General features: G+C 37.5%; 2 protein-coding genes across 4 annotated transcripts in view; both read right to left on the bottom strand.

Moving 5' to 3' along the window:
- The window catches only part of ATP9B (ATPase phospholipid transporting 9B (putative)), a 150,954-nt gene extending 150,507 nt beyond the window's left edge, over positions 1-447 (bottom strand). For 2 of the 3 annotated variants that reach the window (XM_070940653.1, XM_070940654.1), the window contains exon 1: positions 158-252. In XM_070940653.1, coding sequence (XP_070796754.1) covers positions 158-252 — 95 coding nt within the window. Of the gene's footprint in view, positions 1-157; positions 253-306 lie in introns of those variants that run through there. The other variant, XM_070940655.1, reaches the window with a different exon arrangement.
- Positions 448-26,061: 25,614 nt separating this feature from the next.
- On the bottom strand, positions 26,062-45,660 carry SALL3 (spalt like transcription factor 3). Its single transcript, XM_070942436.1, has 4 exons — positions 45,582-45,660; positions 29,014-31,953; positions 28,457-28,797; positions 26,062-26,528 (listed from the first exon to the last, which is right to left on the bottom strand). Exons 1-4 carry the CDS (start codon positions 45,658-45,660, stop codon positions 26,097-26,099), a joined length of 3,792 nt encoding a protein of 1,263 aa, XP_070798537.1. The 3' UTR covers positions 26,062-26,096.
- Between the last annotated feature and the right edge of the window lie 26,429 nt (positions 45,661-72,089).

The following is a 72,089-nucleotide window of genomic DNA, read 5'->3' as shown; positions in this document are numbered from 1 at the left end:
TTGGTGGGTGGAAGGGAAAAAGCAGCAGCTCCTCGCCCCACTCAAGTTGGTCTGTGCCCACGGTCGACCCTCCCCCCTCCTCCCCCAGGTATCCCTTGACGACCACTCCCCCACGCCTTCTCCTTCCCTTTCCGTTCATGTTGCTTCCGGTCGGTACCTGTTATGCCTCTGTGAGGCCGAGGCTTTGGTGTAATAAGCCGCCCTCCGTTGGGTGCTGCGCGGTACCGGGTGCAGAGGGATTTGATCCGCCATGTTTCTTCCCAACCCACCCCCCCCTCTCTCGCTCGCTCTCTCTCACTCACTCACTCTTTCCCCCCCGCCTTCAGCCGGAGGGATTGGGTCGTCATCGTCGACGCGCCTGACGTCACGGGGACACGTAATACGCCGGTGACGCAGTCGAGACTCGAGGCGGGCCGAAGCGACGAGAGAGGAGAAAACGAGAAGAAAGGAAGGAGAGGCGAGGGGGCGGGGGCAGAGGAGGAAAGTGGGCGGAGTAGCCTGACCAATCCAGCTTGAGAGGGACGCTCGCGCTTGCTTCCCGAGCCCGGGTGGGTGGTGGGCTCCTGCGAGCGCGTGAGGCGGGCGCGCGGTCTTCGAGGACCAGCGGGGAAGGTGTAGGAGAGCGAAGTAGTGCAAAGTCTCCACGGAGGAGGCCTGGCTCTACCTGCCATGTTTCTGAGCAATAGTGGCAACATATTATGGGGAGAAGGGGGGGCTCAAAAACTAGTTTCTCAGGTTGTTTACTGGAGTTATTTTTGCGTGATATATACAACTGGCCGTATTTTCATCGTAGTTTGTAAGCCGCCAAGGAAGTTGGTAGTATGCATGTATGTATGGTTTTTGTTTTTGTTTTAAATGAATCATAAACTTTCCAGTGGGAATTGGACAATTTACACTGCACTCCTGCGCGCGTTTGGTAGAAAGTTAGTTGATAAACGGACAGCACGCTTCAGTTTGTAGTATGAGATTTTTGGAGGTTGTAATCTTCCCCTCCTCCCCCCAACCTCATCAAATGCTTAATAACCTCAGCAAGCTTTGTATGATCGGGATGTGACATGATTTCCATTACGATGTATGTGATCGTCAGTATAATTTGTATTGTGTAGATTTCTTAGGGAAAAAAAATAATACGCAGACTTTTCCCGAACCACTAAACAAGCTGCGTATTCCGAGATGCTTTTGCATAAATGTTGCATCTCACCCGATCTTATTATTGAAGTTGTTTTATAATTGCACGTAGTAAGTCATCTGAGAGAAAATTATGAGAGGAGGCATTCAGCTCTTCTCACTCTCCAGGACCCTCTATCAGTGATTTTTGGGCAATCACTGATAAATTAAATTTGGAAGAGTAAGATGGGGAGAAGTTTCAGTTTATGAATCAAAACAAAAAAAGTGTGTGTGTGTGTGTGTGTGTGTGTTGTTGGTGAGGGAACACATACTTCGTTTGCTTACTTTAGTGCCAGGATAAACAAAGTGACAGTAAGGCAAAGTGCTACAGCTAATATAACAAGATGGTGAGGTATGAGGGTGAGATATTAAGATAAACTATACCTAAGGTTTTATTTTTATATAGAATCAATTTAAGATGCCATCTGTTTCTTTCAGTGACTTGATAGCAAATTCAGTCAATTTCATTAAAATTTATATCCAAGGAAATAGATTTCAACTTGTACACAGTGGGAAACGTATGTATTTTGCTGCTTTTTTGTTTTTACTCTTCACAAAAACTAACATTGGAAGATTGCCCTGAGATGATCTGCTTTTGAGTGAATGTTACTTTTCTTGCAAATCATTTATACCAAATTGCAGGATTCCAAAGATTATTTGTGCTGTTTTTCCTTTCCATGTTTCCCACCCAACACTATTTTTATCGTGGAACTAAAGAGTATTTGAAATACGTCTCATAAATTCTAGATTAGTAATACAAAAGTCCAATATAATTGTATGGCATTCTTAAGGAGCCAAAGATGGGTCTTGCCAGCTGAGTTTCTATCTTCTTTTATAACAATAATCAAGAGATTATTACTAATACACTTCACTTTCCATTACAGTAAATTGTTTCCTACAAGTGCTGTGCCTTATCTTGCTGGAATCTTGGTGCACACAACTCATAGGTATCTCCCAATGTTCTGGTTGTGCAAAAACAGAGTTCTTTGTTCCCCTTCTCTACTATCATGAACTGATTTGGCTTAAGGCACATCATGTATTCTCCTGTGGTATTTTCTGTGGATTAATTCTTCAGTGTAATCAAGGCAAGCTCCTCTAAGATTACTTATTTGAGCTAAGTTTATGGACCATTTTTAAAAGTGGTCCTAAGAACAGTAATATTTGCCATCTAATAAGCTCTCAGTTGCTTTCCCCTAAATTTCCCCTCAAGCAAATACAAGAAGCCAAAACCTTGAAGTAAATTTTTGGTTCCACTATGCTGAACAAAGTTTTTCTCAGTTAATAAACGCTCAAGTTGTTTTTTTCCCTGAATTTCAACCCAATCAAATGCTACACAACCAGAACAAATGTGATAGCAGTATTCTCTTATTTCACTCCTTTCTGTTCACTGCAGTTTCCAAGGTGATTTAATTTCTAAGTCTTTTGCTGAAATTTCCTCTGATCAGCTTTCTTCACATAATCTTTGAGGTTGGTTCTGCTGCTTGTTCGAAACTCCCACATTATAACCCAATTCACTTTAGCCACCATCTCTGGCTTCTGGATCCTTTTTGCAGCAGTTGTGCACCATATATCTAGAACAAATTGGATATTGCATTTTTTTTCTTAGTAGGCTGTAGCATTTATATTTGACCAACTCTGCCTAAAAGCAACTGGTACATTCTCCATCCCTCCCTCTTTGTGTCTTGTTTTAAATTCAGAGTGCATGACTTAAACTAACCCCCCCCCACAAAAAAAACCCCGAGAGGTATTATCCCAAAACTAAGGAGTGCCCTGTTACCTGGTTACAAGCTTTTACTCATGAAATATCACTTTGCATTGGTATGATCAACCGAAGATTGGTTCTTCATCGTAACACATAAACCTACCTCAAGTTTAACTTTATCTCAACTGTAACTAGGTTGGAGTTTTTTTGCAACTTCATAAAATGAATTTGCCAGTGTTGTCTTGGGAGTGCTTTGTCACTGTTACAATTTGTCCTACATTTTGGGGATTATTTAGTACTCTCTTATTCAAATATTTTCCATGCCAATCCCTTTGAAGGACAAGTCAATATGCTAGTTTTTTTGCTGAAATGAAGGTCATTTTCCCTTGAGTCCCTTGCATCCTTTTTTGGGGGGAGGGGGGAACAAAGATCATTCCCTAAATGTTTGTAAGGCCAGGACAGATACTGTTAAATCACATTAATAAAATATAATCCAAGCCTTTGGAAGCCATATCAGATTTTAGGATCCAGATTGTACAATTCTCCTCTCATAGTTTTTTGTGAATATAGCATTCCCATAAATCTTAAAGGGAGATATTATTTATATAATTCAGTGCAATTTATTTGTACTCCTCTTTCTGTTGCTTATTTCTCTCTGTTCTCATATTCATAATCTAGATCAGGGCTGTCAAACTCGCATCGTCACGTGACGAATCACGACTCCCCCCTTTGCTAAATTGGGGGTGGGCATGGCTAACGCAACGCATCTGGCCTGCGGGCCGCAAGTTTTGACAGCCCTAATCTAGATTATGGAGGAGATAACCATGAATAGATAACTCATCAGAATTCCCATCATTGTGTTTTGATTGTAATTTAGCAAGAGACTTCTCTTCCTGGATAATATACAAGCTAGTCTAAGCATTTCAAGCTGTTCGTTCAACCAGCCTCTAAGCTGAAAAGTCACAAAGCAAAAGTATAAAACTTCTGCACTTGCAAAAGACTCATCTTAAGACACCTTCCAATTAATATTTTCTAGGTTTCAATTATGACTGCCTTATCAAGCTCACTGGGAAGAGAAGACACAACAATTATTTATAATAACTTTGTTGGCTATAATTTCCACTTCTCCCTGAAAGTTGGATGGATGTTTCCAGAAGCTTTGTGTTAAACACAAGTGCTTACACTTGACCTTGCGCTTCATCTGCTCTTGCAGCACAGCGGTGCCTCTTTCATCCTGTGAAAGACAGGTGCAATTTGTAGCCACACAAATTATACAGTCCTTGCTATTAACATTCTTTTATCTTGTAAATTACTTACATTGATTACACTGATGAAGGGTCTATGAAATGTTGCTAACGGAAGTCTATGATTTGGCTGTAATATATAATTCTTAAATTAAGACAAGACTGGAAAGAATTGACATCTTGCGGTAGCAGATGCAAAACTCAGATCTCGGCCACATGCAGTCATTAAGACACCCTATGTTACAGTGTGCAAGTATATCTTTGCTAGACCCTGCTGTCCTGGCGAACTTCCAATTCAGGTAATTACTCTGTCTACCTAATCTCCCCTGTAGTTTCAATTGGATAAGTTATGGTGTTTTCTTTTGCCTCCTGCTTCAGATTGTTTAGCTAGTGTGCCTGGGGTGGAGAGCAAGATACCACATTCCATTGCAGAATTAGCTGTGCTTCATTCTAAAAAAAACAACAACAAACAAAAAAACAGTTGCATCCTTGGAATGGATAAAGAGTGCCTATGCAAGGGAAGACTTGCTATAGATCTTCTTTAGTAGTGCTGAATGCCATTCTCCAATAGACATCTAAGTTCACGCTGACTAGGAAAGGGAGGTCAACTGACTTCTTCTCCCAGTCCTATTATTTTGTTAAATCTTAGGCCAATTAAATTCCAATTTCAGACCCAGGATAAGAACAAAAGAGAGAGGAGTACACCGGTTGGAAGCACATTTTCCTCTGATTCATCCAGATCAACTCTCATTGATTGAAATCTGCTTACTTTTCTGATCCAAAGTTGTTCCCTTCCCTACTTCCCAACAAAAAATAAAAAATAGGAATAATGCACTTTAAAGGAAATCAGTTATCTCATATTTTACTTGCAATTTTCTATGGTATAGCATAGAAATTCATTTTAGTGAAACTTAAGTGTTTAGAACAGGGGTGTCAAACTCGATTTCATTGAGGGCCACATCAGGATTGTGTTTGACCTGGGGGGGGCGGGGTGTGTGTGGTCAGGGTGAGCATGGCCAGTTTGATGTCACTCGTGTCGGGGGTGTCTGTGGTGGTCTGAACGCTCTGCCAGTGAAAACATGCTCCCGAGCTCCATTCTGTTGTGAAGGCCTCCTGCTGCCCTCTGCCAGTGAAAATGGAACTCGGGGGGGGGGCTGCACGTGGCCCTCCTGAGCTCCATTTTCACTGGAAAAGGGTGGCAGGAAGCCATCATGGCTGAAAATGGAGCCTGGGAGGGCTGCATGTGGCCCTTGAGCTCCTTTTTTGCTAGCAGAGACACCGCAGGCTGGTCGTTTGTTATTTTTAGAGTGACCCTGTGGGCTGGATCTAAGCACCCCACGGACCGAATCTGGCCCCCTGGCCTTGAGTTTGACACCCCTGGTTTAGAGTGTTGGACTAGAGCATGGGTGTCAAACTCATCACATTGTCACATGATGTATCACGACTTTTACCCTTTGCTAAACTGGGGGTGGCCAGTGTGTGACGCATCTGGCGTGTGGGCCACATGTTTGACACCTCTGGACTAGAATTATGCCCATGCTTAAATTGCCATTAAGTTGTGAAGCTCACTAAATGACTCAATCAGCTGTTCTGTCTTAGCTTCATCTATGTCGCAGGTTCTAAATAAACTGCAATACAGAAAGGGATCATTTATATTTTATTGATATTCTGAGGAAAAAAATTAAGCATAAATTCTTTTTAATAAAAGAAATCTGTTCTATGATGTGTAAAGATAGGTAGAGTCCCAAAGGCATGGCTTTTACTATAGATAGAAAATGATTCCTGTTATTCCACGTTCTAGTAATTCAGATAGCTTTTGCATAGGCTATTGATCTAAAGTTGATTTGAAATTCTGCAGTTTAGTTGCTGTAGGTTGGAAAAAAGACACCTATACTTAAATCTTAATATGTCATTCAATTATAGTAAGCGCTGAGTATCACAAATACGAAAGAAGTAAATAGATAGAAAGGTACTTGCACTTTCGATTTCAGTTGCAAAATTTGCCATACAACTGGATGTACTGTTTATACATTGGACTATCAACAGCACTGATAGTCTAGGCATCACTGAATAATGCGCTATAAGATTTTTAGATGAAAGATCTTTATTTGCCTATATAATAAAGAGTTTCCCCACCATATCAAAACTGTATAAGACAAAGATCTTAACTGCATTTTATATCACAAATAGTATATATTGTGGCATTTTTATCAGCAAGTATGTGTTGTGGCACATCTCAGTTTTGAAGAGGCATTTCCTTCCTCTGGGAGATAAATGGTTGACATCTTCTAGAAGGAACTTACTATTATTAAATTTAGTAATATTTAATGGCTTAATATTTAATCAATTATGTTTAATACTATTACATAATAGTATTATTACTATTATAAAAGCCGAGGTGGTGCAGTGGTTAGAGTGCAGCACTGCAGGCTACTTCAACTGACTGCTTACTGCAGTTCGGCAGTTCAATTCTCATGGGCTCAAGGTTGATTCCGCCTTCCATCCTTCCGAGGTCGGTAAAATGAGAACCCAGATTGTTGGGGGCAATATGCTGACTCTGTAAACAGCTTAGAGAGGGCTGTAAAAGCACTATGAAGCGGTATTTAAGTCTAAGTGCTATTGCTATTACTTTGCATATTAAAATATCTAAGCTTTTTGAAAACTCTACCGATAATAAATTTCTGCCAAAATAATGGTGGGTGGAAAAGAAAGAAGTACATCAGAATTTCAATCCTTATATATTATTACATCTCCAGTCCAGTGGAATAAATATAGTAGTCATGAATAGTCAAAGGATACATTTACCTCTGGTTGAAATGCATACTTACACATTTCAAATGCATATTTCATACTTATGCATACCTATACATTTCAAATGCTTATTTCATTTTCTGCTGCTTGGTTTGGTGTGAATCTTCCTGATTATCTTCATTGTCGGTGGATTTTTCCAATGAAACGGGTCAAGAGTTGCAGATTGACTTAATGATTAAGCACCATCAAGTGATGTTGTTGGCTCTTAGCAACCACAAAGACAGATTCTCTTCAAGATGTCTTTTTTTTTTTTTAACTTGTTAGTTATAATTAATACCAAACATTGATATAAGCTAAAAAGTATCCACCCAAATAGTGCAATGCTGAATTTCTACTGCCATACTTTTGTTCATTGGTTGTCAGAGAGATACTGTTGATGTATTAATGTAAAGGTAAAATTACCATGCTAAGCTTGTACTTTTACAGCTGTTTGGAACCTAAAGTTTTAAAATTATACTATGTGACAGCTTCTTAATTTCCATAACTATGGGTATTTTTCAGCATTTTAAAATAAGTTTAATTTATAAACATTTAATAATAATTATAAGGCAAGCTTCTTGAAAAAATAATATGGAATATTTATTTTTATGAATACAGTCCAAGTTTGGTTTTTTCCCTCAGTCTGCAAAACTAAAAATGCTGCCAATTGAATTCGATGGGACAGTCTTTTTTTAAAAATTAAGTTTATAAAATTGGGGTGTCTTGTACCTCAGATGTACAGGATTGCACTATCTGCAATTTTCTATACGATAGAATTCATTATTAAACATATGTGTTTATTTAACCTGTAGTAACTTTCATGGGATGTTTGGATAAAGATTTTGCTTTTTAGTATTATTAGCTGAATAAGCAAACACATTAACAAAACTTCCTCTCTGGTATTATTTTTAATACCAAAAGTCTTGGTATGCAGTCTCAGAAATATTTTGTGAGACTAGACATGTTTACCTACTCCATATGTTTTCTCTTTCTCAGATATGGATCTGGTAATAGAGTTACATTCTGAGTTTATTATTTCCTGGATGCAATATCATAAATGAAAGCTTTGCTTCTCAATCATCAGTTGTCTTGATAGAAACAGCTCATATCCATCACATCTACCAGTACAAAAACTGAGTCTCTACTGCTTCTGTCTGTCTATTATCCTAAAAACAAAAATGGAATATAAAATAATCTAGGGATGGCTCATTAATAACTGTAGAAATCTTTTTAAAGTCTTCCAATATGTCTTTTCAATATTTATACAATGCGTGTATGTATGTCTATCTGTATTCAAATATACTGGAAATAAAAATGGATTGTTTGCATTATGATTTCAATGCAATCTTTATTTATGTATTTACATCCTGCCTTTATTGCTACAAATATTCAAAGTGGCAAACATATCCAATACACCTTCTTCTCTGAAAATGTGTTCATGATTATATGAAGGAGAGGGAGAGAGATCCCTTCTTGTTGAATTTTCTTTGGGAATTTTGGCATTATTTTCAGAAGTGACATAGCAGTTCCTTCTTTCTAGGGTTGAGAGAGAGAGTGTCTGGCCCCAAATCACCCAGCTGGCTTTTTATCTAAGGTCAGATTTATGAGCATTCATCCTCTCTAGGTTTCTACTTGATGTCTTAACCACAATACCAAACTGGTTCTATCAAAATTATTTTTCTCTGTATGCATAATGAGAGATAAATTTATTCTGTTTTGTTTGATGGGATCTACTTCTAGAACATGGAAGGTTTGAATCATATGGGTCTTCAGCAATAATTTAACCTGGCAGTCAATTGAGGAATATGCAGAGTAGCTCCTACTTAAATTTACTGTGTCTTAGTAATTGCATATGCACTATAGGAGGAAACTGCATGAGTAGATCTAATTATTGGGGCAGGAAGAAGTAATTTGAAGCCCTGAGGGGTTGGATTGGCCACCTGACAGGTTGAGGTTCTCCATCCTTTCCCCAATTACTCAGGATTGTAGTTGCTTTCGAAAGGATTACTTTTTGAGGGATCTATGCAGTTTTTCATTCATTTCAGCTTCTTCTCCTTTCTCTTTTTGCTTCTTAAGATATATTTTAGCAATATCAGGAACCTATGGAATTATGAGGGTGTTTTTATTTTTGTTCCTTTTAAAGTCTGTTTTGAAAATAAAATATTATTCAGGGAGGGTTTTTTAATTATCATTTTATTCATATATTTGTTTTCTAAACCTATAAAAAATTGAATCTACTTAGCTGTACCATTTTTGAGACAACTATAGTATATGCTCTTCATTGCAGTTGATATATTAAATGTTCTGTCTCTCCATTTCTCAGTGTATATAAAGTTGCCTTACAAAAAAAATCGAAAAGATTCTGTACAAAATCTGAAATAAAATACTGAAGAAAAAGACACAATGTCATTAAAAGAGCTCAGTATATTTTAAACAAATTCTAATTTGCTCATATTTGAAAGCTTTATCTTCCTATAATGAGTCAAGAAGCTTCATTTCTTTGTGTTATAGTTCCGAAAGAATTTTATTTCTTTAACTGGCAGCCAAATGAAAACTAAGCAGTATGTGTACTACCGTTAGTGTACTCCTGTTACTGAGGATATGCAAATATTTACTTCATTGGGAGATTAAAAATTGTCCATATGCCTACCACTGTGTATTCAAAGTATGGCTGAGCGTAGAACAGCAGAATAAGAAAAATAAAAAGCGGGGGAGGAGAGCAACACACAACCCCATAACTTAAAATATCTGTTTCACAATCATGAACATCTGCCTCCTCTTCTAAGGGAACATTGAGTAATCTGGATATATATTCCCAGAGTGGAATTTGGATAATTCAGATTAGAAGTAATTCTTGATGTTTTAAGGAGTCTCTCTCTTTATTACAAAAAAATAATTACACAACCCCTCAACACAGCACACAGGAAAACAGAAGGTTATTTAGATAGCAAGCTCCTGGCAGATGTTCAAACAACTGGGATAGCTAAATTGGCTTGAATCAATAACTTCTACCAGCCTGGGAAGAAAACCTGTCATCCACTTAACACCTTCTGTACATTTTGATACACAATTCCACATTCATGTAAAAATATCAGTTTGCCCTGTGTGATACTTACAATATTTTTATATTCATATGTCAATTATGACCTTATTAGAAACTTCATATTGGTTGATACCTCGTTTAATCTTTATTTGCATACATCTATAATGTCTCTACCATAGAGCTAATTGGTATAAGAATTGCTGGTATAACTTCCTTATTTTAAGCTACAGCCATGTAAGTAACTAGCTTTACTTAGTAATATAAAAGTGATCCATTTAAAGAAGAGGCTTTTGTCTCTCTATATTTTTTCAGAATGTATCTGAAGTTGGGCATCTAAAAGCTATTATGTAGATTAATGTATTTCTAATCACTTACATTTGGGTCTTGATGTAGCCACAGTTCTTTCTCTTAGTTGTTCATATCCTGATGCCCTCCAAATATTTTGGGATATTGAAAACCTTGTTTGCTAGAAGTTCTGGGAACCACAGTTCAAATACAGAGGGTATCAGGTTACAAAAGTTATCTGTAAGAACTGTCTGATTTATTTCAGAAGAAACAAATCATGCTTAAATTCAGTTGTATACTTTTATCCTATATCTCTGTCTGAATCAACAAAGCATCCTTTATAAAAGGGAAATTGAATTCATCAGGGCATTACATTATCAGTAGAAAACACATAATACGCAGAAGAGTGAGAGAAGTCAGTCTCTTGCAACTGCCTCAGGCATAAGTATTTAGTGGATCAACCAACTGTCTGACATCTATTTTATATTGGAGATAAAGGAATTTTCAAAACAGCTAAAATGTATTTTACTAGACATGGAGTTTAATATCAAATTATTCTGTCCAGCTTGTTTGTGCACACTAAACCCAATTGACCTAATATTACTTTATTTAACGTAACTATCTATTCTTCTAAATCCGAAAATAGATACGAAGAAGGCAGTCTAATCTTGTGGCTCTGATATTCTTGCTCAAAGAGATAGATTTGACTCTTTCATTATTGGCCATGAAGAAGACTGTCAAAACTATTTTAATTAGATGGACCTTTGAAGGTGTAGTAATGACATTGGGCTGGTTGGAGTGGTTTTAGAGATATTTTATTAGATGCTATGGTGTTTCTTTTGGTATAGTGATAATCTGCCAAGGATCCTGGGATAGGTGCAGTATCCCTAAATAATATAAATAAATAAAATGTAAATAATAAATAAATATACCTTTATGGAGGAAAGGGAATACTAACGCTGATGGACCACCTTCTTCTAAAAGCTGGAGGACCATGATTTAAATCTGAAATAGGGATGGACAAAATGCACCAGGGGAGGAGGGGGAGAGGGCGAAGGAACATTTGGTATTTCCAGAGTATACCATTCCTTGAATGATATGTTTTGCACATCCCTCCTCTTGAGCCGCTGAAGAGTTGTTATTCCCCAATTTACTAATCTCTAAATGGATCTGGATGTCTTCTGTGTGGATATAAATCTAAAAATTGAAAACGCAAACATAACAGTCGAGTATTATCAGTGTAATTATAGGAATATAAATAAATATAGATAAAGCACTCTTTCTCAGTTTAGGTAAATTCAGAGTAATGGAGAGCTCAAATCCCATTTAACTCAAGGATTTTATTCGTGTTGAGTTTATTTATTTTATTTTATTGAATTTGTATACCGCCCTACTCCCGAAGGACTCAGGGTAGTGAACAGCCATAGAATAAAACATATAAATACAAAATTTAAAATAGATTAAAACGAATTAAATAATTTGGCTAAACAAATTTAAAACCCCAATAATTTAAAACCAGATTTAAAATTTCCATTTAAAAGGGGAAAGACTTAGGTCAGGCCGGCTTGATGAAATAGGAAAGTCTTGAGCGCGCGACGGAAGGTACGCAGATCTAGGATCCTCCGTATCTCCAGGGGGAGCTCGTTCCAGATAGTAGGTGCCCCCACAGAGAAGGCTTTCCCACTGGGAGCCGCCAGTCGACATTGTTTGGCCGACGGCACCCGGAGGAGCCCCTCTCTATGGGAACGTACTGGTTGGTGGGAGGCTATTGGTGGTAGCAGGCGGTCCCGTAAATAACCAAGTCCTAAGCCATGAAGCGCTCTGAAGGTGATAACCAAAACCTTGAAGTGCACTCGGAAGACCACCGGGAGCCAGTACAGCTCGCGCAGGAGAGGTGTTACATGGGAGCGCCACGTTGCTCCCATCACCACCCGTGCGGCCGCACTCTGCGCCAGTTGGAGCCTCCGAGTGCTCCTCAAGGGGAGCCCCATGTAGAGAGCGTTACAATAGTCCAGACGGGAGGTGACGAGGGCATGAGTGACCGTGCATAAAGAGTCCCGATCTAGAAAGGGACGCAACTGGCGAATCAGGCGAACCTGATGAAAAATCCTCCCGGTCACAGCCGTCAAGTGCTCTTCTAAAGACAGCCGTGAATCCAGGAGGACACCCAAGTTGCGAGCCCTTTCTGTGGGGGCCAATGATTCACCCCCAATAGTCAGCGATGGCACCAGCTGACTATATCGGGACGTCGGTTCTTAACGACGTTAAGAACTTAACGAGTTCTTAAAAAATAAACCCCAGTGGTCCTTGGGGATCAGAACTCTCTTGTTCCTTGTTTCTTCAAGAATGGCATTGACTCTGGAATCTCTGGTGTTCTCTGATCTCAGTTTGCTTGCAGGTGTTTCGTTACCAGACTAGGTAAAATCATTACTGCTTGTGATGTTACTTTGTCAATAATGAAACATCTGCAAGCAAACAAGCTCCAAGGACTCCGTAGTTCAACCCTATATTATTTTACATTGGAATGAGTAACATTGCTATGAGTAACATATAGCTTGTTTGCAGCAAGCTATAACCATATTAGATGGAGTCAGACTTGAAATAAGTTTGTCATCCAAAAGACCAAAACAAAATATGATTAATCAAGGCCATTCTACTTTTGCAGTCATAATACTTCCAAATAAAATGAAAACATACAATATATAGAAGGACTTTAACAGATATGAATCATACAGGCATTCATCTTAATAGGAGCCTTTCATCTTTTCCTGGAGAACCGTTTTGCAGAATAGACAAGACAGAGACTGAAGGGAGGACACAAGCAAGCTACCGGTAATTAGTGAAATAGTGACCAGTCCTCTCAGTCATCAGCTTTCTGGCAACAACTGATAATAGCATCTTAAGCCCGAAAACCCATTCTACTCTAGCATCTTGATAGCTTCCCCCTTAATTGACAGGTCCCTTTTCACTTCTGCACCTCTCACCTGCATCTTTGTGGGAGGATCACTTTGGAGCATTACATTCACAAGAATAGTTTCCATTAAATCTTAATGTTAACATGATCTCTAATTGGGCCTTAGCTTCAATTCCTGAAACAAAGTTGCATAAATCAGCTAAAGCCTAGTAAAGCTCCAGGCAAGGAATTTATTACTCTGAAATATGCAATATTTTGGAACAGTGGACCCCAGTTCTTACTGCCCTGTTTACTTACATTAATCCACTACACAAATTCTAGAGGACTGGGGCCAACCTTCACAGTGCCTATTCATAAAATGGGTATCAGACACCTGACTACTATTTATATAGGTCTGTTAACTTTTTAAGTAAGTTCTATTACAGACGCTTATCCAAAAAATTAGTTCACTGGATTGATCTAGAGCATATTTTGGCACATGGGAAAATGGGCTTCAAGGCTGGATATTCTGTTTATGGACATGCTCTTTATCACCTGGCCAAAAAAAGGCACCTCTAAAACAGTCAATATTATTCACTGCATTTATCACTTTTATTTATTGTTTATCATATTTAGAAGTTTTTAGGTCTGCATTCAATCTAGTTCCCAGAGCAAGGCTAAGGAGGACTAAGCTTAAAAATATTACAACTGACAGACTGTCACTATTGCTTATGCATAATCTGTATAGGAATTCTAGAATCAAAGTTTGATGCAGTGAGTAAGGCTACTCTAGTAATGAGGTTCCAAGCTACAGAGGAGTGAGCAGGAATGTATTTTAGCATCCTTGCTTAATTTGTACATAAATCCCCTCGGTGCCAAACTAAATCAATTAGAACATTGTGCCAAAACTAGAAAATACATTGCAACTTTGTTGTATGCAGGTACTTCTATCTCAAATGTTAATTGGAGTTAATTTCTGAATGCTCTGGCCAATTACTGCTCTGAAGAAGCACTTGAAATCAACTATAATAAAACTAAGATCCTGATTTTTATAGAGAACTCTAAACTGCACACCTGGAGATAAATGGCCAGAGTATTGAACAGGTAAAATCTTTTAAATATTTAGTCATGGTTTTTCAATTTCACAAAATGCAGTGCAAACCAAACTTACGGTTTATAAAATTATAAATTTATAATTATAAATTAAATTATAAAAATGCTAAAAAAAAAACAACAGTGGCCATACAGCAAGAGTCATGGCTGAAGACTTTTGTGAACAGCTGAGTTGGATGGCCGTGGTGAAGAACAAAGGACCAGCAACTTCTTTAGAAACATGGAAGACAGGCCATTGCCCACAAAACTCCAAAAAGCAGCTCCTTGCAAGAGGATTGCAAAACAGCAGTCTCCTATGAGATTGAGTAGCAGGAAATAAAGAGAGATGATATCTTGCTCTTAGCTGCAGTTGAGAATTTAAAAAGGACACTAAGCCAGGTGCACTCACTTTCTAATCACTTTCAAAAAATGAACTATTTAAGTATTTCACAGATATTAGAGACTTCAAAATGTCAACTTTAATACCTGGTTTTATATTCTTTCTTTGATATAGGGAATTTTCAATAGAGACTTAATGGTTTTATAAACAATATATAATTGGCCAAAAAAAAAAGGTTTTGATTTAAGTTACGAATGGACTAAGAGATCAGAGAATTTTTTTAAAAAATTTAATTTATATGCCGCTCTTCTCCAGAGACTCAGGATGGCTTACAATGCGTTAAGCAATAGCCTTCATACTTTTGTATATTTTTATACAAAGTCAGTTTATTGCCCCCACAATCCGGGTCCTCATTTTACCTACCTTAGAAAGGATGGAAGGCTGAGTCAACCTTGAGCCTGGTGAGATTTGAACTTGCAGTAATTGCAGGCAGCTGATGTTAATAACAGTGCTTTAGTCTGCCGCACCACCAGGCTTTGGAACATTTGCACTTTTGCTTTAAGATTTGAAAAATAAGTATATAATTAAATAATACACTTGTGGAAAATAACGGATATAGAATTAAATCCATATTAGGAACTGAGAGAATCAAAGGACTTCTTCTGACATTACAGTGGACTAATGGACCAAGCATAGAAAAAATGCGGGCTGAGGTGTATCTTTAAAAATGGGCAATTCTGTATAAATCTTGAGTTGAGGAGAAATTTAGAAATGGACTGAGGTATTAACAATAACTTAGAAATCACACGTCCCAACAGTTAAAATTTTTGAAGATGTTAAGGAAGATTTTAAAAACTAATTTTAGCTGACATAGGCATAATAGAACTTGAAAGTACGGAATATAATAAAATTGAAAATTTTTTTAAAATGGAAATACAAAAGATAAATTAAGACGACTTGGACAAGGAGCAGCTTTGACAAGAAAACTTGAATGATGCGTTTTTTACTGATTTTACAAAATCCTTCCGTATAGGATCTGAAGAATTGTTTGGAATGCCAAAAATTGATGAAAGACCAAATCTGACCACCAAAATGACTTAGACGTCAAGATTTGAAGTGCAAAAGGCAGGAGTATGAAGTTGTATTATTTGTTCAGGAATAAATTATTTGTTTATTTCTAATAGCTTCTAGTGGACATTTTGCTAAACCAGAACTGAAAATATAATGATCCCTGGATTGTGGGTAAATAAAAGTTAGATATAGGAAGAATAAATTTAAATTTATTTTTAATTTTAAAACAGGGTAAAGAGTTATCTTACACTCAAGAATGATGAAGATGGAAACCACTTTGTTATTGTCTTTATTTCTGATCCCTTTTTTTGTTTTTATTTTTTTTCTTTCTCTTGTACTTTTTAAACTTCTTTATCTTTTAGTTTAGTCTGTATTTATTTTTACCATGTCTATTAAAAACTTCAAAAAAAAAAAGTATGTATATCTATGTAAAAATAGTGGCCACAATTCAATCATTTCTCTTTACCAGAGGAGTGCATATCTCATTAGCACTGAAGCTATATTCAGGTAAGACTCAGGCAAAATACTTCTATTTTTCTAGTACACAGGTGTCAAACTTGATTGTGTCACAAGACGTATCGTGACGTTTTTGCCTTTGCAGAGCCAAGGTGGGCGTGGCCTGTGCATGACTCATCCGGCCCATGGGCCACCAGTTTGACACCACTGGCCTAGTAGGATCTTACACTTCCTTTAATCTGCTTTAAAAATGCAATCTAGGAATCTGTAAATTCCTAAGGGCTGTATTCCAGGTAGTCCCTTGCATTCAAATGTAGTATTAAGGATAGAGGCAGGGTTATCTACAGTTGAAACCGGTGCATGGACCTGTTTCATAAATATTGGTTGACTGTATTTCTTCTTTCCATAAATTGAAGTTCTTTTATTATTTGAGAACAACATGGTTCAGGAGAATCTCACAAAAATGTCAACATCTCGGCTTTTCTGGAGAGGCACTGCTAATTATGGGTTATGAGCATGTATTTGGCACATTTAAAACAATATATCAAAGACCTGGAAGCCCATCAGAAGCTGTTGGTTCTATGTAAGAATGTTCTCCTGATAGTCAAGCCTCTGAAATGTCTTTGAATATTAGTAAAATATTAGTCTTTTTACAAATACTTACATCACATAACTGTTTCCAAATTCCAAAAGCACGACCTTCAATGCTCTCCCCCACAGAAAACTTAGCAGGCTAATACAAAAAAGTCCCCTATGAACTGTGGGCAAGAGGCAATTAGTATACAGATAGTCCTCTACTTACGGCCAAAATTGAGCCCAACATTTCTGTTGCTAAGTGAGACATTTTTAATTGAACTTTGCCTCTTTTTATGACTTTTTCTGCCAGTTGTTAAGTGAATCGCTGCAGTTCTTAGTAACATGGTTGTTAAGTGAATCTGGCCTCCCCATTAACTTCGCTTGTCAGAAGGTGGCAAAAGGTGATCACTGGGACACTGCAACTGTCATAAAAATGAGCTAGTTGCCAAGTGTCTGAATTTTTTGATCACATGACCATGAGGACACTGCAACCGATATAGGTGTGAAAAACGGTCTTAAGTTGCTTTTTTCAGTGCCGTTGTAACTGAACGGTCACTAAATGAACTGTTGTAAGTCAAGGACTACCTGTCCTGTACCCTTTATAAGAACTCACGTCTTATCTGGTAAGAAGCCCTGGAAGTTCTGATCATTTTTATCTGTTATCAGATCAGCATGATTCAGTTTCCTTGGACGTAGCTAAATTTTGTTATACTGGCTGTAAATTAGGCTGACTGTCTATAAAGAATCCACCATCTATTACGATATTTTATCTTGTTTTATTTTAGACTTCATTTTTTATGTGTCTTTGTTTCCAAATTCTGGTCAGTGACCATAACAAAAATATTTATTCATCCCTCCAATACAAAACCTGTCAAATGATCTTTTGTTCCAGGGTGCCAGAAGAAGCCAAAATGCAGAGGTAGAAGGCATGGGAAGAAACATCTCTTCAATCTCTGGCATCTCTAGATAAGACTATTAATCTGTTTGAAGGTCAGAATGTTGTCTTATGCTGTATATTTAATCCTAATGGTTAAATCAAAATTTTAATAATGTATGCAAGTTTACAGAGAGAACAGCTCAGGGACAATATTTTTATGTGTTGGGAAGTTTAGGGATCAACTTCCCTCTAGGTTAATTTTATGTCTATCTGGAAGGCAATCAAAGCAAAACTTTTCTGCAGAGACCTGAATGTCTAATTATTGCTTCTATGTAAATTGGAGCTGGACTTGTGTGTGATATCAAATAATGATATTGGAATCAACAAGCATTAGGATTAAGTGAAAGTGATATTACTAAATTGATTGTAAAGCAATGAAGAACAGATCATTATAATGAAGATTATATCTTCATATTAGAAACATTTGAATATGAGCATGTATATTGCCAAACTACATTTTATTTTTAAATATTTTCTACTTCCATTTCTTTATGATTTTTTTATTGCTTAATTTTTGTTTACTGTACAAAAAAGATAAGGAAAAAGAAAAACGTGAGGAAAAGAAATTCTAATTCATCCTAATTTTTAAATGAACCATTAATCTTGATGAGAAAATAATTAAATAATTCATTTCTTTCCAATACATCAATCATGGCCAGTTCATAGACAGAAAACAAGATCCAAGATTATTAATTTGGTATTCAAAATTCAACATTGAACAGTGAGCTTCTCTAGTCCTGATGCTCAGTCAGCCCATATTTTTTCATGTAGTGGTAAATCTCAAATGTTTAGTACAAAATTACAAATAATCTGTCTAACACAATTTTAACACTCTTTAAAAGATATCCAAATAAAACATTAATAGAAAATGCCTATATTATTTGTTCCCCAAACTCATTTTATAATTGGTATTCCAAGCCATTATCTGAAAGAATCTTGTTTGAATTAGTAATAAAATGGAAGGGAAATGTAATTTTCTGCTAACCTTTCAATGCTTTAATTTCTATTTTGCACATATGCACAAACTTAAGAAGGACTGGAATCATGTGGAATCTCTCTTATACATTTGTATGGCAAAATATGAGATAAACAAGAAAATCAGATTGATAGGTCCTCGCCTTTCTTAAAAAGGAATTTTTATTTGACTCTGCATATTAAGTATTAAGCCACAAAAAGCTATTCTGAACCTCAGAAACCTGCTGATTTTAATTTCTTTTTCAGACCCATTTTTGCTATACATTTTATAAGTACTTCTGAAATTGCCACAACCTTTTACAATCCTTGTTCAAGTTATTTGCATGAAGACGAGATTACAGTATGTTCTAAGACATACTAATTACATGTATTTATAGAAATTTCTCTGAAATTTTAACAAAGTGAACATAGTCATATTTTATTGGGTTAGTATACTTCAGTACATTATTTTAAAATATTCAAGTTTTCTACATTACTATAGATGTTACTCTGTGTAACAAATTACAGTGCCCAGAAATCTTCATCATCATCTTGTTCCAAAAAGAAGAAACTCACCTGAGTAAAATGAAAGAATAATGGCAGTCTCGTGTAGCTCAAGGTATCTGGAATGACAATAGCCATATTAGTTGTGGATTTTTTTTTAAAAAAAGTGTTATATACATTATGTGCTACGCAATCCATATTAATCTTATTAGCAAGCAGTTTGAAAATTAAAGATTAAAAAAGTGATTCTGAAGGGGGGAGTGCTATAGAAAACTATTGCCGAAATTTTGAAGGGAGACAATATTGTGCACCTCATTCACAAATCTACTTCAGAAAGTAACTGTAAATGTATCATTTATTTTTCATGTGAGAAGTTTTATGAAAAATCTTAATTGTTTGTAAGCTGTCCAGGGTTATGATACGTAAGACAAGCAGCTATTTTAGCATACCCTAAATAATTCTAAAAATTATATTATGCAGTCTTAAACTCTTAAGGTCCTTCGAATTCAGTTTAAAAACAGCACCTTTCTGGATCAATTTATTTTTTGAAGCTTGTTATAAATGGTATCAGGAATCATGCCATCTCTAATAATATTAAATAGCATATATAAGTACTGTTTGGCAATAATGACTAATAGCCAGTGACAGTCTTATCTTCTATAACATTGGTAATCCTCATTACAATTAGTATTTAGTGAACACAAACAACTATGTGGGAGGAGGGGAGCATAAATTACATAATTTTTGCACTTGTGCAGTGACTCACACAAGTACACTTGTGTGAGTCAGGTATTCCTTGACTCATAACAGTTCATTTAGTGACTCTTACAACATTACTATAAAAAGTGACTTATGACCATTTTTCACACTTACAACAGTTGCAGCATCTCCATAGTCACATGATCAAAATTCAGATGCTTGGCAACTGGCTCATATTTATGATGGTTGCAGTGTCCCAGGGTCATCTGATCCCCTTTTGCGACCTTCTGACAAGCAAAGTCGATGGGGAATCCAGATTCACTTAACACCTGCAGTGATTCATTTAACAACTGTGGCAAGAAAGATAATAAAATGGGGTAAAACCCACTCAACAAATGTCTCACTTAGCAACAGCAAGTTTGGGCTCCATTGTGGTCATAAGTAAAGAACTACCTGTAATATATTGCACAATTCATTTTGACCTTGTTGTATGATAGTGGTAGTCAGTTGTATTGTTGAATTATGTGCTATCTCTGAAGCATTTTTGTCTGTCTTGAGTCTCCTACTATTAAGGGCTGCTGGCTGAATGCATGTTCTAGGATTACAAGAGTATAGAATTTAGCAAAACAGAAAATGCTCAGTGTAAGTTAAGTTCTAGAAATGTAATTCTGGACAGTTAGACCAGAACTTTGCTTCTCCCAACCGGTTTGGAACAGCTTTTAATGCTGCAACAATTTGATTTCCTAGCAAGGCAACACAACCATCTTTGATCATTTTGTGTGCTTAATTTAAGACAATTTCAAAGTGAACATAACATTTTGCAGTGTAAACTTGATCAATAGTATCCACAGGCAGCAAAATGAAAAAAAAAGCAGCATTATGTTACAATTATTTTATACATATGTTATAATATCAAAGGAGCAGAGCATACATCATTGCTTTCAGCATTATGACAAAAGCAGCAACTCTAACAGACACCTATGAACACAGCAAGTAGATATTTCAAATCATAGGTGTATATGTCTGTTAGGTTATTAGTGTACATTAGCATGAACTATATATATTTGTTCCTGCTTCAATTATTTGATTTATACCAATTTCTCAGCATCGTTTTTCTCCCTGCATTGAGCAGGAACATTTTCATGATCTTTTTACTTGTTCTTGGGAATGAATAGCACCTCTATGTTATTGGGAATATTAATAATGCTGAATCATAGTAATTTTGGAAATTCCCTCATATGAAATACAACATGAGCTCAGAGTTATATCAGCCATTTCTTAATTGGGTGTGTGTGTGTGTGTGTGTCTCAAACTTTGCAGAGTCATGATTCCTTGAAATGATGAATTTGTACAAACCATTGAAATCCATATTGCAATAAAACTATAATGATTAAAAAGAACCCATCATCTAAATATTTTTTAATAAACTGTTTATATTTTTGAAAAGATCTCAAACTTGTATGGGTTTGAGAAATGAAAACAAAAATAGTGGACTGACAAATAAGTACAAATACATTGTAAAATTAAGGATCACTTCCTTAGTTAGGCACAAGCTCTTACAACTGATTGCATATAATAAGCAGAGTATATAAAGGTAGAGAATAATAGCTAAGAATTCTAATAAAGATGTGTCACTGCCATAAATACAAATGGGATATGTAATTCAGTCCTATACATGCTTACCATGTAAATTCCACTCAAGTCAGTGAAACTTGCTTCTGAGAGAATTGTTATAGGATTGCATAGCAATTTCCACATAAATTGGATTAGGATTGCATCTTTGGCTTCACATTCATTTGTAGGAAGGAGACATGAAGCTCATGAGATAAACCTATTTTACCAACAAAGAAAAATATTTCACCTCAAAAAGCTTTGTCTATCTGGATTAACCTGACAAGTTATGGAGAATTTATACTTTTGCCTTAGTGCAGAAAATCAAGTAAGATGGCTTTATGTAATTTCCTTTTAATCATTTCATAGATGTTTATCTATGTTTATCTAAATTGACAATTCATATCTATCATTCATTAACATTATCTTATTTTCTGTGACAACAGTTGCTTTTTTCCACATTGGTAAATCATTATCTTCCTATCCCAATTTTTAAAAGTTTACTTATTATTTTCCATATAATTTGAAGAAAAAAACAGAATATGTGAAAATATTTTTTAATTTTTTTCAAATAACTTTATTTCATGTTGAGAGTCACATTAATAGAAATTTTATTTAACTATCCTTGTAGCGTATGAAAAGTGGGAAAGCCTTACTTCTATAGATAGTGTGCCACAGACATTATACATATCTTTGGCAGGTACACTGAAGCAAGTTCCCTAGAATGATTTTAGGAACTAAGTGGGATGAAATATCCCAATGACCTATTAATTCAGCATTTTTCTACTTAAATATGAAATTTGATGGTTACAATAGCAGTATTCTCACAGAAGATGTTCAACAATGAACATTTCAGCTTCTCCAGGTCAGCTAAATATCAAGGTGACTGGAAATTCTGAAGTATTTCACATCAGGAAATAAAACCTTAAATATGGTTGGTGTTGAATTTTCCAAAATGTTATTTAATATAGATTATATGAGACATAAAAAGAGTAGAACAGAGATGAGTGGTAAACATTCACACAAATAGATTCATTTTAAATGTTATTTCTATTTTTCCATTTTCTACAAAATGACTATTCCTTTTAATATGAAATCCCACGTTTTAGAACATTTTAGTCTAAAAATATTAACATCTGCAGGCTGTGTTATACTATAATTTTATTAGCCAATAACATTCCCACCAAGATTCATTTCCATCTTGAAAGTTCTAAAGAGTGTTATTTAACAGTGTACCCAGATCATACACTTTTGTGTCATAAATATAAAGCCATTTCAGGCATTTCCCTATCTATATGACAGACATATTTCTTATAAGATAAGCTTTCTAGATACAAAATATATTTTGTCAAGAGTATGTGCTACGCTCTAAAAGTTGCTACACATGGGTTTCTGTGGGAGAAAAAGAAATATTTCCAACATTACCAGGTAAGTAACATAACTTTTGTTCCTGCATCAGATGTCACAATGCAGTTACGTTCAGTAATATTGTCATTTCCCAATGCATATGCCATTTTGACATAGCGTCAAACAGATGCCTATGCCTATGAAACTACAGCTGATTAATTACTCTGTTAGTTCAAGAAAATTTACTATGACTAATCTATTTAGTAATACTTCTTTGCATCCAACCAGATTCATGGCCAATTCACTTGCTAAAGAGTATATTTCTATTTATAATAAAACTGTGTTTCAGTTACCCACTGGAATATATTCAAGATTCTACACGACACCTTCAAGTTTCCTTGCCATTTTTCCTTCAGCATCTCTGAAGGACATAAAAACTGCACAAAAATAGTTCAATGGTGCATCATGAAATTACTAGTTCAGAGCCATTCAGAGTATGCATTGCAGTTTGCATAAATTGAATTTAATAGAATGATTGCTTCCAAGGTAAGTAGCTACAAGTAACTATTTTAAAGCATTGTAATTTTTTATACAGCTTTTTTCTCCCATTGTTGATATGGTAAATTTGTAGGTGGTTTTTTTTTTTTTAAACTGAAGAAGTAGCTTCTCAATACTAGGCATATGTGAAAATAGGTGCTGAAGGTGAATACAAGGTGTTGAGCTTTTAACTGCAAAGCTGTGTGAACAGCCTTACTCCTGTACCACAGCCTATTAGTGAATAAGCATGGAACACAATTCATAAATAATATTACATCCTGCATTTTATTCAATTTCATGTGACAAAAATAGTAACCTAGACTAAGACATCCATTTCAATCAGTAGATGTGTCGAGCCAACAGATTTAATAATAAAAAATATTGGATCTAGGTAACAATTCCCAGCTGGTTCAGGGAGGCTCCTAGCCCTACATGGTATCACAGTATAAAAATAAGTGTCTCTCTTCACCATGCAGAGAGGAAGGACCTAACCCTGAATACAAAGTGGGGTCAGTCTTACTGTACCTTCATCAGCCATCTTATTTACAACACTTTACATCTCTTTTTAAGATATGCACATCCTTTAGGGAAAAGAAATAACACTACATGGTACCAAACACTAAAAAATAAAGCACACCAGAAATGGACACAGATAAATAAAAACATTCATTTGCTGAAAAAAACAGCAACACTAAGCCACCTCAGTTTTCTTTGTTTTCCAATTTTGAAACACCCCAAACACAAATGTTGCTCAATCATTGATAATAGAATGTGTTTTAATATACAGGTGTGTGTGTATCGGTGTGTGGTATGTCTACGCACACTCACACATACACCCCACATACATATTTAATAATATGTACATGTCCATATTTATATTTTATCTATCATTGCTGTAGAAAACAGAGCTGTAATAATTCATTGTTCATTTCAAAATAGTAACAAACCACTAGTAAGTCTTTTAAACTTTCCATTCAGTGATATGATGGCAGAAACAGTCCATCCTCTTATAGTAATGTTTTGTTGTGGTTGCACAAGAAAGAGATTGTCCTATTTTTTTTTCCAGTCACAACTGAGAAGACCTCACTGTCTGATTCTTTCTTCAGGGGCATAAACATTGTGTGCTGTTTCCCAGCTACCCATAATGTCCCTTGAACAATTTTGTTGAACGGAGGATCCTACTGTCAGATTCCACCATGCTTGTAATGCACAAAAATGAGGTAGTACACAAAACATTTACTGTTCAAGTTTTGATTATGCCCCAGCCTCATCAGCACTCTAGTTCAGAGTGGAAACATTCCCTTTAGTCACAATTTTAAACAATGCTTTAAACACATGAAAATTATATTAGCGTATTCAGAGTACATTGTGCTTTGTAGTAAATCTTAGAATATTAAATAAAACAGAGAGATTAGGAATTTACGTACAAGTTTTTAGAATTTTTGTTTTCTGTTTTGCTTTACATACCAGTGCTATTAAGCAGTCAGCATCGAGTTTGTGGGTGGGAGTGAAAGAGACAGAACCGATTACAGCAAAATTAAGCCTACACAATGTTTTCTTTAGCCTCTCTTAGACTTGCACTGATATCACAGCCCTAAGATTAACATATCAAAGGTCTGTTGGAGGGTGGGCTTACAAAAAAGTTAAATGAATCATTTTGGTCTAAGAAATGGCAGGCCCCATTATATCCAAGAATCTGACAGTTCTTAGCAGATTTTTTTTTTTTATTAAAAGGAGCACAGATCTTTCATACTGTTTGACCTTAAAGACAAACACAACAAACCCTTCTCCCATTTTTCCTCAAGCCAAAGTACTATTTATAAAATAGTTTACATCTTTGTTCAGATTCAAATTATAGACAAACCTCCCTAAATATAAAATACTAAAAGTGCAATAGTATAAATTAAGAGTTTGCAACCACATTATACAAACACTGCCTTTTATTGTACAGCCTTTGATAACATGAAGTGTTTTATTCACAACTGCTTATAGTGTTGTGAATAATCTACTGTAATAAGGTTTGTCTGTAACTTGTTTTTCCAACTATGAACTGAAGTTCACACTACACTTTTTCCATTTAATAGAACAACTGTCCACATAGCAGCTACAAAGATTTAAATTAAAATGGTTTGTTACTGACAGGTACTTGCACATTGAAAGCATGCTATCTTTCCCAATAAAACTTCACAATTTTGCCTGCATCAAAATAAACCACTTATTTATAGTAAAACAAAACTTGCTTTAAAAAAAAGTCACATAGCCAGGTGTATTTTGCCATACAAAAGCTTCATTTAAGAATGGGGCTAGTATATTGTCTGTTACCCGCATCTCTTTACATTATAAATACTACAGACAAGAATACTGTAATCTTAGACAGCATTAGGGTACTAAATCACTTACTGAATTTTAGAGGAATTCTAAAAACAGTTCAAGTTTCTAGTTGAGTCGAAGAAAATCAGCAAAGATAGAACTGGACTGAAATGCCATTGTGAAACCCCACTTTTACTCAACTGGTGGTATCTTTGCTTTTTTTTGAAACAAAATTTGAAACAATTTGGCCTCCTTCAGTCCCTAATGGAATTATCCAATGATTTATCATTTGCTTAAATTTAAAAAAAAGGTTCATAAGTTCTCACTAATGGTCAGCTCACTGTTGAAGTAGTACCATGCAATCTCGCGAGACAACTTTTCAGCAGACACAAAGTTATTGTATTTCTGCTATTGATAAATCATAAGAGTTATCTAGGCAATTAGGCCACAAAACTAAAGTTTAATTTCCCAAACTGTACATGAAAGAACAAATGTTGTATCTGAGCAGTGGTCCAACAGTTATTTGTACTGAATGCTTTTAATTTATGCCAATCTCTTTATTATCCTCAATAAACCTTGTGAATGGACGATTGGCTCCCGTTTCAGAACTCGCTTTGTCCAAACCAATGATGGGAGGGCTACTACCAGTACGAGCTTTGTCCATTCCACTGGAAACGTTACTTAAAGACGGAATGGCACTTCCGCCTAAACTTACTGGGAGCTGGGGAATGCCTCCGTTCTGTATGACAGAAATTTCATTGTTCTTCATAGCAAGTCCATTAGTAATAGCTGCAGCATACTGGTTCCAAAAATTTGGGTCAACATTCATTGCCCGAGCTGCTAAATCCTTCTGGAACATTTCTGAAAACTTCAAAGCATCCCCACCTAACAAAGCCATGGGATTTTCCACGGACAATCGACGCCCACGCCGTGCAGGAGCATTATTCCACATATGAGTTCCCATGTGAACCTTTAGAGGAAGAACAGAGAGGGGAAAAAATGGGCAAACGAGCAAGAAGATTTACACAATTTACAAAGATGCCAGGCATACATTTTAAACTGGCAACAGAAGACATTCTAATTTCACAATTTAAAATGTCAGGTAATGTTAAACATTAACTTTCTCATGCACAAGATTATTATTATTATTATTATTATTCAAGATTATCAGGCTTATGTTGTATTTCAGGGAGTTTATATCCTAAATTTGTAAATCTCGTTAACTTTTTAAGAACTAATATACGTGAATTTTACTCATATTTACTTGGGAGCAATTCTGTTATATGACGTTTCCAGTAAAGCACAGATGTCCCGGCCCAATGACACAAGACCCATGGCAAATAATTATTTAAAAAAAGGATAAAGCAAAGATTATCTATTTTTTCTTATTCTCCAAATAAATATTTATTTTATTTTTTCTCTATTTGTAATGGTCTGAATACAAACCTCCTGTCAGTCAAGCAGAAGGAATTTTCTGATTCAGCTTGCATGCAAGTTTTCATTTTCTCCTAAAAATAGTTCCAGATGTTCAAGAACCCTTCAGAGTATCTTTTAGAGGTACTGAAGACTGCTCTAACAAGTCTAGGTATCTTCTGTTTACATTAATAGACCTTTTCTACCCAAACTGTTAGGTTTGATTCATCTAAAATTGCCAGGGACTAAATATCTTAAGAAACATTCAAATATATTTCTTACAACAACTCATTTATTTTGCACTACTTATAAATACATTTTATATAATTATATATTAGATTTGGGCTAACATCAGTTAAAGGGGTCTTCCTTGATTGCCCATAATCTTATAATTACCTAGATTATGTGGAGATATAAAATGTTATAGGTCTACTTTTCACATTTCTTTAGTATAAAAAATTGTATTACCCTTTGTTAAAACACCACTGTAAATATCAAGAAAGCCTTCTCACTGAGCATTTGTCGATTCTGAAGGACTACATCCCACTATGTAACCTTAGTATCTGGAAAATACTACTGAAAGTCCTGCTTCTCTAAGACACAATGATGAAAGAAGCTGCAATCTGAAACTTGCAGGAAAATGGGATGAAAATTGGTTCATAAATGTGGACATAAAATTATTTCATGAATTGAATCGTTTTTGGGATTCTTTTAATTATAAACATTTTTGAATATTAAAACAATAATTCCAATAGTTCAAAAACCATTATTTTTAATAAAGGAGGAAGAAACACTCTTTAAAAATAGAATACCTTGTCCATGAAAACAGAATTTTCACTTGATTTTAAGATGGGCAGCTATATAAATATGATAAATGAATAAGTAAAAAATTATTTTTTGATGTGTGATGATATATATATATAGAGAGAGAGTATTTGATTTTACATTGATTTAGAATGGTGGGGTTTGGATATGAGGCCAAATCATACTTTAGCTTGATGACGAATGAGAATGAACCACAATCTTGCAAATCTCTTCTCTCCCTCCACCTTCCAATGTGGGTTCAAGAGGTTTAGAAGAGTTCACATCCCTCGTTGATTAGCCTCCACCTGAATTGTCATTTGAACCTGACAAACTGGATTGATCTTCAGATTAACTTTATGAAATTGACTTGTTCCCATTATTCACAAATAAGATTAAATACCACGTAATACTAAACTGTAGTTTAGAATTAATCTAAATACTAAACTGCAGTTATTAACAAGGAGGATAGGAAAAAACAAGTGAAACTCTAGTTGCAAAAAATCATTTATATTCAAAACAATACTTTAGCCTAACATCCAAATTCAATCCATTTCTCCTGCTCCGATTTGGACGCAAGGAAGATGAAGAGGAGGAGCCAGCATCTGCTGAACAATCAGGTTCAATGTGAGCCCTTTATGTATTTTTACAGGATTTCTTTTAATATGAAGTTTACCTTCTTACCTTAAGATTCCCTTTTGTGGTAAAAGCTCTACCACAGATAGTGCATCCAAATGGCTTTTCACCAGTATGGGTGCGTTCATGTATCTGTAGTGCACTTGCTGAAGAGAAGGTCTTCCCACATGACTGACAGTTGTGTTGTTTTGGAGTTCGACGTGGTGGGGGTGCCAGCATAGGGGTGATGCTAGGACTCATCACTGTCTGTGGTGCAGCAGGAACCTGGATTCCAGCTGGAAGCGATGGAACCTCACCCAATGAGATCGGCTTGCTGTGACCATTCACTTCCATTTTGATCATAGTAGGCGCAGTGCTGGTGACCAGGCTAGGAGTACTTTGGCTGGGACCTAGAGTAAAGTTGGGTTCAAATAACTGAGAAGGCAGCTCTTTTAATTTGTGTGTCAGTAAGTGCTGTTTTAAATTACCCATAGTGGAACACCCACGATTGCAGACTGTACATACAAATGGACGCTCTTTAGTATGGCTGCGGTAGTGAATTTCCAATGCACTCTTACAAGCAAAAGGCTTGCCACAGATATTACAAATGGTACTTTTAAACTTACCGCGTTCTCTGTTCAGGAACAGCAGGCTAAAAGGACCTTCTTCTTTGATGATTGGTCTCCCGGGGTTGGTGGCTGTCAGATCCAATGCGCCTCCATTTTCAATAGTAGGTGGTGGGGGACTGTCAGATTTTTCTGTCTTTAATTGTATTTCTTGTGGTTCCTCATGGTTACCAAAACCTGGTGACTTAGATCTAAAACTTTCACAGTTGCTATTTTCAGGAGAGAGAGCTTGCATGGATGAAGACGATTCTGACATGGCAGGACTCCCTGCACTTTGACTTTCCAGATCTCCAGCAGCTGATGAAGAATCATTGCTTAAGTGGTCACTTTCCCCTGACCCATTTTCTAAAGATTTTAAATTGGTCAACTGTTGGCAGTTCATGACAGAATCAATCATTTTCATTTGATTCTCAAGAGCAGCAATGCTAGAAATTACAGATGGGGGAGAAGATGGACATGATCCAGAATAAGGTAGAAGTGGCTTGGAGGGATCTCTTACATTATCTTTTAATTCAATGTCCTCCTCCATGGAATTTTCATCGATATCATCATCATAGTTGCTTAGTGTCTCTGCATTCTTTTCATCAAAAGAAAGCTCTGAGTCCATAGCATCTTGGAAACCATCTGGTAATGGTGTGTTTGGAATTTGTCCACCCATATGCATACGAATATGCTGCTGAAGAACAACAGCATTTGTAAATTTCTTCTGACAAATGGGACATGAATGCTGTACTCTAAGTGGTGGCTTCGCTCGATGAACTCCAAAATGTGTTTTTAGATTGCCTTTTGTAGTAAATGCACGTCCACAAATTTTGCATTTAAATGGTCTTTCTCCTGTATGAGTTCTATAATGCATCTTGAGAGCACTCTGACAACTGAGCACACGGTGACAAATGACACACTGATTTGGATCTGTCATCTTCTTATCAATGTTTTCTACTAGCTGTTGCAGTTTTGAGGTTTCTGATGTTTGCATAGAGTCCAATAGACCACCAAATGGAAATTTAGCCTTGAACTGGTCAGACAATGCTGGAAGCACAGTGTTTGGGAGGCTTGTAGAAATACTGCTTTCAGTAACAGCACTAGAAGCTGTAGAGGTGGGTACTACAGAAACCTGACCACTTATAGAAATATCTCCCAGCCTTGCATTTGTTACTGGAATATTGACAGGTTCAGTTTTAGTCATGGTTGAACTACCATGAATTGGTTGTGGGGATTCTGCAGACAAAGGAATGCCTGACTCAGAATTGTTTAGGCTTGGGGATAAAGAAGTGCATTCACTTGACACGGGGGATGTCCTCTGGGGTGATCTGTTCATGGGAGTAATACTTGGGGAATCCCCATAACTGTTTACCCCTTGTATTGTAGGGGGAAGTTGCAGACTAATTGAAGTTGGGACAGTTGATAAAACGGGCTTGCTATCCAGCCATGTAGTAACTGGTTTTTCGGGCGGCAATGACATCCCGTATGGAATTCCGGAACAAGTGGGAACATTGTCGAGGTACTCTGGAACCGGATATGGATTCATCTGAATGTGTGGATACTTTTCTTTATGTCTCTGAAAATGAACTTTCAGATTGCCTTTAGTAGAAAACCGATTGCCACAAATGTTACACTTAAAAGGTCTTTCTCCTGTGTGCGAACGCAGGTGAATCTGTAGAGCGCTATCACTCCCAAAAACCTTGGCACAAAATCTACATTTATGTTTAAAAAAAGGATCCTCAGAACTTGTCTTAGGCTCAAAAACGGATACATTTGGTGGCTTTCCTTTGCGATGCTTCATAAGAGCAGAGAGAGGATCCAATGCATTAGCTGTTGCAGCGATGCTAACCAGCGGGTTGGGGAAAATTACACTACTGGATGAAGTCTGAGGTAGAAGTGGGTTTGGCAGGCTGGAAGTTGAGGCGAGGAGATTTCCAGGTCCTACTGAAGGTGGAGTTGAAGGGTTTGGGGGCTGTGAAGAGCTGCTAGTAATATTTGACACAGAAACCGGTGTTAATGAAGAAGAAGTAATTGCATTAGAGGAAGATGGTGTGCTTGTTTCATTTGGGACAGAAGAACCATTGCTTGACATGTTAGGAGTGCTTGCACCTGACGTGGGCCTTGATATGTGCTGAGTACTCTCAAAGGCAGTTGGTGGGTTGCCAGCGGCTTGAGCCACTACGGCAGAAGGAACAACTGCTGCTAACTGAAGAGCAGAGTTTGCTGCAAATCCCTGGAGCTGGTTAGTGGCTTGCACAGGAGTGCTTTGGGAAGGAGTCGTGTTTAAAGTGGGACGTAATGGCTGTCGGTTCATCATTGCCACCTGACTCCGGATCTGTTCGATCAGCTGCAACTGGTGAATCTGCTGCTGTTGCAATGCCATCAACTGCTCGAGAATCATTGGGATGGCCATTGCTGTAACCCCACTCGCTGTGGTTGCGTTAGCTGCACACCTTGTACTCTGCGAGAATTGTGCAACTGCCACTTTAGTGCTCAACAATGTCTCTAAGGTTACATTAGTGTTTGGCATGTTATAACCTGTCAAAGAAGGTGGCTCGCTAATTTGAGGTAGTGGCGTAGCTGTATTAGAGGTGCCTGGATTGGAGTAGCTTTTTTCTACAGAAGGTTCTACCTCCATGGGTTCTTCTTCCTTTTCTGTATTCTTTATCTCAGAGATCTCATTGTTCTCAGCTTGAACGCTTTCTTCACAAGCCTCGCTATCTGCTTGATCGCTAGGTGAGCTTGCAGGAGAAGGCTCTGCAAATTCTTCAGGAGCTGGGGTGGCTTCATCTTCATTCACAATGAGCACCAGTGGATTTTTAGTGCAGTTCTTCTTGTGTTCCAAGAAATCACTCCACTTGAAGAATTCTGCACAACATTTTTCACAAACGTTTGTTTCCTCGCTTCCACTCCGGCTTTCATTCCCACTATCACCATCATCTGCTCCTTCTCCTGGCACTGTGGGGAGGCAGTGGGGGGGGGGGAAATCAGAAGATTGTATCAGCCAATGACTTGCAAAAGAGCCCTCCCTGCATTTTAGAATTTTGCACATGAGTAAGAATCAATATTTTTTTTATTTTGTACAAATTACACCACTTCAACATTTCTGAGGTCCCTCAGTGTGTGTATTCTATGACTCTTTCTACCTAGCTAATCATTTTCTTAGTGCAATCCATCAAATTATGAGGCCCTATCAATTGTGGATACTGCTTCTTAATGAAATTCCATAGAAGCAATTGATTTCCAATATTTTCATACAATTCACAGCTACCTTGTCTGTTGGGTACAAAGCAAGCTTTCGATGGACTCATTAGGATTCCCCTTTGCCATCAAGCTTCCTCATTTCCAGCAAAATTAGAGATACCTTTGCCAATTCACTTAACATTGCTAAACTAATCTGTAACCTTTCAAACTCAAATCAGCACCTGACACGACAAACTGAGCTTCTGTTACTCAAGTGGGGTCTTTGTGCTACTTAGATTTATTATCTTTATACTGCATAGAGACACCATAGGCACAATATAACTCCACATAACCTGTTAAATCAACTATTTATTTAATTTTAAAGGATCTATATGTATACATCTGATATACGGAAAGTCTTTTTTTAAAATTAAACTATTTTCACCTCTCTTGTTTTTGTACTTTACCTATACATTCCATGAAGCAAATATTACATAATTGTTAAAAGTATGTAAAATGTGATAGTACATTCCAGTTATATAAATCAAATTAATATCTTTTCTTTTTGGCAAGAAGTACTAAAATTACATGTTACTGTTGTTAGCCAATAGAGTTCAGTGGTTTGTTAACAAACTAGAAATTATATATTTAAAGTTCATTTACATTGACATGTTTAACATGAGAATGTTGTAGTCAAGACACACTTTTAGTACCTTTTTTCTTCTATTCTCATAGAAAGACTCTGCAAATTATATGCTTGTGCCATAGTGGAAAACCCACTAATTGGTTACACATGTTTAATTACTGTTGTAGGCAGCTACTTCCTCTGACTCGCATTACTCTCTTGTGCTGAATAACAAGCATATCTAATGAACAGAATTCTAATTCACACCTGATCATATTAATAGCTGAAGACAAACTTTAAAAATCAACATTTGATGAGACTGTAAGGTTTCACTTTAAGAGCACTGTAATATATAAAAGCACCTGTATGCTTTGAAAGTTGTGTGCAGCTTCAGTGTGCCATAATTATACAGATTCCATTTGATGCTCTGGTCATTACTGAAGCATAACTGTTTTTTGTTAGTTTACAGATAAAATGACAGATGCAAATCAGTTCCACAGAGCAAGATAATAGATATAAACCATTTTGTACTTTACACATAGAAGTATGAGAAAATCCACTTCAGTTTGTGCAAACATGTCAGTTTCTTTCACATTAAAGGAACAATTAATTAATTTCCTTTTTACATTTAGGAAGAATATTCAAGAAAAATCCTGCTCATTTTAAATATTCCTCTTAGAATATAAAATATTTGCATGACAGATAAACACTTTAAACTTGGTATTTCAAGTTGTTTTCTTTTCTCTTTTGCAGTTTAATTTTTTTTTAACATCACTAAAAAAAACCCAAGCAACAATAAATAGAGAGTTCAAAGCAGTAAGTGGCTCAGCTTTCCATCTGAATTATATTTTGATATTAGAACTCAGATCGGCTAAAAGTTACACCTTAGCAAAACATTTAATACATATTTGGAATTTGGTTGTGTTCACTGGAAGCAAAACTACAAATGATTTACATGAAAATATAGGAAGAGAAGAAAATTAAGGGTTTAATTGTAATTTTATTGTACCTGGAGTTTGAACTGTCTTTTGTGCAACTGAAAAATAATCTCAGAGGACATCTCCAAAACATTTTGCCATGCAGTTTATAGAAAACTTGCTATTAATTTTAATCATTGTATTTATTATATGAATCTTTATATATTGCCAAATGTTCAGTACTGAATATTACAGATAAATTTCATTTTTAATTTTTTTAATTTTCCTATTGTAATAATATCCCAAGCTAACTTAATTTCATAAAATAGAAAGTACAACCTAAACTGCATTTTACTAGTGGAAAAAGCCTAGCTCCAAAGAGATCACCTAAAGATTTAATCTTACAGCCTTAGGAAATATTTTTTGCATATTTAATTTCAGGTAAGATCACATGATTTTAATCATACCAGCTTTCCAATGAAGAGTCAGCATTCTTTAAAAACACAACAGCAGAAGATAAAAGCTTAATTTGTATTTGTGATTTTATTTTTGTTTTGTTAATTCATATTTGTGAGTCTCTAAAATGAATAGGAAATTATTTTAAATATTAATCTACATCAATGAAGCTTCATGTTAAAATTAAGTGTCATTGAAGTATAGAATATACAAAATAATAAGAACAATATTTCTTATATATTCATCCCTTAAAATTTAAGAACTGGTTCCATCTACAAATTTGATGCTTGCTCATAGCTGTAATCTAATTAACATATATGAAAAAATTAAGTTTCCAGTCATTCTAACAGAGTGTTCATCAAAATAGTACTACCTATCAGAATTTAGAGCAAAATGTTTTTGCAAACCTTCTATTGCATGCTACTGCAAGTTTTTAATTCAAACTTTACAAAAGCAAGGTTTTTTAAAAGGAAATTAAAAACCAAAAGTTAAAGACAAATTCACGTGGTCGGGAGTGTATCACTTTGCAATTCAAAACATCTTCACTTATTTATGTGATGTAATGTTTGTAATTATTTGAGTGCATCTTTCTGTTTCACAAGCACGTCTCCTTTTATGTTCAATAATCAGAATATAAGAGAACTACCGCTTTAACTATTGTGTACTTCAGTCTATCCTAATTAATTTACCTGTGTGAGAGTTATTATGGCAACAATTTAAATCTGTGTTCTTGAAGTAGCTTATTCTAAAAAAGCTGTTGTGGCCTGGCATCTTTTTTATTGAAAAAATAAGAAATTAAGTATTATTTCATGTGTTCTTTCTGCTAATATCTGACTGACAAGCCACAGTTATGGCCTACTTTTCCATATATAAAGGATACTAGTCTTCTTCAGAAAGACTGGTATGGATACTCAAGTGTTAGGCATCTATGACAATGTTACAGCAAACAAGGCTTTCTAAACATGGTCTGCTGGTACATTTGGGAGTTCAAATTATAGTTGGGTTAAAAACTATAAGCATAAACCAAGCATGAGGTTTTGTACTAATTTTAAATGCAAAAGTAAAGAGTATATTAGGTGATTTGGAAAGAATCTTCATGTACATACAGGTTTTACATGATTTTTATATTGAACATCATTTCAGTTCATGTTGACCACACAATTTAAAACATATATGTTAGCACTAGTAAGCATATTTAAGATTGAAGTCCCAAAGGACAATATAGGAGAGTCAAAATGATATAGAAAACTAGATCTGTTAAAGGAAATTTCAGTTTAAATCTTATTCAATTATGATATTCAGTAGGAAATGACTTTTTTCAGTAATGCTCTAAGGATAAAATGGGATATGTGTATGTGCTTACCAACATTTTATAAAGAAATATTAGGGCATCACTGTTAGAAGATAGTATGTACTGGAGTTTTAAAATGAATTATTTTAAAATGAATTAAAATCCCTATGTTAAATATAGAACTTTATAACTGCTTCTCCCAGACAGCTTGGTCTCAAGTTTATCATGGGCATATAAAAATAATGGAGACAATCAAATTACATTTTATGATATTGAAGATTTTTTCCCCTGAAACTTGCACTTGCATTTTAGATTTCAGTGCATTGATATGAAAATTAAACTGCCTCTTAAAAACTAACACCTCTTTTAGTCTATTAAGAACAGACATATTTTAGCTAGGAACAGGATTTTTTAAAAAATTCATCTACCAACAAAATAACTTAATATTGAAAATACATCTAATGTTTCATGATAACCTATTAATAACTACGGTTCAATCCTTTTGAAATGCAGAAACTTGGAGTTGTCCTCAAGATTCGTATACAACACACTCCTTATTCAAGATTTAATATGCAAATGTATTCATACCTGCACACATCCTCAGAAGTGTGTAAAAATATTTTCATGTGCTGTTATTTTGTATAAAAAGGATAAATTAATTTAAGAATGAAAAAATATGCATTAAATGAGCTTTTTAGTTATTTGGTTTATTATTATTTAAATAAACATTACTACAAATTGGGAATTGTATAGAGTTCCCTCTTTTGACTAAAATAGAACATTTAAAAAAGACAATATATCTTTTAATGAAGGGCTTTAAAGTCTGATCGTATTAAGAATGACTAATGACATATATTTTCATTAAATAAATATATTTGAAAACTGTATGTTTGTTATAACACTGAATGTGGAAAGGAATTATAAATTATGAGAAAGTTACTGCAATTATAAATCAAGTATTGGAATTATATTCCACAGAAACTATGGAATCTGCTTCAGCTTTGAGGCCAAGTCAAACTTTAATCTAAGTGGAAAAATAAGGTAATAACAATATAAAATATCTTAAGTTTTCTTCTTTAGATCATCAAGTTACTCATGGCTTTTTCATGATATCACTTGTTTTGGATCTTTATTAATGTCATATATAGTCTGATGTTCTGAAATAATTTAATCAAAATATTTGGGCAGAAGCCAATAATCATTAAGGACATCTGAACTGTGAAATTTACTGTATGTAAAGAAGAGTGAAAACTGACACCTTAGTAATTCCAACTGCATTAGTGGAAAAATATTGTTAAGGGTAATTACTGAATTGTCTTTACGGTTTATCCTTATTATATTCCTGCATGAAACATGTCCCTCTCTACAAAGAGAGGAAAAAGACAGAAAGAAATGGAAATGGGAATATCTTTGGTTAGCAGCATTAAAAATTTTCAGTTTGCAACAGTGCCAGTTAATGTATTATGCAGTGTTATAATACATTCTGTCCCAATATTTATTTTATGAGAACAATATTAGGACATTTATTCCTTTCCACTGTAAGTAGTACAGGTTATCCATTAGAGAGAAGGCCCAGTGGTCATGTAACTAAACTCTATCATTTAACTATTACTGAAACATTTTCTAAGATAAGTGGATGAACAAAAAAATCTTAAAAGAGTTGCAAGGATGCCCCCCTAAACAACTCTTAACTGTGCAAAACAGCTTTCAAACAGAAAGGATTTTAAAAACTATTCTAGTTTCAGTAAGCACTTTCTCTATTTCATTGTATCATTGTTACTTTTTAAAATGAGAACCTTTTAAATTATTTACTTAGGCCATTACATTTTTTTCCACGGAAACTGTTTCTTTACATTCCTTTAAATGATTGCATCATTGAAAAGGCACATGCAAGATAGGCACAGTTTAACAAAATAATAAGATATAGTAATAAGATGTATCTATGCAGAATATAGCTATAATACATTCAATGGGCCTTCTTTTCAAATAGGTTTGCCTAGGATTACAGTCTTGCTCACCTGGCAAGAGTAAATTGGCTGCATTTTGCTACCAACCACAACAATAACAGTTATAAAATTACACTTTACACTTATTCTACACTAAATGGCTATGAATAAATACATTCATTCAGCATGTCAGGACAGAAAATCCCAACACTGATCTATAAATATATTCATTTTCCTCTAATGGCCCAATTAGCCAATTTGAGGAACATGTGCAATGAAAAAATGCAACTGTAAATGCCTTTATATCTACACTGACACAAACAGTGTGGAAAGATCTTGCATAACTCCCTTTTAATATGGGTATTGGCAAATAATTCAATTAGATTTTAGATTACTAATAACTACTAAAATAAATCTCAACAGATTTTAACATATTTAGTTTGTACAATGACAATGTTTCCTTAATGTTATCAAATAAAATTTTCCTCATTAAGAACTAGTGTTACAAATAGTTTAACTTTTAGCATACAGTTCTTTCAAACAATTCATATATATATATATATATATATATATATATATATATATATATATATATATATATATATATATATATATATATATAGACTGAAAACATTACATTTTGATTTCATTCTCCCCCACCTCCTTTTTCTCTGAATTCTTTTAATTTTTTTTATGATAGCTTTGAATCCCATAAAGAAAGATGAATTATCACACACAGAGCCCAAGCTGTGAAACAGGAGGAGACAAATAGAGACCCCTACTGTGTTTAACAATGTAGAAGAAATTTCAAGTGCAATAGCAAAATTTCTATCCTTTTTCTACAGGCCTCATAAGCCGACAATATAAATCTGAACAGTGGAGGGCACTCTTGCTATGCAAAAATTGCATTGCCCTGATATATTTCTTTCGATCTATTTAGTGGCCTAAATTTCACAATTTAAGTTAACAGCCACCTGTGGCATAGTCATCATGTGCCTTCTGCAGAGAGCATATGCAACATTTAACCAACTGCTAAAGCTTTGTGAATTCAGATTAAGAACAGATCAACATTTTTGTCTGCTGATAAAACATTTATCAGCGCATAACATATTAAAATGTAATTACTGTATCTGTTTGACTGAAATCTCAAATATTTGGTTGTGTGCCAAAGTTCCGTGTAAACTAGCTGGTGTTCAATATTTAGACTACAGTGATATAAGATTTTATTTGGAGTTAATGTAGTATTAAATGTTGACTATTTCATTAATTTAAGGTGAAACAGGAATCAAGGCCTAACAGGAATCTAAATAACATATGAGACTGATCCATTTTTGTATAACCTTCCATTTTCAAAGACATAAACCAACAGGTGGAACACTAGAAGATATATCCAGGTTTGATACTATGAAATTTTCTATGGAGCACTGACTCATTGAAAGCAGGAAACCTGTTTGCATATGTATGTGGTAAATGATCAAGATTGAAAATCTAGCCAAGGAGCATTATAAAACTTCTTGTAATATTCTGCATAAATAAATTGATACAACTAATAAAGCATATGCAATGAAATATTGATGCACCTAAATAATGAATATTAGCTTAGAGAAAGAACAATCACTGTTATTTTCCTAACCAAAGTAATTGACACTATATAGGATTAATTAAGCAATGAAATACTGTGTAAAACTACAACTCTTTTCTTAGTACTGCCAGTTTAGGAGTTGAACTACATAGGTATTTGATAAGCTGTACAAAATCATATATAAAAACTCATAAGCATCTCTAGTTGACACTCAGATTTGATGTTAACACGTAAGACAACAAGTGGTAAGCCATGCTGCCAAGGTCAACTGCACAGATGTACTAATTGTATTATGAGCTTGACAACTAGTGGCCACCCCTGGCAGGGCAAAACAAGCAAAGGTTAAATCAGCAAACCTTGTCAAAGCACTTCTAACTATCCACCCTCAGGGAAAGTTCATTGGGAGCTTGTTGGCACTCCAGTAATCCTACCTTTTCACTGAAAACAAACAAAAAACTCTTCCTACACTCAACACTTAGACACAGGAAACAGAAACAATTTGGTCTCAAACACTAAAAATAACATGCATGCATTACTTTTTAAAATATATAGGCAGTCTGTTGTCATAAAAATGGGCTTTAAGATTCTATTGATGTTCTTATTTTCTCGAGTAATAATGAAAACTTTTTAAAGGATTGCCTTCTGCATGATTGTTGCTGTTTTCTGTATGCAATTAACAATAGAAATGCTCTCAAAAGTATTTACATTTCATAAGTTAAATAATGCATGATTTGTCATGAATTCGATAACAATCCTGACTATACTCTGAATAAAGATCAATAGATTTCAAAGGGATTGTTCTCAAATTGATATAAGAATGTATTACTTTTTCATTTTTCACATATAAATAGATCTATATGAAACCATTTTCTAGAATAACGCTGTAAAATGAAATGAATACTTTTTATCTGTAGAGAAACATAGCTCCATGATATAAATTGCAATATTGTGAATATAACTTTGGATCTACATATTGCTATTTATTGTGAAAAAAGTTCCTTTTATCTGTCCTAAATATTTTGATTGTATTTCTAAAGCTTAAAGCCATTTTGAATACAAAATGTATCATTTCAGTTTAATTTTTTGATTTCTTTAAACTATGTAAGAAACTATTTATTTATATCAATCACAGCAGTCTATTTCATTATTTGCAAAATTTAATACATCTTGTTCTTATCAGTGAATATTCTTTAGGTAGTTGTTAGGTTGGTACTCAGTCAATAAATCATGCAAAAAAATTGAAAGCTTTTGCTTTCTCAATGGTTCACCCAAAATAACAAATTTATTTGCACTGTTTTTTATTTTAAAATTATATTTCAATATTGAAATATTTTTAGAAGTAATCGATATTTATGTTTAAGAACATGAATGTTCAGGTGATATTAATCATAGATAATTAATGTTTGTAGTATTTTTATTTATGGGAGCACATATATACTTCTCCTCCCATCAGTAATGACACACAAAAAGTATACTTGTTTTTGCATTTGTATACTAAAATAAGCAAATTTTAATTAACATGTTATTAAACCATCCTTTAGTTTGAATACTATATAAAATATAATGCGAATATTTACTGTACAGCTGTGGACAATAATATAGGGTAATTTTCCTCCCTCACAATAATAATAAATCTAATATCTTAAAGAACTGTTTTAAAATTGGAAAATACAAGGACCTTTTATTATTTTAAAAGGCAATTTGCTAAAAATCACAAAATTTAATGTTTAATTAAATGTTTCATATCATCTCTAATGTTCTTAAGAGTATTAAGTATAATAGAAAGCAACATATTCTATTTATCTATATGAATTTTATGAACATTAATCCTACTATCTTATATTTCCTGGAATAAGCCTATTGAATTTAAATGAGCTTACTTCAGAGTAAACAGGAATATTTTTTTAAAGAATACATTCAAAGGAATAAATCAACAAAATAACTGAATGATGAACTGGAATAAAAAAAATGTTGCAACTGGATTTTGGAAAGATGTATAGTTTAAATATAAGAATTCTGGTGAACAGGTTTTTAAAATAAATTTAGTATGTCACAAAAATCCTTAATACAATATAAATGCATTTTACAATTATTTGAAAACCACCTATCATTATTCTAAGAGCTGGCCCACTTTAAACTGAAACCAAACAAAAAACCATGTTACTTTAATCTGTACAAATTGCATTCTAGAAATCCCTTTTAGCAATTTTATAGCTAATTTCTATTCAATTATTATCCACTTGAAAGTGCTGTGTGGTACCCCTCCCCCCAGAAATTGGTGAATGCATCTGGTTCCTAAGTGAATGCAGTGTTTCCAATTGTTGTAACAAAACAAGGCTGTTCTATAGCACTAGTAATCTGTTGATTTAGAGAAATGTTAAAATGGAGATGTAAATTCTTCTGATACTCAAGATTAATTCATTTAGCATATAGAATAGCAAATTAACTATCTTGAGATTTATAACAATTCCTTCAGATATTTTGTCACTCTTTATAATGACCATTTCTTTCAATATGGCATCCTTTTAAATGTTTTGTGCATAAATACCTTTTGTTCCTAGACTTGTCAGCATCAACTACTATGCAGATTCTAATTAATCACTGCATGTAAGCATTCATTTTCCAAATTACCAAAAGCATGAGCTCTCTCTCCAACAACAAACATTTCAGTAGTTTATGTTATTCTGACTAGTTTTGGAATCTCTGGGAATGTTCTGCTTTATGGGAGAAAAAGTCCCATTTCTCTATAGGTCCAAATTATTAATTTGCTTCTAAAACATCTATTTTAAGACTGCTACCTAAATTTACTGGTCTTCATATAATTTTAAATATAGCCTTATATTTATCTTTCAGTCTGTCAAACTGTCATGTTTCTTTCTGCTACTGTGTAAATCCTTTCTGTAAAGAAAAAAAGTACACCTACTTTTAACAGCTTTTCTTAATGAATTATATCCCTAAAATGCAGCACTAAGTGTGTATTCTCATGTATAATAAAATGTGTAAGTTTATTAGTTATCACAATAGCTTGAGGAATTATTTTAGAGAGTCAGGAATTAAAAAACTGAAGAGAACTAAGGGTAGTATATTGAGTATCTTTGAAAAATATTATCTGCACTTTTTTGCCTGTTTTATGTGCTTAAAAGTGTTGTTTTTGGCCTGTTGCTGAACTAAGAATCAGAAACAGTGGCATTGCTTACAATTGTAAAGTGAAATGAAAAGGCCTGATGTGTCTGAATTACAACATCATCTTATTCTAGAATATACACAACTAGTTAAATCTTTTTTGCAGGCAAAATATTTGTACTAAGTCAGATAAAAATGTTGAACACTTAACCAATTTAGCTCCTGATGTGATTTTGGTAAATCAGAGCTCTGAAATTGCAGAACTCTGCATGTAACTAATTATCAAGATATATTATGTTCTATATACTGACATGCATTTATTAACCAAGAGAATAACACATTTTGATCACAATTCTCTAAAATAGTGAAGTATTTACATTGTTGCATTTTTAAGGTTGCTGGTAAAGCCGATTTTGAGCTATTCAGTGACCACAATAATAACGCTTTAAAATTCCTCACTGGGATGCAATGTAGTCCTTTTGATGGGAAGACTGTCTTTCTTATTCGCCAGAAATAAATCCATTCATTTGATCATGTAGTCATTGAGGGCGATACAAAACAAACCAAGTGTGAGAAATTCTATGTGATGAAGTAAACAAAACAAAACCCCCCAAAAAGGGGAAAAAAGAGAGAGAAAATCCATTTCCATGACAAAAAGATTCTTTGTTCTTAATCTACACACCATATGCAAGCGTTTCTTTTTAGCATATCTCCTGTTCTAATCTTGGGTGACATGGCTACATAGATAAGACTCACTAAGCAAAACAAAAAAACCCTCCTAGTTGAACAATTTTCTTCAATTTATTAACTCACCAGAAGTGCCATAATGAGGCACTGAGGTTTTTCCTTGTTAACTTTTAAAGTATTCAGAGTATTGTTTACATTCTTAAACCAAGCAATCTATCAATCCACCCTGATAGATTATTTTTCCTATCATTTTTCTTTTACTAAAGATAAATATCCTGTTTTTACTAAAGTATCCGGAAGGCTTTAATTTTTTTAAAAAAAATAAGGAATATTTTGTTTTAATTGCAACTATCGGTCAAGAAACTTGTTTCACTTCCTTTTATTATTACCATTATCCAAGAAGCTGTTCAAATCAGCAGTGGTCAGACTTTCCCTTCTTTCCAAGAACTTTCTTATTTTTTTAAAAAAAAAAGATGGAGGAAATTACAAGTTCTGAATAATTGCCAATGTAGCAAATGCATTTACCTTGGGAAGTCAGTTCATGTTGCACTAAACTGCAAGGTTGCAGTGATGATTTAAAGTAGCCAAAAATCTTTTGTGGCTTAGTTCTCTCCCTCCACAAGCCCCTCTTGCCCAATGAAGTGTGTGAGTATTTTTTTTTCCTGAAGCATTTAAATGTGTAATTTTCCTTGGAGATTCTTTTTAAAAACGAAAGCAATCAAGCTAGAATGTGCCGTTTAGGAGCAACAGAATTATTCTCCCAATGATTGCCTCTTTATCACTATCCTGATCAGCATGGAAATTTTAAGTGATAACCACAGGAAGAATGAAATACTTCATTCTGCCTTCATAATTGGGAAAAAAATGCAATCTGAGCTACAGGGGAAAAAAACAACCCGGAATGGTAAATTTTAATGTCATATGCAGATTCTGGAGCTTAGAATTATTCCAAATTGACTTCTAAAGACAGCTCAAAAACCCTTTAACCAACTGCAGCTAAATCATTTTGAAACCAGACACAACTTGTTTTATAAGCACCCTGAGCACGCCTGGAGGCTCTCTTGGCCTCAAGGGGCCCAAATAAATTCTTTTTTTAAAAAAAAAAAATCTTTTCAATAAGCACGGAACAAATATCCCATTTTATAATCCGCCTCAAATCCTAAAAAAACCCAAGAACATCTTCATGGAAATTGTGGCAAATGAAAGCAGGCGTGAGGCAAGTTAAGCTCTGCCCCAGGGCAGACAATTTATCCACCCCAGGCACTGACAATTATTCCCAGGCGTCACCCCCTATTCCCTCCCTAACACTTAGAGACCTCTTTTTTTGCCTTTGAACATCTGACCCACCTCCACTTATTTATGGGACACTCCCTGGCCTTTGGAAGCAGCCCCCCCACCCCCCCCACCCCAAAGCCAGGCCTACGTCCCAAAATTCGGCGGACCAAAGAGAAACCTTGCTTCAGAGAACTAATCCTGCGCAATCTTTGCTCTGTGTGTGTGTGTGGGGGGGGGACACTGAGGAAACCCCCCCCCGAGCCCTTCCCCCTCGGTTACTTTAGGAATTACACTTAAAACTCTAATCCGGAATCGAGCCGGCCAAGCAGCCGAGCCCGCCGGCGGGGGTTTACTTCAGAGTAAAAGCCGAAATGAACCGCGAAAGATATATATATTTCTCTCCCTCAGACGCGCAGCAGGCCGAAGGCGGGAGCGCCTCGCCTGGGCTTATTCGTTATCCAGGGCCAGGGAAGCCGCCGCCGCCTCCAGCAGGGCCGCTTCCGGGGTGGTTTGGGGTTGTTGTTTTTTTCGGGGGAGGGGAGGGGAAAGGAAGGGAGGTCTGACACCACCATAAAGATCCAGAAAGGTTTTTCACCGCTTGGTGTCTCCTCTCCCCCCCTCCCCACGAACACCGACCCACCCCCGTCCTCAACTCTCTTGGCAACTTTTCTGCCGTGAAGTGGGGGGGGGGAAGAAGACGACAAGCCGCTTGTGGAACGGGGACGAACGAACGGCTGAAAGGAAGGGATAAAAAAGAAAAAAAAGAAAGAAAGAAAGAAAGAAAGAAAGAAAGAAAGAAAGAAAGAAAGAAAGAAAGAAAGAAAGAAAGAAAGAAAGAAAGAAAGAAAGAAAGAAAGAAAGAAAGAAAGAAAGAGAAAGGCAGGCTGTTTCGGTCGAAAAGTCAAACGCTAGGAAAGAAACGCAGATAAAAAAAAAGAGAAAGAAATGAAAAGGCGGCAAATCCAGGCTCGGCTAAGAGCGGCGGGGAGAAACAGCGGCGCGCGCGCTCGGGGCGGAGGTGGCCGGTGGGGGGGGGGAGCGCGAATTTCTAAGTGCGTCCTTCACTCCCACCCTCCAACTCCCGAGAGTGGGGGACGGTCTAACTCTTCTCTCTCTCTTTCCACCCCACCCCACCCCGATGTCCAGCCATAATTCAAGCCCTCCGCTGCACGCCGAGTTTGCCAGCGAGGGACTTCGATGTGGAAGCGAACACTTCCTCCAAAAGGAAGGGGACGGGAGGCGAAAAACTTCGGCTTTAAACTTTAAACTCCCACCCGAGTTTCTCCTACCTCTTTTTTTCCCCCGAGGTGGCCTTCTCTGGGGCTGGCTCAAGCTCCCTCCGAAGACAGTAAAATCCACCAGATCCCCGGGCTTAGAAAACACCCACCGCGCGCGCACATAAGCACACACACACACTCACTCACAGACACAGGCGCACGTAGGCACCCGACTCCGGCCGCCCAATCCCGCTTGCTTGCTTTGCCTGCTTTGCCTGCCTTACCTTGTTCGGGAAGCACCTCAGCTTGTAGCTCCTCGTCGGATTTGAGATGTTGGGGTTTAGCTTGCTTTCGTCGAGACATACTGCTAGCTGAGGTGGCTTCTTGTGCCTGCTTTTTGCAGAGACATCGGCGAGAGGTGGAGCGCTGCGGGGAGAGGGGTGGGTGGGGTGGGGTGGGTAGGTAGGTGGGAAAAAAAAAAGACTTGGTGGCGAGGAAAAAGTGTATTGGTGGCGTCGGACCGCCGCCACCGCCCCCCCTTCTTATTTCACCGGCAACAAATTAGCGCGGGGTGGTGGTGGTTGGGCGTGGGGGGGGGGGGTGGCTTGTGGTGCGTGCAAAGAGAAAACGGAATAAATAAAATTCGCCAGCGAGCCAAGCGGCGACGGCGGATCAGCCGGGCGGGGTGTTGCGCGGGGCTGTGTGCTGAGCGCGCTTGCAAAGATAGGGCGGCTGCGCGGCTCGCGCATGGGGCTCAGTAATTATGATTGTGAATAATGCATGGCGATTAATGATGCTGGGGGCAAGCGCGGATTGGCCCGGCTCCAGTGGACTCGGGCTGCATATGTAAATGCGGGAGGGCGTTCGGCAATTAGACGCTTCGCTCGGCCAAATGCTGCGTCTGCCCGGCACCGGCAGCGCCTCCTGCGAGAGGCACCGACTGCGACGGCGGCAGTAACCGAGGGGACACAGGCGGCAGCAAAACACACGCACACAGTCCTGGGGGACCACTCTCTGCGGGTGCAATTGACTTTACACAACATAGGTGCACAAGCTTCACTGCTGGGAGAAGGGCAGGATCTCGGCGGTTTGCTTTTGGGTAGCTCTGCTTCCCTTGTTTTCCTCGCTGTTGTTTTTTTTCTCTCTCTCTCTCTTTCTTTCTCTGTCTCTTTTTTGAAATTACATCACTCTTTGTCTTTTTTCCAGGTTCCTCTTTACCCAGAAGTTATTCTTCATCCCGCTTAAGTTTCTCTGCGGCGCCTCTAAATGTCCTTGATGGGAGACTTAAAAAAAAAGCAATATATTTTCCCTCCTTATCTCTTTTGCTTTCGCTGCCTAAATCTTCGCGTCCTATTCTCCCGTAGTTTATTCCTTCAAGCCTGGCCCGGAAGCGGCTTCTGTTTCTCTTGTGGGGGAGGAAGAGGAGGGGAAAAAAAAAGTAAACAGCCAAACTCGGGGACTTTGAGCACTTCTCTGCCTTTCGCTTCTTGCGTTCGTCCTCCCTTCTTTGTGCTTTAACAGCCTCTCTCGTCCAGAGCCGCCTGGTTCTTGTCGCTGTAGCTGCAGCTGGTCACTTCCTGTTGTCCGGAGGTCGGAAGTTTTTTTTCTCTCTCTCCGGTCCACCCCTCTCGCCCCGAGACAGGTGGCAAGGTTACTCCGCGCCCCCCCCCTCCTTTAGGTGCCACTCCTCCAGACTTGTTCTTGTCCTGCTCGTGTTGAGTTGCTGCGCCTCCCGTGCCAAAGATCTCGCTTTTGTTTGGAAAGAGACAATCCCACTTCCCCGGCAAAAATCTTAAACCGGCACCGACGGCGACCCCCAGCGAGCCTTTGAGGAGTGGGTGGGTGTGTTGGTGGGCGAAGGTGTTGATTGTTGTGCTGCTGGGCGGAGGAGGGTATCCCCTCGCCTCCGCCGCCGCCCCTTCCTCCTCCTGGCCCCCTCCGTTTTCCTTCTCCTCCTCGCCGCTCCCGCAGCCTCGATTGGGTGCGAGGCCGGCTTGGCACACGGGCGCTCGCCAATCGATGCCTCCCCGCGCGCTGGGAAAGGAGGAATGCGCACAGCCGGGGCGTCGCTGATTTCGGCAAGAGAAACTTTCAAGTTTTGAGAGCGGCGGGGCTGGAGCGGCGGCTCCTCCTCCTCCGTCTCCACCCTTCGTTGCTGCTGCTGTCGCCCAGGCGCCACTGAGAGCGCCCCTCAAGAAACTCTCGCCCACCCGTGGCTTTTGAGGCCAGTCGCTACACACGCTCTCTTTGAAGAGGGAGGGATTCCCTGCCCTAACTTCCGATCCTTCCCAGGCCTGGATCTCCTTCCCTTCCCCCCCACCTCCGTCCCCGCTCTGTTTTGTGGTGACTGGCCGGGGCAAAGAAAGGATTGAAGCTGGATTGGTTAGAATCGCTTCTGGTAGCCAGATCCCTCTCCAAAGGGGAAATGCGATCTGGAACCACAAGTTTTCCCCCCTCTCCCCTTTCCTCCGTCTCTTAGGGAAAAGTAACGCGGAAGGCACCCCTTTAGGTACCGGGCTGCATCGCTACTACACCCACTGACCTGGTCGCCTGCGTCGTGGTCCTCCGAGCGCTCCCAAAAACTACGGTGCAATTCTTTCCCCTCCCCACCCCGGCATGTTTAGGGTTTTCCTTCTCCACTTGTGCACCGACACCCCTCCCCCCCCATTCCAGTGTCAGCGTTTTGCAATCAGCGCTTAATTTCCCTGGCTTGCATTTGATACCTCTCCACCTCCGGTGGATCCTTTTCCGCGAGAGGCGTCGGCGGACTTCCTCAGCCTCTCCTCTCCGGGTAGCCCAGCTGGAGGTCAGGCATCAAGCGCCCTCCTCGCGGGAAAGGAACTCGGGGGGGGGGATTTGTATAAAATGGAGTGTCTCTCAACTCCCCCCTCCCCGCTTTATTTTATTTTAGCTTTCATTCAGTCTGTCGCTGACCCTTCAGGGCATCCAAAACTGGCCTCCCTTCTTGGGACGTTGGCTTCACTGGATAAACTTTTGCCTATAGAGACCATATGATTCAGCGAGTTCATCTTACTCGGCTTTTCTTGCCTCGCCCTCTGCCCCTTTGTAGTAAAACAACATAAATTTTAGCTGCTCGTTCGAGTGACCTGGTTTCTGCTATGGCATTGCTTTTCCCCCTCGTTCCTCCTTTTAAAAAAAGGAGACACGCACGTTTTCAGACCGCCAAATCTAAAAAGGCTTATTTAATACTTATTCCTCCCGCCCCTCGGGTCCAATTCTTGGCTCTCTATACCGAGAAAGTAAGCCCCCCAAATAGCCTTTCTTATTTTCACACCGCGTGGCAATTTGGGGCGTGTATAGTTCGGTTCCCAACCCACTTCTCTTGACTTTCTCTTTCACTGTTCCTTATCCTGCCGTTAGGTGTTTGTTTGTTTTTTGTTTTTTTTTTGGTTCCGCGGATTAAGGTGAAGGGAAACCCAGCATTTAGCCCTCCGGACTGGGTCATCCTTAGCATCCTTTCTCCTCAGGTGGAAGGAGGAAAGAGAGATGCGATTTCCCACGATGCTGGGAGAGGAAAGAGCGGTCTACAAATCAGGGCCAGGGGTTTGGGGCGGGCGTTGTCACACCAACAGCCCCTTTCAGTCCCGGCATGTGAAAATGGGGGAGGGCGGGGGGGGGAAAGCGAGGAGGGCATCCAGGTGAAGGCGGGCAACAGGCTCTGCTTTGCAAAGCCCTCTCAGCTGGGACTGGAGAATTCAAGGCAGGCTGATGTTTCTGTCGACCACCCTGAAGAGGGCGGAAAGGGGGGCCTGGCTCTTTCGTTTGGTGAGGACCTTAAGCCCATTTACGGGGAAGGGAAGGCCCCTTGGAGTCAATGACATCCATTTGCAAGAAAAGAACTGAACCTCGTTTTAGCGCGTGCCTCGAGATACCTTCTGCCTCCAGAGGCAACAGACCTGCTGTTCCCAGCCGCCCTATCGGAACGGAAATAGATGCCCATTTCAACCCGGCCAGGTCGTTTCTTACGGTCTCCAGAGTTTCTCCCCAGTCACAAAGGCTAGTCCTTTGCTCCTTTTAAAAGGAGCGGGCGCGGACGACTCTTGTTTTGCTTCCTTGAAAACAAATTCCACCCCCGATTTTTCTTTCCCGAGAAATGGGAAAGTATTTTTTAAAAAACAAATAATGAAGCTTAGAAAGGGAAACGGGAGGAGGGGGAGGTTCCCACTTCAGAATGCATAATGTACACATGATTTAAAAAGGAATCCTTAGCAGATTTTTTTGCCAGAGCAACATTTGTTTCAGATTGTGAATTGATAATACTGTATTTTGAGGGGTTCGCTTTAAAAGCGCACAAAATCTATTTGTTTGTTTGTTTCCGGAGAGAAAAAGGGTGAGGGCATTCCGTGCGTTTAAGGACTTCTGAAGTTTTGAATCGCTTGGGGGCGGGAAGACAAAACAACACCCCTTCCCCCTTCCTCGGATTTGGGGGTGGGGTGGGCCACCTCCAGAGGAAAGTCTTTTATGTGCAGGATCAGTCATCCTCTGTAACTCACACTTACTTGCCCGCCGCCCCCCCTCCCCAAAACTTTCTCAGATCTTGCTGGAAAGCAAATGTGCCAGATCCGGTGGCTTCAAACTTTGAAAGCCTGATTTACAAGCGCAATCCTCTGCGTGTTTACTCGAGAGTAAATATCCCTGGACCCAGCCGTGTTTATTCGGTTAGTCAGTGGGCAGGAAGAGCGTATTTGCAGCAGAAAACTACCTTAGGCTGCCAAGAATTCTAACTTTATAATCTTAGCAGCCTTCCAGCCGGTTCCTCTGTCTTTATACGCGCGCGCAAGCACGCCCAAACGTTTGCGTGGTTTTTTTCCCCCCATACAGAAACTTTTCTACAGCTTTCGCTTTTAATCTTTAAGCCGAAATAAAAGAAGCCAAATGTGTTCCTCAGTACAACCCTATTTTGGACGGTAGATTAACTGAACATCTGCACGCGGATTACAGCACCAGCCTCGACACAGAAAAAGAGGCTGACTAATCTGTAAAACCCAACTAGGGAGAATGAACGTGTAGGTATCATTTGCATCCATATTCCTCACCCCTCGAGGAGGGGGTGTGTGTGCTACGGAAACGCGATATCTTTATACTTAATAGGTGTGTGTGGGGGGAGGAATCCTCATCAGACCCAAACTTGCTTCTTCCCCTCCCCCCTGCAATTAAATCTAATCTGTTAATTGTCCTTTCTGCGATGGTGTTTCATCTGAAAAGGAGACGCGTAATCATTTTGTCTGCTTAATAATAATATTTTTCCAATTAGGGCAGTATTTTATTATAACATTAACGGGGCACACAATTAAGCAGTTTCCGTTTATTTGTGCCACTGGGAAGCGGGGTAGGAGAAGGGCGGCGGCGGCAGGAAAGGGAGGGAGGGGGGCGGGGAAGGCAGCCGATCTGCAAGATTGATTTCTCAAGAGGAAAAGGGCTAAAGAGTTTAATCTCCCGTGTGTATATGCATAACTAGCTATCTAACGCGAGACTCTGGCTGAAAAACCCCAACGCCTTCCGAGAGAGACTCACGTGTACCGAAAGTGGGTTTGACAGTTCCTGGAGACATCCTCAGACACAGGGACTTAAAAAAAAATACCGGGTTTGATCTTTACAGGGGTGCGGTAGGCAGCCAGTTTTCCCCATTATAAGAATTTTCTTTGGATGCTCGTGGGGCTTTTTTTTTTGGTCTTCCTCCAAACCCCCTCCAGATCCTCTCTCTCTCTTTCCATCTCTCCAGATTCTGTCTCTTTCTCGGGCCTCCCACCTCGTCCTTTATTTTTCCTGGGAAAACTTTGCGTGTCAGATTCCTCCTTGGGAGTGCGCGCGCGCTTGGCGCACAAACCTTCCGAAACTCCGCGGGGCTGGTTTTAAAATCCGCGGGAACTCCGTCTACCCTTAAGCGGGAGATATTAGCAGATTAATATTATTATATGGGGAAAAGAAAGGGGTAATTGATAACGCTACCTTCCACTCCGGAGCAATCAGGATGATAAATGTTTCCATCAAAGGGGAATCTCTGCTTGGTCTACCACAGCTTAATCCAAACGGCACGTCAAATGTCAATTATAAAGATGTTTCCTTTCTGTTACGATTTTGGAGAAGGGGAAAAGAGTAGCATATCGCCTAGGCAGAAAGCTGCTATGTCTGTCGTTAGATGGATGCAGCCTGTTCGGCACTCAGGCTTTCCAAAATCTTACTTTCGCCTCTTCAGTGCCGGCCTAGACAATTTCCCTTTCCATAACATTACAGAATCTTTACGGAAACCGACCAAAATCCCCCTGTAAGGAAAGGGCTACTGTACACTTACTTGCTCGTAGCTTCCGAAATATTTCGTTTCTGGGCGTTTGTGGTTTTCCTTCCACATATAAAAGAAACCTGTGTTGTTTGCAGATGCCATCATAAATAGATCAAGCCCTAAGGAGTGGGGGGAATTTGTGGGGTGGGGAGACCCTGATTCTTAATTCTGACATAATGATCACACTGAATCCACCTTAGACATACTTACCTGGAATTCAGTGCAAAAGGATTTCCAACTGGAATTGCTTTCCAAGCCATTATGATTTGGCACATATTCGCTTGCCACAAATAAATAAAAAGAATTGTACCCAGTGCGTGTATCTAGGGGTGTGGATTTATCCCTCCATTCTCAGGATGTGCTACGTAGTTGCGTGTCAATCCATACAAATACCCATGTGCATCACACGAAATGATGCCTGAGAAGTGTTTTTCTGTGTCTCCACACACGCATAATCTATTACGTTAGCATATTCTTTCCCTCTCTGCCCCCCCACATATACAGACATATGCGATTTTCTTCCTTCGCTGCCCCCTCTCCAAACCCATACGTTTTATGTGCATCTGTTTGCAAGTTATAAGTTATATTTCAGTCACTGTATGACCCGTGCCCTTTGGTGGGAAAATTCGGCTTCTATTTTGTTGCAAATGCGTTTTTCAGAAGATTCTTATTAGCTGGTATTAATAGATGCACAGGCCTCAAAAGACGAAATCAGCTATTGATAATTGCAAGAAGTATACGGCAGCTACTGTATCGATCGGCTTGTCCCTTATTCCCCTGGTATGGGAGAGATAAGAAGACACACTCTTTAGTGCAATATAATTTCTTTTGACCTATCTGCTTGCTACAGACTTATGATGAATAGCCAGAGTGGTTAAAGTCCTTTATCACGAAAGTTGCCCCTTGATATAATATTGATTCTTTATAACTAGCTCCAAACACAAAAATCAACCTGTCCACTTGGCCATGATCATCATCATCAATATCATCACAAAAGCTCTGGAATAAAGATCAGCCGAGGACGGAAAATGCTCTCTATAATCTGCTCTCCTAATCTTTATTTGCTGATGATGAAAAGAAAAGGGTGGGGACTCGGGTAGATGGGAGCAAAGGAGGAGGAGGAGGAGGCTGCTTGTCGTCTGACCCAAATCCCAAAATATTAGAAAGACAAACGAGAAGGTCTTTAATTTTTTAAAAAAGAAAACATCACGAGGGGGAGGGGTCGATTAAGAAAGATAGGGGGAAAAAATACGCCGCCCTCTCCCGTCAGATATTTAGGGGGAAATATATTGAGAAACTCCTTATAATAAAATAGCATATTTCCTTCTGGACCGCCTAGAAGCAGAGTTTTTTTTTTTTTTTTTTTTATAAAGAGAGAAAGAAATACGGTTTCAAAATATTCTGTATTCGCGTTCACCAAGGGGCCCATTTATATAAATCCATCAATAATCTCAATTATGCGGGAGGTCGGAAGCCTAGGCGATGAGGAGGTCAAAGGCGAATCTAGTTTACAGGGTGCTTAGCACATACGCCGAGCGGCCGCGCAGAAAAGCCACAGAGAGCCAAATCCACGCGTGTGCCTTTTGCAGCCTCGCATCGCGCGTCTTCACGAGCGCGGGCTCGCACCCGTCCCCCGCCACGCGCATTCACACGCTCCGCAACTCTCGTTCAGTGTTTCCTGCGGGGTGTGTGTGTATGTGTGTGTGTGTGTTGTTTTTGTTTCGCTCAGGCGGAGGTGACAGACGTGACGTTAGCTCAACCATAATAAGCGCGGGTGCCAGAAAGTGGAGATAGACACGTGGACTCTTGGAGCGAGCGGAGGGAAATCACGCTTTTTGCCGCGCTCAGCGTACGCGGATCCTACTCGGTGGGGTATGGTTACTTTTGCATTTAACCCCGCTCCACGGCCGTTTCCAGGTGGTGGCCGCGGGAAACGAACCCGGTGAGAAAGGGACGAAGATCGCGGACACAAACCCAATAAGTTTACTTCCTGTAGGCCAGCTGCCCCGAGGTTCAGCCAGCTTTTGCATTCTAGTAAAAAAAAAAAAAAAAAAAAAGAGCCCCCCCCCAAAACAACAACAACAACAACAACAACAACAAAAAAAAACTCGAAAGCTCAGCCGCCCGGCGAGGATTTTCTTCCCACTTAGCATGAGAAGTTGTTGGCGCACCTCCAGGCCCGGCCCCTCCCCTCTCTTTCCAGCCCCAAGCCAGGGCTTCCCATCTGAGCGATGTCTCCTTAGCGCTCGTTTATTGCATTACGATTACGATTATGATTGATTGTTATGAACAGCGACATCATCACGTGAGGTTAGCGAGTCAGATCGTGGTTTTCTCCAGGAGAGTCGTGTGGTTCGATTAGAGTCTGCGATCCTACGGATTGCTGGAACCAAATCCCAGTTCAGAGCGGGAGAGATTTGAATGCGCCTGCAGTTCTCCGAAGCGCCTCCAAACGCAGCCAGCTCTGCCTGCCTGCTGCCTTCCGCCTCCTCCTCCTCCCTCCCTCCTCCCGCCCCTTGCAGGGAATCCAGTTTTCACCCAGGACGCGCTTCTCCTCCGAGCTTGCCGGCCTGTCCTCGCTCCCCCTCCCGGTTTCCCTCCAGATCCCTCCCTGGATCTCCCTTGGGGGCGCGCACCGCCCCTTCTGTCCATCACACCCCGCGATCGCCACCAACGCCCCGGCCAACTTTTACAGGTCCCTTCTTTGCCTGCTTGGAAGGCTTCCTCTATAGGGGCGAAAGCGGCCGTTTTCGTTTTCAGGCGGGGAAGTTGGGGGGGGGGAGGACACGCACGATCGGGTTCCGGGGTCGAAGGCCCAATGCCGGACGGTCCCTTACTGTGGACGACCATGAGGTCCTGGCGACCGCTGGTCATGATTCTGGGTCATCAAAATGGCAGCGCGTTAGAGACCTTGGTGCTGGAACCAGGAAGGGAACTGCACGGTGGCAATAGCTTGGACAGCAACAGTCTCCCTGAGACAGTAGCCAAAGGAAGAACCTCTCAATCTTCTCCAAAGGAAGCCCCTTGGGGTTCTTCAGCGAGGGTTTTACACGTGTATAGCCTTGTAGCTTCAAAAAGGGCCTTCACAAAGGGCCTGGTGGCTCAGCAGACTAAAAGCATTGTGATTAACACCAGCTGTCTGCAATTACTGTAAGTTCGAATCTCACCAGGCTCAGCCTTCCATCCTTTCTAAGGTAGGTAAAATGAGGACCCAGTTTGTGGGGGCAATAAGCTGACTGTATAAATATACAAAAGTATGAAGGCTATTGCTTAACACATTATAAGCCGCCCTGAGTCTCCGGAGAAGGGCGGAATATAAATCAATTTAAAAAAAAAAAAAAAAAAAAGGCAACCACAAGGATCAGAAGGCAGGGATGGTGGGGTGGAGAATCCAAACTCTTCAAGCAGCTCAGGCTTTTTACTCTTGATTTAAAAAAAAAATAATATTTTTTTTTAAAAAAAATAGTTTTAAGGCATTTTGTTTGAAAAACGGGAGACTTGAGAAAAGTAGCCAGTCCCATTATGAAAAAAAATGAGGGATTGGCAGGCTACAATAGGACTAAACAATCTGAGAACTAAAAAGAGATTTCAAATTACAGTGCTCCTTTTAAATCCCCATACTTTCAGCTAACAGACCTGGGGCAATTTTTTTTTTCAACTTTTCAGGGAATTTTCTTAGGGTTTTGATCCTCCATACTCAACACAACTGATTTTATAGTTATACAGAAGTTCTTTTTTTTTTTTTTTTGTCATTCTGTCATCTACAGAATCACACACACTGTCAGGATTCCCTTTTTGATACGCACTCCTTCCATTGTCTTTACACAAAACTGCAATCTTACATCCACTGTACTCTTTCTCACACACATACAAATGGACCTATTTTATTGAAAGCAAACACTCCAATACTTAGTTCATGTGTTACCTTTTTCTTTAAAAAACCCATTTGCATCTTCTGTGAATAAGAATTTGGGATCTAAATTTGCAATATACTGTACACAAATTACTAAATTTATGCATTACTAAGTAAAGTTCTGTACACGTGGATTTACACATGTAACTTTAAGAATGTGTCTACAATGGATGTCACTTTTATTTTGTTACAGATGCACACTCAGTTAAAGCACATAGATTCATGGATCCAGCTATGTGCACATGCATCACAACACAATTTTGCAAGTGTCTCAGTGTGGCTTGTTTGTGACTGGGAACTGAAAAGTCTTCTGACACTTGAACTGCTACCACATTGACAAAGCTTTGTAAATCAAATGCTCCTTTTACTCAACGGTGCATCTCTGTACTCTTAGCTAACTCTGGGTGCTGCTGAATTTTGCAAACATATTCATGTTTCCCTTGGACAGATGTACAGTGTAGCGGTTTATGACTAACAAAGGTAATATGGGTTAGAATCAATTCATTTATCTGGTAGAAAAAACAGCAGTATGAACATCATCTCATCAAATGACACAATATAATTTGATTAGTTAAATAATCAGTGATGTCCAGATATATAGGTCACCTACTTGCAAATTAGATTATTCTGTTTACTTACCGGCAGTACCTTGATGAGAATTTTTTTTAAAAAAAATCCTATCTCCCATCCCAGTTGATACTAACAACAAACTTCTGATTCGTAGGTTGTTTAGTAGTGTGTATGTATTCTGCACAACTTTTAGTGACTAGGTATTTTTGTGCTATTTGGGGAGCTGTTCTGAATAAAAAACTAAATATTTTATAAGAGGGAAACAAAATGGTACATTGATTTCAAGATTTATATTGGAGCATGTATACAATAGAAGCCATTGTATTCAATGTATTAATAGCAGCTCTCATATTCAAAGGCCAATCTTTCTGTAGCCAAAAGAGAATATTATTGTTGAGGCAATAGAACAATTAGTATGCTGGTGCAACAATAAAATATAAAATACAAAACAATATCCAATGAGGAAATAGCCACAATGTGTTAAAAGTTTTTAAAATGGGAAATACCTTTTAAGGACTAAGCAAGCATATTCAGTGAGCCTTGAATTATTAACAGTTATGCCCACAAAATGGAGACATATAGAAAAAAAACAATTGACAATTTTGCAGGAAGAAATTTACAATCCTATTTTGTCTAACAGTCACTCTCTTCATCTTTGCAATAAATACCCTGGGGGTCTCTGCTTTTTTTTTTTTTTTTTTTGTGGCAGCCTGAACATCTGTATAAGCATTGCTTAAATATGTTAATGTATATAATATGGAAAATATAACTAATATTTAATGTGTTTTGGCATTTATCAGAGTCAATGAAATGTTCACAAATGTTTGATCCAGAGGTAAGTATAGCTATAAAACTTAAAGTGAGCTGTATGGATGTACTCTAAAGTGAGTGTTTTAAAATTAGTAAAACTTTTTGGATTAGAATAATATATTCACTGTATTTTCAGGAAATGCTCATCGTGTTAAAATGAACAGCAGGGTTTCAGCAACTTTTCATAACAATCTAAAGAAGCTAATTTAAAATGGTAATAGTATAAAGAATGGAAAAAAAAGTGAAGATATGAAATATGTCTTGTTTTTCAGGGATATTTTTAACAAATAAGAGAAGATTAGTTTCTTATATGGATGCTGAAATAATGCAAGACTGAAAGGACACTAGGATGGATTTATATCTGATACTAAACAAACATTGCTTAACCATAGTTTATTGAATCGACCGCAATTGACTGAATTCACTAATATGTAAGGATGGAATCTTGATTTAAAACCACAATAGACAAATTTTCACAACATCTTATGTCCAGCTCTGGATGACTTAGCATGATGTATGTACTCAATCAGAAAGAGAAAATAAAATGGCAAACTGAGATTATATTACAGGTGTTCTGCATGTAGGGAAGGAAGAAGTATGCCAGGACCAGAATTTGGATAATTTCATTGTGGACATGGGCCCTGAAGGATTTATTATTTATTATTTACAGTGTTCAAATGGGCAAAATACAAGGTAATTTTGAAACATCAAAATCCATTTTAAGTAACTATGATTGCAAAAATAGCCACATCACACCAGCACTCTGAAACTTTTCAACTATTAAGATGATTAGGAGAAAAGATCAATCTTACTTGGCAGAAACAAAACATGAAAACAACAACACAGAACAATTGGAACATGACAATAAAGTTGGAATTTTCACTGCAAAGAATATAATAAAGATACCATTTAGAAGATTAGAGCTATTCCTAATCTCGCCAGAAAAATATTAACTTTGAGCACCATGTTAACATACACTAAACTCTAAAAGACTTCAAAGTTTGGTGAGAGCTATTCCAAACTACTTATTTATTTCTTTATATAGGTCTTCGTAAACAATTTGAAATGCTTTAGCCTGTCCATACTGCTGAAATAAATATTGAAGTTGGAGAGTATTTATTTACCTATTTTTTCAGGCTTGCAGTAGCTGACAGAGTCAAAATGTATTTTGTTAAACAAAATTTGAACTGTTCATGATACAACCATGCAATTGTGCACATTACAGAGTGTATGTGTATCCTGTGCTTTTGCTAATGTCACCTGACAACACTTTCATTCAAGGTAAAGCAATATGGCAGCAAAAGTATTGACTTTCTGTTTTTCTGTCAGCAAAATGTATAAAAGGCTATGGGCTTAAAAAAAAACACAGGCAAAATTTATGAAGTGTCACCTTTGGATGGGGAGCATTTACTTAAATGTGTGCAATGATATTCTGATAGTGTGGGTTGGTCATTATTAGCCAGAGCTTCACTGTTATTGAGATGAAAATCAATTATTCAGTCAAATATTATCTCCAATTTCTCTCTCCTTGCACAGAAAATGAATTTGCAGAGCAAACTAAGCTTTGCACAATGGAATCAGACTCATTAGAGTCTAATGGTTTTCTTTTTGCTTCCCCAATGATATTTTATAATGAACTACTATAATGTAATATATATATATATATATATATATATATATATATATAATACACACACACACACACATATATTATTTATTTAATTTTTAAACAATTTTAAACAAGTTTCTCTCCATTGCAGAATGTTAGTTGGATGGATAAATAACTTTACCTAAATGAAAATATTACATTGCAATAGCATGTGCATGCCTCCACAAATATATTTAGTTCTCTTAAACATAGATTTAGATGTCACGTACTTATTTTGCTTGGCCAAGTTCAGATCAAGAATTAGCTTCCAGATTGGGCAGACAAGAGAGTTTGACCAAGCTTGGGGATTCTGCACAGAGGCATATATAATCAAAATTCCCTCTCTGAAGACACTCCATGTATGTCTATGTGCAAAGGGTCACTTTATGGTAGTTAAATGGCTGGCAGGGCTGCACATCCAGCAGATACAGTTGGGTGGGTCAGATCGATATGATATGGCACCTCAATTCCTTTCTGATTATATGAAGTGAATTGTGTATATCCAAAGATGCTACTAAAAGTTTGATTGGTTTATACATCAACTCCTGAAATGCAAAACTGCTGAGTTCAGTTCTCAGTAATCAAGACAATGAAATGTAGATGGTTCATGCAATTCACCAAGTCTGTGAGTGCTGGTGATGGAAGACCAAAACTGTTAGAAGATCTGGTTTGAGGACATGTCCTGAATCCTTTCTCCAATGATCAGTTTGAATCATAAGCATGAGTATTTTTCCCTTGCCAGGAAAGTGGAAAGTCCCTTCCTTCCTTCCTTCCTTCCTTCCTTCCTTCCTTCCTTCCTTCCTTCCTTCCTTCCTTCCTTCCTTCCTTCCTTCAATAATATAGGCCTCTTTTACACATTTAAGTCATTCAAATGGACTCCCCCCCACATAGAGTTAAAGTTTGAGCAGACCAAATGCAGCTTTTGAAGCAAGCAGTTTGCAGCATTGAGATGATTACCACTCTCAGAGATAGGGTATGATAGAGGCCTTTTGCTATATGTGTGTATACCAAAGTCCTTTCTGTCAGAATTTGCAAGGTCCACGTTGCTGCATGCTCAGAAGACTGGAAAAGGGCTTTGAAGCAGCCCTATTGAACCTTTAAGTGATGCAACCCGCATCCCTCCCATACGCAATGCATTGACTTCAGAGAAGCACTTCATTTGTTTTCTGATGCATCTCTCACCATAGTTTGCACAGCCTTTGTAATTAATTCTCCATTCCCCTGCATCAGGGAACTCTGGTAAATTTAACTTGACAACAGAGAGATTTCTAATAAAGAATTCTCAGCACTCTTACCAAACTACAGTTGCAGTGATTGTTTGGGAGAAGCCATGATAGTTAAGAATATCAAGTGATATAAGATAGTCATACAGGCCCATTGTATATTTCAGTTTTTGTGTGTGTGTGCCACACAAAAATTGCTCTTTTGGAACATTAGGAGTTTTCCTGCCATATGAGTGATACTTACAGCAGAACTACAACGAAGAAGATTTTTCATGACTTCCATGTGGTATTGTCACATGTTGGCTTGCATCGAACACTGAGAGCGTATGCACCAAAGACAAATTCCTTGTGTGTCCAATTATACTTGGCCAATAAAGCTATTCTATTCTATTCTATTCTATTCTATTCTATTCTATTCTATTCTATTCTATTCTATTCTATTCTAGTGGTTGTGGCATTTTCAAGATGAGCTGTTTGGTGGCGTAAAGAGGCAGGAGTTGGTTATAAAGAAGAACTCACTGACTGGGAATTACAGCTTTAGTTTAGTGCCATTAGTAGGGCATAGCTAGAGGCACACAACACTTTGTGATTTTAAAGGCTTAACCAGGAAGCAATGTTCAACTCTTTACATTGGGTTTCTTTGCACTCCAAGGTTGTCCCCCCTACAAATAGGGCCCAACATTAATTTTTGGAGGCAGGAATGGTTGACATCTGTTTATTTTTCAAGGTATTTTTTGATCCTGCCTTTAGTATTTTTTAATAAACAACTCAAGATAGCAAGCATACCTAATACTCCTTCCTCTTTCTACTCCCCAGCAACTCTGTGAGGTGGGATGGGTTGAGAGACAGTGACTGACCCAAAGTCACCCTGCTTGCTTTTCATGCCTAAGGAAGGAGTAGAACTCAGAGTCCTGGTTTCTAGCCTTGTGACTTAACCACTACACAAAGCTGCCTATCTGCTATAAATGAAACCTCTGTGTACATTTTCCTGCTTAGCTTTCAAATGCTGCTGTCTGCTTTCACTTTTTTCTAGGCAACCCCTGGCTACTTCATATTACTTCAACAACTTTTTTTTAAAAAAGTTAAATTTAACCTTGTGTGCATATATGTTTGTATGTGTGCCCAATGTGATCAGGCAATAGGAAAGAAAGCAATTGGAAGAGTGGGAGGTCACAGCTGCAAGGGAAATTGTCCACAGGAGGAGTGGTGGCCTGTAGTCCAGACTGAATAAGTTGCATGTTGCTACCAAACTGTCTCAGTGCACACAGAATCTTCACAAAAGCTAATGAGAGCCGAGATCAAGAATAGTTTGAAGGGTGCAGTATCTGTCTCCAATTCCAGTTTAATTTTAGCTATGCTAATTTTAAATTAATAGGAAGTATCTGTGAACCAATTAAAATATATGCAAAGACATCAAAAAGTTCAAAAATCTGAAAATAAAATTCAAATTAAAACCACACATATTTTTATTGCATAGGATCCCAGAGAATATAAATAAAAAACATCATCTTTGCTAAAATATAGACTGACAGTCAGAAGAATCAATTTTTTTCATCATTGAAAAAAATGGAGTCTTGCCATCAATACCTGATCGGGAGACTAAAATTGAACCATAGCTGGCAGTGGGAAAATTAACTGTATATATTTACAATAAAGGTCTAACTAAATTCAAGCAGGAGTGGTTCCTTCATATACAACATATCACATAGCAAGGCAAGCTCAGGCATTTTACCCAAATCCTCTGTGTATATCTAGGTATATTATACATACCTTTTCTTTGTTTTTGCTTTTTGCTTTGCATATTTTACTTATCCACTTAAAGAGATATTAAAAAACCCTAACATCAATAAAATTTTAGATTACATCTTTTTCAACAAGAAATGATATTTTGGCCTCATTTTATTTATGCTGTTGAACTCAATGCTTTATTTAAACAAAGCATTAAATATTTTCTAGAGCTAAAAACTTTGGACTAGGATCAATGATAATTCATGTGTTATTATACAATAAGCTATTTGAACACATTTAAAAGAAGAAAATCTACCTTAAGGCCTTGACATTGTAAGCAGAAACAGGACCGTAATGGTATCTTGTTTAATTTAGATTAAACTAGGAATGTCAAACTCATGTCGTCATGGAAGTGTCACGTGATGTATCGGGACTTTTCCCCCCTTCGCTAAACTGAACCTGGGCGTGGCCAGCATGTGATGCAGCCGGTCCATGGGCCGGGAGTTTGAGAGCCCTGGATTAAACAATATATGGACATTTCCTTTAGATTCAATGATTAACTGACTACTTAAATTTTTATTTCTTTCTGTGACATATTTATTTATACACATTACTTTATTTTTAATGGAATATTAAAATTTAATGTATTAACATTAAATATTTTAACAAAATATAAATCTGTGTTTGTATAAGAATCAAAGTTAGTCAAAACTTTTATTAAGATATATTTGTTATCCAAGATTCACATTTTGTTGCATTTCATAACTGTTGTTCTTAATCATTCACATTAAGAAATATACTGGTAGTACAATATCTAATTGTTCTTACAGAAGAGAATATACATAGCTGAGGTTGAGCTGTGGAGTCCTTGATGCTCCTTTAGCTTGGTTGTTACTTGCAGATGTTTCATTACCCAATTAGGTATCAGCCAAACTCCTCATGTTACATTCATAAAATTCAGTAAAAATATATATTTTTAGCAGTATAAGAAGATTGTTCATAAACCTGGCGCCCCTTCTGTCAATCTTTTATCCACCCATAATATGAAATGGCAGAACGTTCTCCAGTTTATCGGCGTGTCGCTGTCTCCGGATCTCCAAAATGTCCTGAAGTCCATTTTCTCTACAACAGTATCAGAATTACATTGTGCCTCTTTAGCAATGAAACAGCTTCTGTGAGATCGTAATGTCACTGTGAGACATGAATGGTTCCCCTGCACAAATGACAGTGGAGGTAAATTAAAACAACGTGAAGTCTAAATAGCCATTGCGTGGCTTCTTCAAAGTGCTAGAACACAATTCATATCATCTGCTCTCCTTTGATTATTCAGTGTATTTTCCTACTCATAAAATGATAACGTGACAATCTCATGCTATAAGGAGCTATCCATGGTTGGTCTAGGTAATTCCGCAATATTATATTGACATCAAGGTAAATGATTCTGTTCAGTTGAACAGCCCTGCTTACCATAAAATGAGATTTTTGAGGAAAGGCATGAAGTGCTACATTAGACCAAGAACTTCCTGAAATCCAGTGGCCTTTCATTGCCCATCCTTGGTGCTGAACATCTAGGCAAGCAGATTTTTCCAACTTGGAATCCAAGTCCACAATTGTTCAGGATGCCATGGCCTTCTATAAGTGCTTGCCTAAAGTATAAGAGAATTACCAGAAGCTACAAAATATAATTCTTTTGTGTATGTGTGGCTGTGCCTTTGAGTCCGTTTTTGACTCTTGGCCACTGTCTGGAGTAGTCCTGCAGTTTTCTTGGCAAGATCTTTTGAAAGTGGTTTGCATTGCCTCCTTCCCAGGACTCAGTGAGAGTGACTGATTCCCAGTTGGTTTTGTCCTTAAAGTGGGACTACAACTTATGTTCTCCTGATAACCATAACCTGGTATCGTAACTACTACACCAAACTATCAAAGTATAATAGAAATGTGTATTAACCAAACAGGATGCTGATTTTTTAAGCCATGTCTGCTTTCTCCTGAGGAATTAGATTTGAATTTGAAGTTAATATCCCTGCACTTACAAGGTGTAATGGAATGTATGGATAACTTTGGGGGATGAGGAAAAGGGATGCTTTCCAGGAACCAATCAGAAAAGAGAGGTAGGAGCCCCCAGTGAATTAATGATCTGAGGAAAAAACTTAGGAAAGGGCTAAGCTTAAGACAGTTAAAATTGGCAGTGGGATGTTTGTACCTTCAGATTTGCAAGATTTTGTTCATGTAGTCTTGCAATAAAGTAGAATTAGCTTATCTAGTGGTGTTTCCCGTCTGGTGTATCTAGGAAGGCTGACAAAATACAGGGATTTGTTTCTACTTTATAGGGTGTAGGAGTAGGAGTACTACACCAGCAGTTTTCCAAAGTTTGGAAGATCAAGATCTGACTTGAAATTACAACTTTCCATAACCTTCAACATGCTTCTGTTGAAGATTATCAGTTACAATTTTTCAGCACCTGATATGTGTTTAGCAAACTATTGGACAAGTACCATTTTTTTTGTGTGTGGAAAGGTCATACAAAAGTCAACAAGATTATTAGCTGAATCTTACTTTGATACTGATGATGAAACTGCATCCTAGCTTAGGAAGTACAAATCAGGTCACATGTCATACCTAAATCTCGTTCCTACAAGTGACCACTTCTCCTGATTCTGAGGGTTTGCCAAGATGGCTATATTCCTCTGCCTAATAATAACTCCAATGAAGCCTATAATAGATCGAAATAGGAGCAGTCTTACGAATCAGAAAGCATTCTGGCTCTCTCCTATAATGATGTTGCACAACTTTCAGTTTTAATCCTAAATGCTTCTATTCCAATACATTGTTGTTTGGGTATCGATGCATTAATAATTATGTTGCCACAGTATCACAAAGAACAATGCTGCATTGCTGTTAAGGATATATGGATATGGGTATGTTAAGGGGACATTAAAACACAGACTGCTTCCCATTCCAGAGGTATTAATACTATCCAAATGAAGTGAAATAAAGATAGTAGATCTGATCAGTATATATTTCAGAAGATTATTAAGCTTATTTGCATGCCTCAGTATTTGTAGTTACCCAAGTGAGAGAAAAGTGATTTAAAATTAATAAAAACATACAGAACATGACACCGTCAACAGTCCATGAAATAATAAAGATATGGGAATGAAATCCTTTCTTAGCTCTTGGGAACTTGTGGATGAAATAATCTGTAAATAAGATTAAAAGATTTCAGTATCACTAAGATTGCCTCTTGTGACCTTAAATGTCAACCAAGTCAGGTTTAAAACATTGTTTGTGTGTCACTGCACGGGCGTATAACTTTTGCATTTATCCTACTGTTTTGATTTTATAAGCTTGCTATAGCTTGTGCGTAGCTGTTCTCTGCATCAAGAATTTTACATTTACATGCTAGAAGTACAGACTCCATATAAAACAATGTCTCAGATGAGACTGTCAAGGGTAGATGTCTCTTTAATCTGCCACACAAAAGGCATAATTGGATGCATCAGCTAAAAATCTGTTACCAGACAAAGTGATACTATAAAGAATGCACATGTTCTTAATAAATAAGCAAAGGCCAGCCAGAGGGGCTGTGAATCCAAGAACTTCTTGGGACCAAAAGTGGCAATTTTGATTCACAATAATATGAATTTTATAAAATTAAGTGATTAAAATCTTGATGGAAATGTTTTTCTCAAATCACAAGAAGCCCATCTACAATCATACAGTCACAACAAACAAACTAAGAGGTTCAGGTTCAATGATGAAAGTTGCTATTAAAGTGGTAGATTGATTTTAGGATAATAATACAATTTAGGAGCAAGTCAGTGTGGTATAGGGAAAAGATATTTGAGGAAGATTGGAAAGTGGCAGAAGGTTGCAATATTTCATAATTTGCCACCTACAACACCTAATATTCTAAAATATTAGATTTGAAAACAATTCCCCGCCAATGACAGAATACCTCTACTGTTAACATCCTGAAGGGTAACTATCTAGAAAAAATTAGAAACTTTAATGTAATTCAAAGTTCAAACTCAGCTAATATTTCTGATGCATTTTCTGCCACATATGTTTGATTTTCTGCCCTACTATTTAATTTAAATCCCCTTTTACCATTTGAATTGTTTAAGTTATAGTTCCTAGTTCAATAAAAAACAAATTTGCTCCATCATCATGTAAGTAACAACTTTTTAACTATTTGAGGATGACATGTCACAGTTAAAGGAGACCACTATAGACAGGAGATTAGGTAAATTATATGCTATTTGGCCCTTTGGAAAACCACAGGCAGTGTATGTTTTTCTGTGGTTTCTGAAAATTTCTGTTATATTTCATGAATTGTTTAGATTCTTTCCTGTCACTTTTTTTTTTGCTTCATCCAGATTCTATTCTAATCTACAAGGGATTTACATTTATGCAAATTTGTACAGGGAAAAGTATCTTAGATATGGAAGGGGCACACATTTTTGCTTTCTCTTCCTCTGTCCTCCGGCATTTGTTCATGGACTTCTCCATGGTGAAGAATAGCCCAAAATTATACTTAACTTTTAATAGAGCAATGTCACTCACGTCACTGTGAGCCACTAACAATATAAAAACTGTGGGATTATTTTGTTTACTGATTCAAATGCTAACTTCCTCCATATCTACTGGTTCCTGCTTTAAAAAGTTTTGTTAATTAAGTCTGAAATATAACTATCTGAACTTTCTAATCACAAGCCTTCCTTTTTCTTCTTAGGCACTTGCTCACTTTTGACTGATCTATCCATAAGAAAATTTCCTAGCATAAACCATATGGATGTGTATCAATTTATTTTCTCGGAATCACCAGTGCACACCCTCCTCCCCCCAATCCTAAACTAAACTGAGGTTGAAGGTTTATATGAAAAGACAAAAAAATAATAATAATCAAGCTCAACAAGCTTAGCAAGGGTTGAATATCAACAAATTGTTATAAACAAACAAACCAGTTGTACGTAGACAGCGAGAAAAGATAGTTGCAAAGAAAGGAAAGCAGGCTGACAGGTAGCTCAGCTTCTTATTTAGATTTGTCAAGATTATTATATTAGTGCAAGCTCTTTATTTTTGATGTTGGCGCAAGCAGCCATATGCTCATTCTTAAAGTACAAGAAGAACACTTCCTCTGATTCATGTAGTGCATAACAGTCTCTAGTTTGAGAAAGTTATAGAGAAATAATAAAAAAGATAAATTTTTCTTACGGAAATCCATTGTTTAAATTAAGCTGTTTTCCCCTGGAAATTATTTAGCTTCAAAAAAATCAGACATGGTTTTCATTCTGAAGCTAAGATAATTTTTATTATGACAAAAATAAAGCTTTTCTGGATTTGCTGCGTTTCTTTTGAGCCCCATTTCAATAGAAATTTCAGGCCCGCTGAATGTCAACTCTTCTATTGCACTGAATGACTATGTACTGTTGCTCAACCAGCATAATACAAAGCGGCTAATTATTGTGAAGAAAATTATGTATGCACTTTAAGCTGGCCACAGAGTTCCATATGTTCTTGGCAGCGTTTTTATTTTGCTCCCATTCCATTTTTAATGCTACAGTGCAATTCAATTTGTACCGAAATCTCACATGTTTTTCACAGACCTATGATGGATCTGCATGTGTAGATGATGGCTTGAATCCAAGGAACACATATGACATTGCACGGCTGGGAGAAAATGCACCTGTTTGGGTTTACTACTATTGGGCAACTAGTATTACTAGGGCTAGACTGGAGCCACAGAACATAGTAATACAGACTCTTCATCCCTAATATAAATTCACACCAGGGGTAGGTTCTACTTACCTTTACAACTGGTTTGCAACGGGGCTGCACTCGTGCGCTTGCTTCGCAGAAGAATTTTGATGTTGTCGGGGTTGGTGGGTGGAGCCTCCTGCCAGTTTTACTACCGGTTCTATAGAACTGGTGCGAACTGGGGGCAACCCACCACTGATTCACACATTCACAAGAAAGCAGCATCTAAACTTTACCACCCAGCAAGTGAAATAGGACTTTCAAGCTCCAACTTTAACTATTTAATTTATGACAGCAAATCCATACTGGCTATAGTATAGTAGCAATAGGATGATAATTCATGAAATCTTGGGGTATATATTATTTTTCCTGCTTGTTGTGCCCATCATTATGTCAATAAATCTGTCCACTGGGTTGGTACAACAATATAAAATAAAGGTATATATCTGAAGTGTCTTAATGTTTGTATAATCTGAGGGTGCATTGTTCTTCTTTTTTTTTTACAGGAATGTTATTAAAAATTTCAACTGGTAGAAAAAACTAATGATAAAAAACTAATGCAAGTTAAAAAAAAGAAAAATATTGTATAAGGCGCAGAAAAAAAATATAGTAAAGGAAAAGAAATATATAAAAATTACTTCTCCATTCATCACCACGAGTATAAACAATTTTAGTAATTTATCAGCTTCTCTTCAAACAATGCAAATGATCTCTTCTTCCAGTGTCCCATATTCCTTTTCTTATCTCTAAATAAATCCTTAAAAACGTTATCATTTCAGTCCTGATCAGCAAAAGTCCAATTAGGGTTACAAGAGATAACAACATATCTATTTTAATGTTGATCAAGTAAACCAACTTTACATTTCTTCCTTTTACTTTTAACAATCTTGAACTTCAGTCCCTTCAAATACAGTTCTAAAAATTGATTTCCTTTCATTTTTTTTCTTTGTCCCTTCTCATAAAATTCTTCAAAGCTTTAACAAGCCTCTTTTGTAAATCCAGTATAGGAAGATTATCCAGGTCACTGTCTTGGTTTGTTAATTATACATCCCTTTTAATTATTAAGACATCAGCTGGTTTCTTTTGTATCTACAGTGCAGCATATTTTTTCATATCATTTTTGTAGGCTGTCAGTTTTAAATCTACTTTCAGGTCAGTCATATCATGTTTTAAGAATATTCTCTCTGTAGAGGCAGACCCTCTTAAAATTAACTTCTGGGTCTATTGTTCAAAACTATTCTTCAATATGCCCAATGTTAAAATATTTTCTCCCATTCTATATTAGTAAGTCAAAGTGTTTTTTCTCCTTTAAGATTCATTGTAGTCTTTAGTTCCTTCAGTTCATTCTAGTTCCCTATAGTGTTCAAACTTCAAAGTCCCATACTATCATGTTTTTTAACAAATTCAAAACAAAAGCATTTGCTTACAGTAACAATTTTTATAATTGATTCCAAAATCTTATTTCAGATCCATACGAACCCTTAGTCCGTTTGTAACTTTTCAAAATCAAAGTTCTAATCACCCTTTTGCTGTTTATTCAAATAAATGTTTTAAGCCTTTCAATTTGTATAAGAAACTTTTTTCACTAAGGATTGAAGGAAACTCACCCAATGTTTTCAGACTTGTCAATCTAAAGGTTCATAATAGCTGAAAAGCAGTTAACAAAGTGATTAGAAAAGGAAGTGTGTGAACCCAGTGTCTTTTTAAAGATATCAACTTTGATTTGAGCGAGATGCTTATTCCCAGAGCTCTAAACCTGCTGGACAATCTCACAGTCACAATCTACTTGTCAGTCTTTATTCCATCATGGTCGTCAATTCCACTTTTAGCACAGCCATCTTCAGTTCACAGTTTCTTCTCTGGAAGTGTGAGTGTGCACTGTACAAGACTGTCACTTCATGGAGAATTTGCTACCTTCCCCGTCAGCCAGCCAGCATTTCCAGTTTTATTAATTAGGTGAAGTTGACAGTATTGTGACAATATTGTGTATCAGATTGATGCAATGCTTCACATATTTTTGAGCCTATGGGGGAGGGAAATAGCATCCCTTTAAAGCAGAGGACTGAGAGCTACATGATCTCAAAGAAGACATAGCTGCTTTAAAGAGTTGTGTTGGATTACATCGGCAAACCCTGTGAAATTACTCATGAAATGCAGTAATTTGCACAGATTCAGTATTTCTCTTCTGCAAGAGAAGAGAACACAAATCTAGATGGAGAGAAGATACTCGAATGAAGCACTAGTTGAGGTTTTGCAGGTTATATACATTTATAGCAGATCATTCTGCTTTGGCATACGCAAGAAATATTGTTTTCAAACCAGTGGCAGCCAAGGGCATCCTGTCATTCTTTGCCAGTCATGATATAAAGTAGCAGTAATAAAACCTGAGGCAGATAATCCCATAACTGCCTCTTCTCATTGGCAGCAGTAAAATATAACATATAGTGAAAATTAACTATATACAAAAGACATTTCCTCATTTTTGTTTTCCTTTGTGATTGCAACATCATTTGGGATGGATTTTAATCTATTCATCTGTTGAACAGTCTTCCTTAACAATAGCTCTTATAATCTTTGTCACGCAACTATCTCTTCATTATGCATGCATGCTGAGTTTTATGGCCCATACCATGTGTGAGCTCCAAACACTCACTACACACAAGCAAATAAGGAGGTCAAATGTTTCTGAGGAAAGTAAAAATGCTTGAGGAACAGAACAACAGAAGGGCATTTCAACCTGACCAGTAGCACCCGCCAGATCTTAAGACAGCTATGTCCACATGTTATGGTGGTGAGCCAAGCAAACTATTAATTTATTATTTATAAAAAGAACAATAGAATGTTGTGGGATGAATGCCAGGAACCTTTTAATTCTCCTTTATCTGAAAATTTTCTTCCAAAGCAGAAAACTGAATAGAGACATCTAAACTAAGTATATGTCAATGTGTAATTCTCTTCTCCTATAGTGTAAATAGCTTGGAGATAAGAGCCCATAGGAAGATGGGGGATTTCTCATTCCTCCAAATAAAATTACCTGACTAAGAATGCTTCAAAAATGTATGGAGAGAGGAAGCTTCTAAGTGCCATCAATATCATAATGGAAGAGAAATTTGATCTTGAATAAGTAATAGCCAAAATTGCATTGAATATTTAACAACATATTATACTATCTTTATAATATACTACACTATTAGCAATAGCACTTACTGTAGCAATAGAAATAACACTGATATACTGTTCCTTAATGCTTTACAACATTCTCTGAATGGTTTACAATGTCAGCATTATTTGCATATTTTCCCCAACAATCTGGGTTCTCATTTTACTGACCTTGGAAGGATGAAAGGCTGAGTCAATCTTGAGCCCATTGGGATTGAACTCCAGACTGTGGGCAGAGTTAGCCTGCAATAGTGCATTCTAACCACTTTGCCACCAGGGCTCGGACATTCTGATAGATGATTGATCTACTGAATTCTGATTCAATTGGAAAAATAAAACATCCGGTTCTCGATTAATTTCTGACATAGCTTTTAGAAGCAACCCCAAGAACGCATTTATGAGTTATGGTACCCACATGTGACACAATTCAGAGAATCTTACTCATAAACAGAACATGGCTTCAATTAGTTGAATATATTTTCTGATTTCTACAGAATGTTGATGTAACTTTGACTAGGTGTTCTTGAACAACAAACTAAGAACAAATCTATTTCTAACTGTCTCACTTCAAAAGAAGCAAGATCACAAAAGTGGATACAATTAATAAATAAAATCTTTATATGCAGTTAATTGTGTCTAATGTCATATAAGTGGTTGTCTTTTTCACAAAATCCAGATTCATTTAGATGTTGGGGTCTCTCCTTCCATTCAGGTTCCAGCTTCCTAATCCTGTTTCCTTTTCCACAGAAAATTTGGGTGTACGTATTTTTCGGAGTATAAGATGCACCGGAGTATAAAATGCACCTTAGTTTTTGGGGAGGAAAATAAGAAAAAAGCTGATTGGCAGGTGGATCAGAATACCCCCAGTCAGCTGTTCCCAGAGGTGAATTTTAGCAACAGGTTCCTTGGTTGTGAGCTCTGTGCCTTGCTTTTTTTTTTTTGCTTTTTTTTCTGCCTCTGAAACTTCTGAAACTCCATTTCAGGAAAAAAAAAAATTTGCCTCTGAAAGCCTCCAAAACAGAGCTTCAGAAAAAAAGCCTCTGAAGCACTGTTTGGGGGCTTCTTTTCTGAAGCTTCATTTCTGATGCTTTTTTCAGCCTCTGAAACCTCCATTTGAGAAGCTGGGCAGGGCTACATTCGGAGTATAAGACACACTCAAATTTTCACCCTCTTTTTTGGGGGGAAAAGGTGCGTCTTACACTCTTAAAAATACGGTATATCTTTTATTTGTTGTCAGCAGGAGTGTGGGATGGGGGCAGGGATACTGATTTTGCTTAGCTTTCCCTTCAAAAAAGCAACAATATTAAGGTTAGATCAGGGGTGTCCAACTTTGGCAGCTTTCAGACTTGTAGACTTCAATTCCCAGAATTCCCCAGCCAGCCATGGTAGTTGAAGTCCATAAGTCTTAAAGTTGACAAGGTTGGACATCCCTGGGTTGGATGATACTGCTCTGGCAGAAAGAAAATGAGGACTCTGGAGAAATAAGACCATGGAATGGTATCCTAAATCAGTCCTTTAGAATGACATTTCCTGCAGCTATCTTTCTTTCATACGTCAGAATAGCTTTGATTTGTTTTGCAACCAATAGTTATGTCTACTCTAGCAATTGCCTATTAAACAATTTGAGGATGAGTAAACTTGTTCAATCATCCCATACTGTAAAAATACCTTTTTTTACATTTT

Source organism: Pituophis catenifer, unplaced genomic scaffold (assembly GCF_029215685.1).
Source record: "Pituophis catenifer annectens isolate HBS135680 unplaced genomic scaffold, rPitCat1.0.hap2 SCAF_3, whole genome shotgun sequence".
NCBI lineage: Eukaryota > Metazoa > Chordata > Lepidosauria > Squamata > Colubridae > Pituophis > Pituophis catenifer.
This window is presented reverse-complemented; position numbering and strand designations above follow the sequence as displayed.

Coding starts and splice junctions, on each gene's coding strand:
- SALL3 (XM_070942436.1), bottom strand. CDS start 45,660: ATGTCTCGACGAAAGCAAGCTAAACCCCAACATCTCAAATCCGACGAG. Junction 28,798..29,013: donor GTTCCTGAACAGAGAACGCG/GTAAGTTTAAAA, acceptor ACTTTACTCTAG/GTCCCAGCCAAAGTACTCCT. Junction 26,529..28,456: donor CCACAAAAGGGAATCTTAAG/GTAAGAAGGTAA, acceptor CTTCCTCTAAAG/GTTCACATGGGAACTCATAT.